Source organism: Sturnira hondurensis, unplaced genomic scaffold, assembly GCF_014824575.4.
Source record: "Sturnira hondurensis isolate 20B ecotype Veracruz unplaced genomic scaffold, ASM1482457v3 Scaffold0004089, whole genome shotgun sequence".
NCBI classification, from domain to species: domain Eukaryota; kingdom Metazoa; phylum Chordata; class Mammalia; order Chiroptera; family Phyllostomidae; genus Sturnira; species Sturnira hondurensis.
Genome location: NW_028076720.1, coordinates 340,311 through 394,974, shown reverse-complemented (window position 1 = coordinate 394,974; position 54,664 = coordinate 340,311). Strand labels below are relative to the sequence as shown.

Below are 54,664 nucleotides of genomic sequence, written 5' to 3'. Positions count from 1 at the left end.
AAGATCTGTGCTGTCACAAGATCCCTGAGTACTGTGAGCTCAAGATGTGTGAGGAGCTGTGGTTGGTCTGGACCCCTCCCTTTGGTTCCCCACCCCACAACTCCCTGATGTGGAGAGGAAGGTGCAGGAATCTTCCCAAAGGGGACCCTCCTGGTTCATGCCCCATACCTGCGGCAGGTATGTAGGGCATCAGCTTGGGCTTCATGTCCTAGGGTAGCCCTGGGAGGCTGCAACTTCCCTTCTACCTTGTCACAGTGAGGAAACTGATGCTCAGAGAGGTGACAGGACTGCTGATGTCACCCAGCTCACAAGGGCCGGGATCCAGAGAGCACTTGGCCAGGCCTGGAGTCTGGGCCCCATGTGAGACTGGCCAAACCTGAACTACACAGAACAGTGGTCCTCAGGTGCCTCGCCCAGGTCAGGTTTGGAGGTGAGCTTCCGGGCCTGACTGCAGGCCCCTTCCCTCATGCCCCACCCCCACTCGCTGCCCTTGCTGGGCTGGGCCCAGGCTCCTGCTCCCCCTTCTTAGCACCCTGGCCCAAACCAGGCTTCTTTTGAGAATTGCAGGTTATCACTTTCTGCTACCTTGAAAGTTCTGCTCAGAAAACCTTCGTTTGAGCCTGGACAAGTGAAGTTGCAGACCTTCCCGGGTCTCCTTAATTACCCCCTGGCCAGGGCCCCGCCCCCTCCTGGACTTTTAAGTCTGCACTACTCCCTCAGCCCACTCAGCCAGGAGGGCATCAGGCTCTGAGGGTGAGAGCAGGGTCCAGGGGCTGCCAGGACAGGTGGGAGAAGCTGTTGGGCAATGGAGATAGAGGGTGGGGAAGGGGCCAGGCTCCAGGGCCTGGAGGCCCAGGGTGCCCAAGTTTCGAAGAGGACGAGGAGCAGAAGTGGTCCCTGGGGCCTAGGAAACAAAGCCTGGGCTGTGGGGAAACGTCTAGGACCACCTAGGGGCTGAGGAAAAACAGGAGGGCCTCTGAGGGGGTTACTGCTCAGGGCTAGGACTCTCCCTTTCTCTCTGAAGGCTCCCGCTCTTACCCAGCCCAGTCCTGAAGACAGAATGAGAGGGGCTTTTTGTCTCCAGGCCCTGTTCCTGTGGCTGCTGCTGGGTGAGTGTGAAGCAGGGGCTGTGGGTGCTGATCACAGGGACCTTGGCTACCAGTTGTTCCATCTCACCCCTCTCTGGCCTGGTTCCCCTAGGGCACTCCAGGGCCCCATGGAGGGCCTCCTAATCTTGGCTTCAGGGGTTCAAATTCTCTGTCACTGACCTTGGGCTCTCCAAACTCAGATGTACTTATCTGCATAATGGGTATAAGTCTCCATCTCACAGTGCTCAGGGAGAGTTAAATTGAGTAGTGGGTTGTACAAAACCCTGGCACCAGGTTAATGCAACAAATATGTTTCACCCCCCGCCCCCCCCCCTTCCTAATCTGTAATCTCTCCTCTCCTCCACCTATTATCTGATGCCAAATCCACAATCCAGTGCCTTCCCTGCTTCCTCCTCCAGGAGTTGCTGGGGCACTGGAGTCTTCAGGTTAGGAAGTCTCAGGGTTTCCCCACCCCCCAAATCAACCCCTCCCTGACCTTGGCCCTTTGTCTCCCCCTCCTCCTCTCCCAGGTCCCTTATTCCTCTGCCACCCCTCGCCCTCCCCTTTGTCCTCCCTTTTGCCTCCTCCCCTGCAGGCAGCCTCCTGTGTCCAGTCCCATCATGGGGGACCAGGACCCCCGGGCTGGAGAGTGGCTGAGCATCCAGCACCACGAGGTGCATGCGTGTGGGGGGCTCGCTCGTCGCCCCACGCTGCACTGTGGGTGCTGACTGCGGCGCACTGCTTCCGAAGTGAGCAGCCACCCACCAGGCTCGAACAAGGGGAGAACACTGGGATGAGGGAAAGGGGAGACCTGGAAGCAAGGCATAGGAAAAATGGGGCACCACTTGGCATTGGTGCTGGGACGGGTGCCGGCACTGGTGGGACTGGAGCCCTACTGGGGTTGAGGAGGGACTTCTGTAAGTAGCCCTGCTCCACCACGAGGGAGATGCCACTGCCTCGGTATCGAGCAAGCCTTGGGATGCTTCTCCTGGGTCCCGCCTTGCCCCATGATCTCTCAGCCCCTGGGCAGAGAAGGCTGCCCCCACCCCCACCACCGCCTTCCCTGACTACTCTGAGGGCGTTGCCACAGCGACTTGGTGCTGCTGCAGCTCCCTAAGCTCCAGCGGAGCCCAGGGCCTGCCTGCCACTGGGTACACTGGGGCAGCCTCTTCCCAGGAGGTGTGGCAGAGGGTGGGGCAGGAGGCTCTGGGGAAGGGCCAGGGGTTCCCCTTCCACCTCCCTCTGACCAGGAACCCACCCACCACTGCCCTTTAATCTGGGATCTAGTGCCACTTCGAGGCACCATAACTTTCTCCCCATCCTGACAAGTTAGGATTCTCAGGTGAGGTTTCTTCCACCTGCCCTTGCTTACTGCTATACATTCTCTTATTTTTCATAAGTCTCCCTTCTTCCCCCAGTGCCACTCCCAGAGTGGTGCCTCTGGCAGTGGTGACCTCTTCGGGGAGTAGGTGCCATTGTTGGATGTGCACACTTATGACCACCTCTCCCACCTAGGCACTAATGTGCCTCGTGCTGAGCATATAGTGTTACCGGGGAACTTGTGCGTTGGCTCCATCCAGGGCCACAAGGATGCCTGTCAGCCTTCTAGGCTGCCCCGAACCTCTGGAGTCCATGGCCCTGTGTCCAGCACCCTCCTTCCCTTGAACCCAGGATCCAGGAGGTACCACCTCCAGGTTCAGCATCCTGGCCCCCAACCCAGAAGCACGACCTGGGGGACTCAAGCAATAGGACTGCCTGCACAGTCTCCAGAAGGCTGAGGCCTAAGCTTTCCTTTCTTGGGTAGGGTGACGCTGGGGGACCCGTTACCTGCTTGAAGTCTGAGCACTGGGTCCTGGTGGGCGTGGTGAACTGGGGCAAGGGCTGTGCCCTACCCTACTGTAAAGGTGTGTATACTGACGTAGCTCTTTACAGCCGCTGGATTCAGGCTTGTCTCTGCCTCTGATGTAGTGACAATAACCTACAGTCAGATGTTGGGGGCCCTCAGCTACTTGGTCTCTCTGGGAATCTGCACGACCCTGACTCTGGCCACTTCTGACTTGAGGCTCAGAGGCCTGATAAAGCTAAGGGGCCACCCATCCATCCACCCATCCATCCATCCCCTGCCTTCTCCTTGGGGCCTGACCAAACCCAAGTGGCCAGCCCTGCTCCAGGAACGTCCCATGTGTGGGGGTCACTCTCCTGCCGTCCCCTCCCTGCTCATTTATTTTTCTCAGCTCCCACCAGGACCAGGCAAGTGACCTTCCCAGTCTGGCCGGTGTGCCCCTCATTTTCTGGAGGAAGACAGGGAAAGGTGAAGTGTAGAGGGATTCGGCTCCAAGGAGATGGTTCTCCATCTCTAGCTTTGAAGGTGGTGGGGGTGGGAGAGGCTGGGGGTGTCAGCAGCAAGGAGCTGCGAACAACCTCCAGAAGCTGAGGGCAGCCTTGATTGAAAGCCTCTGGGAAAAAGGAAACATCCGCATTATGACTACATGGAACTGAATCCAGGCAACACCTGACCAAGCATGGAGGTGAATTCTACCCCCAGCCTCCAGTGAGAGCCCACCAGGCAAAGTCCTTGATTTTAGCCTGGTCAGACCCTAGGCAGTGAACCCAACTGAGCCCACCCAGACTTCTGGACCACAGAACTGTGATTTAATAAATTTGTGTTGTTTAAAGCTGCTACGTTTGTAGTCATTGGTTACATAACAATAGAAAACTAATCTAAATTTTGCCCCACCACAATGGAGGTACCTGGTCACCACCAGGTTCAGGAGTCTGAGCAACCCGGCATTATACCCTCTGCCCAAAAGGGGCCAGGAACCCCCAAGCAGGCCTGGTTGGAGCTTCTGCTGCCCTTGTTTCTGTCATGACCACATCCACGTGTCCATGCCCTGGGGGAGTCTGAGGCTGGGCCCTGGCCTTGGCCAGAACCTCCAGGCCCAGGCCCCCTGTATCTGGAGACTGGCTTAGACCCTTTTCAGCTCCCTACCCAGCTTCATGTTTCTGGAACCTCCCACCTCCTCTTTTCCAAGAATCGCCCATCTCTGTAGATAGAGCTCAGTTTCTAGAGCTGCAGAAGGAACAAGAAATAACAAAACCTGGAAAACCCCAAACCTAATCTTTGGAGTTGACAGCAGCAGCGGGTAAAGAAGAAATGGGAAGGCTGTCATCAAAGGTGCAGGCTGATGGGCAGGCCAAGCGCAGCTGCTCCCAAGGGGGCCTCGGCCTGTCTCCCTCCTTTCTTTTCTCCTAGAGGAGAACATAGTTGTGACAGGGTACTCAAGAGTTGGGAAATTTTAGTTTAAGGTAAATACTTATAAGCCTAGTAAGTAATGCATATGTTAAAGCTTTTGTCTCAGATCCTACAGATAAGGCCCGTCCTGGCTCCTGGGAGAAACAGCTGACCTCCCAGGGCACTGCTAGAGACCACTGCCTGGGGACAAGTGGAGGCACCCAGGCCATTGTGTTCAGTAGGGAGAGACAGACGACCACCTGCCCCTGGGAACAGCTAACCACCCAGGGTGAGAATACTGCAGTTTTTTAATATATTTTTCCCTGAATTTCAAAACCCCTCACCACACTTTGTTTTCTGTTATAAAAGTGTGGCCTGGAAAGAAAATGTAAGATGGTCTGTTTGGGTGGAAACCTGCTGTCTTCTCAGATCACCGGCCATCTGAATAAAGTGCCCATAAAGATTCAATTGCTGTCTCTGCTTACTGGATTTGGTAGTGACAGGCGGCCTGAACGCCAGTATCTTTTCCAGTCTCAGTTGTAGCAGGTGGTCGCTGCTGGGTTGCTGCAGGCCAGCCCAGGTGGTGTGAGTCTGTGGACTGGGGTATTGGGGAACTCTGAGCTGCTCTTTCCCCCAGATTGAGGGCCATCTCTCTAGGGTAGAGCTTGGCTGATCCTGGTGGGTCACCAGGGACCAGGGTGCCCAGAACAGAGTATGGCTGTGGTGGGCCACCCTGCAAAAGGCTATGGACACATCTTTGGTGGGACCCAGAGGGCCCCTGCTGGATGATGCTAACCATTCTCCCATTTCTCAGGGTGAGACCAGCCAAGAGTTGCCTCCCACCACATTCAGAAGTTAACGAGCCAGGGGCTGGGAGACAGAGTTCCTCAGTCTTGGACCTGCTATATTTGAGTAGTGGGTTCCCATTTAGAGCCCAGTGCTTCTGAAACACAACCTGGGAGGAGGGCAGAAGCTGGGCAGGGAAGGGTCAGTGAATGAGAAGAAATAAGCTACTCCTGGTTAGGCTCTCACCAGACACTGTGCAGAGGACTTAAATGCACCATCTCAATGGGTTTTCAGCTGACGTTCTGTGAGATAGGTCTGTTTTCCCACTTGTCAGATGAGAAAACTGAGTCCCAAAGTTGTGCAGCTGGTAGATGGTTGACTGTGATTTGAACCCAGGTGGTCTGATTCCAGAGGGAGCTGGGAATGGTGGAGGGTAGATTACCCCTCCACATCTGCTGCCCCCACTTTCTCCTACCCCAATAGTGTGGCCTCCCAGCCCCTCTTCTCTTGGCCAATTCCTGGTGTGGCAGCCTCATGGGGTTGGGCGAATCACAGCTCTTCTTAGCATGGCAGACTCACCAGCATGGTACCCTGTACTACAGCATCCTGGCAGCAAGGCCATGGGTGGGGGCTGGGGGAGGGTGGCCTGGCTCTGCATCCTGCCCCTGGCCTCACCATGGCTGCCTAACCTGCCAAGCAACAGGCTGGAGACTGTGCCAATTAAAGTGGCAGGGGTTGTCCTGGGAACTTCCAAGCTCGGGGATGCTGGGCTCCTGTCCTAGGCAGGCATTTCCTAGTTGCCAACCTGCTCCAGTCTGTGGTACTGCAACCAGATGGCCTGGTCTTTCCCAGGGGAAGACTCGATTCTCAGGGGGATGGGGTGGGGATTAAGAGGGCAGCCCACACCCCAGGCTGACTACTGGTAATCATCAGCTAGAGCACCGGCTGGGCCAGCCTATCATGCATGGGTGGTGAGGAGGACCCTCCTATCCCCAAACCCCTGGACGCCATCTTTACCTGCCTCATTCTGGGAGGTCTATTGGATGCCTCTCAGAACCTCCTTGGCCCTCACCATCCACACTTTCTCTTCCTCAGCAGCACAGGATCTGAAGCCTCTTAACCCTCCACACACAAAGATGCTGATATTAAGAAGGAAACTTCCAGGCTGGCCAAGTGTAACAGGGTGCAGCGGGGCAGTGGGAGAGGACACCCAAATAGGGATTTGTAATGGGATCCAGAACTCAGGGTTTCCAGGAAATATTAGAAAAAATATATATAGGATGTCCTCACCCCCACCAGTCTGAACTGGGGGGATGGGACACATGGAGCAGGGCCATTGAGAGCTATTTTGCATAGCAACAACTTTGCAGCTAACCTCTGGCATGGTCATTTAACATATCTATAATCTTTAACTGGTTTCATAGATATGTTAAATAGCTGTGGCCATGTTCTGAGCCAGGGGGATGGAAGTGACTTCCACCCAAGATGAAACTGGGAGGCAGCTCCCCCTGGTTACAGCGCTTGCACTTGCGTGAGAGCTTGGAGATGACTGGCTCCACGCCATGAGGCCACACCTGCCCGGACTTACTGTGGCAGCCAAGTAAAGCTGGACAAATAGGGAATGCTGGCAGGGGTAAGTGATTTTGGGAGGAGTTGGAAATGGGGCTTCAGAGGAAGACTGGCCCAGGGATTTAAACCCAGGTGCAGCACCCATGCCAGGTTGGGACCTTGAGGCTTTGGCATGCTCCCTTTTGCCACTCAGCTTAGGAAGCAGGAGACTTTGCCTGGAAGAAAAAGGGTGAAAGAACTCTTGCTGGTGGGCCATGAGAAGGTGCCACATGGTTTTGGAATAACTGGAGATCATGGCAGCGACCTAGCTGATGGTGCCGGGAATCTGAGCCATGGACCTCTACTTCTTTTCCTGAGATATGGTACCCTGGACTGGGCAGAGGAAGGAGGACTGTGCGCGTTTGTGGGTATTCTAAAGGACTTTAGTGTTTTTAATGAGGGCATTAAGTCATTACTTGAAGTCTATATCTTTTAAATAAATAATTCCTTTCCTTTTCACCAATCTCTTGCATTGAAAGACATCTTTTGCCATGCAGCGGGCAAGGCAAACCAAGTAAGGGGTGGGGGGCGACCCCTGGAGCAAAATGGGGGTCCTCAATAATAGTATATCGTTCACCCTGCCCCCTGGGTCTGCTCTGTAACACAAGGACTCGCCCCACAAGTTATGTGACCACCACCTTCTGACTCAGAGGACAAAGCCCATGCGGAGGTCAGCCTGGAGTGATGTGCTAGCAGGGAGCCACTGCTGCTTTGAGGTGCAGTGAGGGAAGAATCACAGAAGGGACTTCAGAAGTCTCCTGAGGAACCAGGGAGTAAAAGGAAAAAATAACTACAGTTAGTTTAGGAAACATTTATTTAGTGATAACTATTGGGAGAGGCTCTAGACACTTTACAGAAAGTTATATTCCTAGCTTGAAGAGGAAGAAGGTGGGCAGACCTTGATGATTGAGGTTAACTGCCCAAAGCTGCACAGCCAGCACTGGAACAAGGACTTGTATACTCGCTGGTCTGACCTCAGAGCCTTTGTAACGAGCCACCAGCTTGAGGAAGCAGCATCTTCAGATTCTGCCTGCTCTCAAAAATTCTCAAATTGTAGCCCTAAACAACTACAGAGCTGTTTGACATCCAAGGCTTCTCTCTCTGGGTGCTACTGTTAAGGGCAGGAAGAAGACTGGGGAGTGTCCCCCACTGGCCAAGATGGTGGCAGGGGGAGGTTCTTACACTGAGCCTGTGGAAAGCTAGAAAGATGGACAGGACCCAAGCATGCCAAAAGCCGGCAAGATAACTGGATAGGAAAAACAAAACAAAAACCCTCCCCTCCCTATCTGTAAAGACTACCAGCTTGAACAGAAAAGATGGTCTTTGTGATGGGAGTTCACCATTTTCCCAGGTTGTGGGCACCTGAATAAAACCTCTTTCCTTTTGCACCAGCATCTGCCTCATGAGTTTGGCAGCCAAAGCTCCGTTTGTTCCATGTGACACAGCATATATTCTCTGACACACACCCTCAATGGCCCAGGTGAGGACGCCCCTCTCCTGGTAAGTGGTAAAGTGAAGGGAAAGCCTTTATCCCTTGCTCTAGCATAAGTGTAATGGGGTTATAGGGTAATGGGGACTCGACAGAGTTCAATATGCAAAAAAGGCCTAGGCTATCAGTAAGGACGCCCCCACAGAAAGGCATCTAGTCAGAGTAGTAAGTCTATAGGTCCTGCTGGAGTCCAAGTGGATTTATCCAGGGAGGATGGCAGGCGCCCAAGGCACCTGGGTTCAGGGAGTTCCTTTTCCTCCTCCATGGGCAGAACACCAACTTCTGCCATGCCTGCTGCTTCTCCCCTGTTAGTCTAATGGGCCCACTCCCTAACACGATGAGTAGCTACTCCGGGTCCTTACGCCACAAAGCCTCTCTGAACTGGATGAAGCCAACTTATACCTAAGGCTGGGGCAGGGAAATGGGGTCAGTCCTTGCAAATGGTGGCCTGAAGTCCAGGATTTAAAATCTCCTAAAAATGGCCACCAAAGTGCCCTGGAATCATAAGTCGGATCCTTGAGACAGGATAGCAAGAAGCTGGGACTACACATGGGCAAGTGGAATAGGGAAACACACGACAAGCAAAATTCAAGCGAAACAGTTGAGCACATTATCTTCATCTTTCCTAACCAGAAAATACATAACCTCCCTGGCCTTTAAACCACAGGCCTGGAACAGGGCGTGGGAGGAGAGGAATTCTAATGCAGAGAGGTTACACCGGAACAAAGGAGCTAGTTTAGGAAGAAGCTGCCAACTTCCCTTTCAGCTGCCCCTCCCAAGTGAAAGAGCACCAGTGCACTCCCCCTAGGAATTTCCCCCTCCCAAATTTCTACGTTGGTATACATATACATATACATATATACACACACACCAACTTGCTTCAGAAAGCTCAAGGTTGGTGTTGGGGTTCAACCCAGCACCTTCTCAGACTGCTAGCCTCTGATGTTAATAAAAGAAAAATTATAATCCAGTCCTTAGGTCTGCTTTCTGGCTGAGCAATGACAGCACCTGGACCCCCGGAATGGTCTGCCCTCTGACTTTACCCTCAGTAGGGCAGGCCAAGTGTCACTGAGATGTTAATGTCTTGGCTCCAGTGCCCAAGAAGCACATCATTCACTCACTTTCCCTGGATTTGAGAGTACCCTACGCTCCTAGAGCTGGCGCCCCATACCAACAAAGGAAGCCTGGCCTGGGCCCGAGCCTCCCCCTCAATGGACGTCGCCTTTGTCACTTCCAAAATGGCGCCACCTCCTCCTGCGTCCCTCCCGCATCCTCCACGCTCGATCCCAGGTCCGCTCGCACCACCTCACCCGCCCTGCCAACCGGCCCAGGGACCCACCACGCCACGACGCCAAGATGGCGACCAACCCTAAGACAGGAGTGACTAGCTTTCTGATCGCTTAAAATGGCGACTGTGGGGCGGGTCTTCGGGGGTGGGGCCGCGGGCGCGGGGCTCACTGGAGGCCAGCGCGCGCGGGCTGCCGGGAACGGGGCGGAGCGCGGCTGCGCCGGCGCGTCTAGTGGGAGAGGCAGCCGCTGCGATGGTGAGCGGGCTTGGGGGGGAGGGGCGCTGGGCCGGGGGCGGCGGGGGCAGTGGGCCTCGCGGGGGGGCCCGGGCTCCGCGTTCATGCCAGCCCGCTGCCCCCAGGACGTGTTCCTCATGATCCGGCGCCATAAGACTACCATCTTCACGGATGCCAAGGAGTCGAGCACCGTGTTCGAGCTGAAGCGCATCGTCGAGGGCATCCTCAAGCGGCCGCCGGACGAGCAGCGGCTATACAAGGTGCGGCCCCTCCGGTTCCGAGAGGGCGGGGGCCTGGCGAGGGCTGGGGATAAGGATGCGCGCTGCTCGGAACCGCCGCCCCGAGCCTGGCCGTGGGCACACGACAGTCTCATCGTTGATGTAAACAGTAGTGGACGCCGGGGTCCAAACTCCCTGGCGTGGGGCCGTCGTTCGGACTCGGGGAGATGAAGCACCGATATAGCTTGCCACAGGAAAGGTGTCGATTAAGGATGACTTTAAAGTCGCGCGCCAGACCTTGTGCTGAGCGCCGAGGGCCAGCATCGCATCTGATCCGTACCGCGGTCCCACCCGTGACATGCTGGCTCTTGACATCCCTGCTCTGTTATTAAGGAAACTGAGGCCCAGCGAGGTTGCCACTTAACAACCCAACAGATCATTGGCAGAGCCCGGATTTGATACTGAATACCCTTAATCTTCTGCAGGCATGTCAGAATCACACTGCACTTTCCTGGGCCCCCAGACACTCCTTAATACGAAGGAATGAAAGGTCTGGATGAATCATATCCCACCAGTTCCTCACACAACAACTTTTTATTACTCCAACCTGGTGGTGTTCTGAAACACCCCCACTCCTTCTCTCTTACAGCCAACTGTAGTTATTTAGCAAGGATGGCTTGAGGTTTGGGGTTCTTGTGGGGGAGCTTAGTGTGTCTGCCTCTGATTGACAGCATGAGGTCCCTCACCTAAGTGCACTAATCTGATCATGGCTGTAAACTGGGAAAATGGCCTTTTGCTCCAGGCTGAGCCTCGGCTCTCTTGGTCTCTAAAAGCCTTTTCGCCTATGCTGGAGCGTTCACTTATAAGGACCCTTCCTGCCATCTATGACAATTCCGCTTACTGGACTACTTCACTCAGTGAAACTTCCTGGCTGCCCTGAGTTGGGAATTCTAGTAACTCCCATTTTACAGATAAGAAGACTTCACATTAAACAGATAACTTCATCCAAGGTGGCAGAGTTGCTATTCAAACCATGTCAGCCTGTGGACAGATTGAGTCACTGTCTCTTGAAATTAGGTTCACCTAAAGTTTGGGAAAAAACATTCCAGAAACCCTACCTTGGGAGGTTTGGATTTGGAAAGTCTTGAGTGTAGCCTTGGAAACTGCTTGATAAACTTCGGGGTGGGTCGGGACCCTACTTTGGGCAGTCTTCCTACCCCTTTTGATGTCCGCTGTAGTTGCTGACCAGAGAAGTCTGTGGGACTTGACCCTCCTGGGGCCTTTCCTGAGACCCTGTCTGCTCTCTCCTCAGGATGACCAACTTCTGGATGACGGCAAGACACTGGGCGAGTGTGGCTTCACCAGTCAAACAGCTCGGCCACAGGCCCCAGCCACTGTGGGGCTGGCCTTCCGGGCAGGTGAGAGGGACAGCTGGGGAGGGTAGAACAGGGTTGACAGGGAGCCTGCAGTTGTTCTTCTGAGTCTCCAGGATAGTGTTTGCCCAGCCCACAAACATCAGGCGATATCCTGTGACAGTGTGTTTCCCCACCCACAAAAAAGAGAAGCAGACAAGATGCTTATAGAAATTGATGTGTATTTCAAGAAGGATTCAGAGATCCCTATTCGTGATGCCAGCGATGCCAGCTTACGTTTACAGAGGAGTTGTTTTTCCCTTTTTTTATTCCTATCCTCCCCCACTCCCCTCCCACTTTGGCAATCATCAGCTTGTTCCCTGAATCTGTGGTTGTGTTTTGTTTCATTTATTCATTTGTTTTGCTTTTTTCGTTTTCACATATGTGTGAAATTATAAGGTGTTTGTTTTTCTGTCTGACTTACTCATTTAGCACAGTACCCACTGGGTCTATCCATGTTGTCACAAACAGCAAAATTTCATTACTCTCACTGAGTAATATTCCATCATGTATGTATATGCATATATACCACATCTTCTCTATCCATTCATCTATTGATGGATATCTAAGTTGTTTCTATATCTTGGCTATTATTAGTAATGCTGTACTACACTTAAGGAGGCACATATCTCTGCAAATTAGTGTTTCTGTTTTCTTTGGATAAATACCCAAAGTAGAATTGCTGGGTCATATAAGAGCTGTATTTTTAATTTTTTGAGGAGTTTCCATCCAGTTTTCCATAGTAGCTACACTAATTTACAGTCCTACCAACAGTGTATGAGGGGTCCCTTTTCTCCACCTACCAACACTTATTTGATAATTATTGATTATTGATTATAGCCATTCTGGCAGGTGTGAGGTGATATTCTGTTGTAGTTTTAATTTGAATGATTAGTGATGTTGAGGGTCTTTCCATGTGTTTGTTAGCCATTTGTACAAGTTCCTTATATATTTTGGATGTTAACCCCTTGTCAGATATATTACTGGAAACCATCTTTTCTCTTCCAGTAGGAAGAGTCTCTTCTCAACAGTAGGTTGTCTTTTTGTTTTGCTGAACATATCTTTTGCTATGCAAAAACTACTTAGTGTGTGGCATGGTTCTGTTCATTTCTCTTTGTTTCCTTGACCAAGAAGACATATCCAGAAAGATGTTGCTGGCAGCCATTTTAGAGTTTACTGCCTATGTTTTCTTCTAGGAGTTTTATGGTTTTAGGTCTTACATTCAGTCTTTTTTTTTTTTTTTTTTTTACCAGGAGTGTAGAACCTCCCAATTCACTTTGAGGGGCACAGCCTCAGCTCCCAAAAGCAATGAGATCCACTTGCTGTCAACATCTCTATTTAAACCGCTGCTGCAACAAACAGCAGTTTTGGGGTTTAGGTGCTTGCATTTTAGTCTTTAATCAGTCCATTTTGAGCTTATTTTTGTGTATGATTTAAGAAACTGGTCGAATTTCATTTTTTTTGCATGTGTCTGTCCAGTTTTCCCAACACCACTTATTGAAGAGACTGCCTTTATTGAATTGTATATCCTAGCCTCCTTTGTTGTAGGTTAATTGACCATGTAAGAGGATTTATTTCTGGGCTCTCTATTCCATTGATCTATATATTTGTTTTGATTATTGTAACTTTTTAGTATAGTTTGATATCAGGGAGTGTGATACCTCCCACTTTTATCTTCAGATTTCTTCAGCTATTCGGGGTCTTTAGTGGTTCCATATAAATTTGAGAATTAGTTCTAATTATGAGAAGAATGCCATTGGTATTTTAATAGGGATTGAATCAAATCTGTATATTGCTTTAGGTAGTAAGGACTTTATTAAAGTAAATAAAGATTTAGTAAAGATTTTTATTTCTTTTTAGAGAGGGGAAGGGAGGGAGAAAAAGAGGAAGAGAAACATCAGTGTGTGGTTGCCTTCCATGTGCCTCCAACTGGAGACCTGGCCTGCAACCCAGGTATAACCCCCCAGGTATGTGCCCTGATTGGGAATCAAACCAACAATTCTTTGGTTTGCAGGCTGGCACTCAATTCACTGAGCCACACCAGCTTGTGTGGCTGGTAGTAAGGACATTTAATATTTATCCTTCCAACCCATGAGCAAGTTGTATCCTTCCATTTATTTGTATCTTCAGTTTTTTCATTGTCTCAATAGTTTTCACAGGACAGGTCTTCCACATCTTTGGTTAAATTTATTCCAGGTATTTTATGTTTTTGACGTAATCGTAAATGGGATTGTTTTCTTAATTTCTCTAATTGTTTGTTATTGGTATATAGAAATGTTATTTCAGTATATTGATTTTGTGTCCTGTGCAACTTTACTGAATTTGTGCGCACACATGTGTGTGTGTGGGAAGTCTTTAGGGTTTTTTGTATATAGTATTATGTCATCTGCAAATAATGAGAGTTTTACTTTTTCCTTTCTGGTTTTGGTGTGTTTTATTTCTTTTTCTTGCATCATTGCTGTGGCTAGGACTTCTGATACTATGTTGAATATAAGTGGTGATAGTAGACATTCTTGTCTTGTTCCTCGTCTTCTGCTTGTTAACCTAAAAATAAAAAGGGTTTTCAAAGTGAGAGGCAACAAGCATTTATTTGAGGTCAAAAAAAGAACAGCTATTTGGGAAATTCTGATTCATTCAGAAGCCCAGATTGATTAGGAGACAAAGGTAGTGAGTAGTGGGTATTTATGAGACAGGGAGGGGGAACAATTACATCAATAGAAGGGAGGCATTTCTATTGGTGTAAATGATATAGCAGTGTTATTTCTAAACAGTGTTTTTTAAAATTTTAAGTCCAGTAGTTTTCAGTAGTTATAACAACTGCTTTTTTGTTATATTTTGAAACATTCCTTTGGGGCACAATGTTGCTTTGGGCCCAGTCCAAAGGGTATTTTCCCTTAGTGTTCCAGAGATTTGAAGAATAAAACTTACAAGGCAGCTCCTCAGGCATGGCAGCTCTTGCCCCATCTGACAGCACCTCCATTTATTTTAATTTTAATTTCTGACAAGCTTTCACCATTAAATATGATATCTGCGGGTTTGTCATATGTAGCCTTTATTATGTTGAGACACATTCCTTCTGTACTCTGTTGAGAGCTTTTGTCATAAAAGGACTTCAGTTTTTTCATGCTTTTTCTGTATCTATTGTCATGATCGTGTGGTTTTTATTTTTTATTGTGTTAATGTGATGTGTCATGTTGATTGTTTTACAAAAATGGTGAACCGTTTTTGCATCCCTGACATGAATTCTACTTGGTCGTGGTGTATAATCCTTTTAATGCATTGTTGAATGTGGCTTGCTAATATTTTGTTGAGAATTTTTACATCTGTGTTCATCAAGGATATTGCCTGGATTTTTTCGTTTCTTGTTTTTTTTTTTTAACTTTTTTTACGTCTTTGTCTGGTTTGGGTATCAGGGTAATGCTGAATAAGTGTGGAAGCATTCCTCTTCAGTTTTAAAAATATATGTATTTTATTTATTTACTTTTTCAGAGGGGGAGGGAGAGAGAAAGAGGGAAAGAAACATCAATGTGTGGTTGCCTCTTGTGCGCCTCCTACTGGGGACCTGACCTGCAACCCAGGCATGTGCCCTGACTGGGAATCCAACTGTCGACCTTTTGTTTCTCAGGTCAGTGTTTAATCCACTGAGCCACACCAGCCAGGGCCCTCTTCAATTTTTTGAAATGGTAAGGAGGATAGGGTTAATTTGAATGTTTGGTAGAATTTACCTATGAAACTGCCTGGTCCTATTCTTTTTCGGCACCTGTGGAGTAAGATTTGTTTATTTGGGATTTTTCTTTTCTTGAGGTAAGCTTGTATTGCTGTGGACTTCCCTCTTAGAATTGGTTTTGCTGTGTCCCATAAGCTTTGAAAAGTTGTATTTTCATTATCATCTGTTTCAAAATACTATTTGGTTTCTGTTTCTCTCTCTTTTTTTTTAGTGGCATGTTCTTTAGTCTCCATCTTTGTGTTTTTTTCCAGTTTACTTCCTGTAGTTGATTTTTAGTTTCATGCCATTGTGGTCTAAAAGGATGCTTGTTATGATTGCAGTTTTCTTGAATTTATTGAGGCTTGTTTTGTGGCATAGTGTATCCTGGAGACTGTCCATGTGCACGTAGGGAAAAAATGTATATTCTGCAGTTTTTGGATGAAATGCTCTAATAATGTCTGTTAATTTAATCTGACATATAAATCCATTATTTTTTTACTAGTTTTCTGTCTAGATGATCTGTCCATACAAGTGCAGTATTAAAATCCCCTATTATTGTACATATATCAGCCTTTATATCCATTATTAATCCTTTATATATTTAGGTGCTATTATTATGTTGGGTGCATAGATATTTATGATTGTTATATCTTATTGGGATTGACCCCTTTGTAATTGTGTAATGTTCTTCCTTGCCTTTTTTGCATTTTTTGTTTTAGTCTGTTTTGTCTGAAATTAGTATTGCTACTTCAGCTTTCTTTTTATTTCCATTTGCATGGGATATCTTTTTTTGCCCCTTTGCTTTCAGTCTGTATGTGTCTTTTTTAAAAAAATTATTTATTTATTTTTTAGAGAGATAGAGGAAGGGACGAAGAAAGGAAGAGAAACATCAATGTGTGGTTGCCTCTCCCGTGGTCCCCACTGGGGGACTTGGCCTGCAACCCAGGCATGTGCCCTGACTGGGAATCAAACCGGCAACCCTTTGGTTTGCAGCCTGCGCTCAGTCCACTGAGCTACACCAGCCAGGGCTATGTGTTTTGATTTGAAATGAATTTCTTGTAAGCAGCATATGGTTGGGTTATTTTATTTTTTAAATCCATTTAACCACCCTATGTCTTTTTATTGGAGCATTTAATCCATTTCCATTTACAGTAATTATTGATAAGTATGTACTTAGTTCCATTTTGTTTATTGTCTATCTGTTCATTGTGTTTATAGTTCTCTGTTCCTTCTCTGGATCTCTTTCCTTGTGGTTTGCTGGCATCCCTATGATTCAGATGTTGGCACTTTTAGAGATGTCTCAGAGTCGTCTTATTCTCTCCTCATGTTTTTTAATTCTTCTTTCTTCATTCTGTACTGTTTGACTATTTATTTCTTCCTATGTTCCAAATCCTTGATCTCCAGGTTTTTTCCCTTCACTGTTGGTTCTCTGTGAATTTTTCTTGATTTCACTTAGTGTAGCCTTCATTTTTTCCCTTATGCATTCACTGTACTCAGTGAGTTCTCTGAGCATCTTTATCACTAGTATTTCAAACTCTACGTATGATAGGTAGCTATCTTCATTTCACGTAGTTTTTTTTCTGGAGTTTTGATCTGTTCTTTCATTTGGGCCATATTTCTTTACCTCCTCAATTCAGCAGCCTCCCTGTGTTTGTTTCTGTGTATTAGGCAGAGCTGCTTTGACTCCCGGTCTTGGCGCACCTGGGTGGAGCCTTAGGTATTGGCCAGGATGAGGCAACCCACTTCACTGCTTTGTGGAGCCATATGTAGGGCAGGGGTCAGAGAGGGAACAATGCTGCTTGCTTGAGGCTTGCGTTTCCAGTGGCTTCACCCACTTCCTGTGTGCAACTGGCACCCCTCTAGCTGTTGCCCTAGTGGTGGTTCCCAAAGTAGGTGGGTTTGCATACGTTCTAGGACCGTGGAGGCCCTTTAAATGGACTCTTCTAAGAGACCAGCAGTTTATTCTGCTGCCCCAACCCCCACTGGTTTTTACAGCTAGAAGTTTATGAAGCTTTATTCCTGGTGCTGGAAGCCTGGGCTTCTTGGTCTGGCCTAGGGCTAGGAGCACTCACTCCCCAGGTGTCGTCCCCCCCCCCCCCCAGTCTTTATCTGCCACAGGTGAACGTGGGACCACACATTGCACGGGCTGCTGCCGCCGCTGCCGCCTGGCCACCTTCATGCTGTGTCCTCTCCAGACTGGCCTCCTGGCTTTGCCCCTCCTACCCGTCTGGATGAATATTTCTTCTTAAATCCTTAGTTGTTGGACCTCTGTGCAGTTTGATTTTTCTGACAGTTCTGGTTGTTTTTTTGTTGTGAAGTTAGTTGTGATCCTTCACAACCAACGGGTGTGGGAGGAGCTGAAGTGTGTGTATTCATGCTTCCATCTTAGCCAGAAGTCAGTTTGCTGGTTTTGTTTGGGTTCCTTTCTCTTTTTTGTAGGTCTTTGGTTGCCCTGAGGCCTATGTATATCATTCTATATGATGTATAGCAGTCTATTTTAAGCTGATAGGTGTTTAAGTTGGAATATATTTAATTAGAACTATATTTTTACTCCTCCCTCTACACTTTGTTATTGATATGTTTTAGATTTTGTGTTATATATCCTCTAACTGCTTGTAGTATTGTAGTTTGAGCTGAGTTTGAGACTTTTTTCTTTTAATTTTCGTAATAGGTTTTTACATGTCTGATTTACTGTATTAAATATTTAGCTTTACCTATAAGATTTTTCCTCATATTTTCTTATTTATGGTTATGTACTTTTCTGCTTCAAGAGACCTTTTAATATTTACTATAAAAGTGGTTTAGTAATGATGAACTCCTTTAGTTTTTTTCTTCTTTGGTAAACTCTTGATCTCTCCCTCAACCTTGCTGGGTAAATTACTCCTGGTTGCAGTTGCCTTTCTTTTAGTGCTTTAAAAATGGTCTACCACTTCCTTCTAGCCTGTAAAGTTGCTGCTGAGAAAGGTGATAGTGTTAAGTGGTGTCCTTTGTAATTCATTGTTTTCCTTCTGCTTCCTTCAAGATTCTCTTTAACTTTTGCTATTTTAATTCCTATATGTTTTGATTTAGGTCTCTTTGGGATCATTTTGTTTGAAAATCTCTGTGCTTCTTGGATGCCTATTTTCCCAGGTTAGGAAAGTTTTCAGCCATTATTTAAGTTTCTGTTCCTCTCTCTTCTCCATCTGGGATGCCTGTAATTTGAATGTTTGAGTGCTTGATGTTATTTCATATGTTCTTTAAACTATCCTCATTTTTTAAATTCTTTTTTTGCTTTTGCTTTTCTGATTGGTTGATTTCCACTAGTCTGTCTTGCAGGTGGCTCATCCATTCTTTGTGTTAACTAATCTCTTCATTTCTTCTACTGTACTTTTCATTTCAGTTATTGTATTTTAAAGGTGTGCTTGATTCTTTATTATACTTTCATTTAGTTGAAGTTCTAAGGTTGGAGAGCATCCTTATGACTATTTGAATTCTTTATCAGGCAAATTACTTGTCTCTGCTTCTTCAGTTATTTTTCTGTTGGTTTTACATGTTTGGTCATGTAAGATATATTTTCTTTTCATTTTGTTTGACTTTGTTGATTTATATGAATTAAACAAAATAGCTATCTCCCCCAGACTTGAAAAGGTAGCCAGCCTGAGGTAGAAGCGGCCTATGTAGGCTGTGTGTGCTGGTTGGTTTTAGCAGGCTGGTAGGCGGTGTCTGGGGTTACTGGCCCACTGAGCTCGAGTGGTTCCAGGTAGGGTTGGGCAGCCAGGTGCATGTAGTAATGCTTTTTGATCTACGTGCTCCCTTTGTTCAGGGCTGAAATGGGCTCAGGCGATGTGTCTGGGAACACACTTAGGGATCTTGCTGATAGGCAAAGCACCTGGATGGAGTCCATGAGCACCCTATGAAGGAGGAGGAGGACATAAACAACTTTTGGGAAACAACTGCAGTGTCTCCACAGGGAGGCCTTATGTTTGTGGCGATGTCCCATTGTTTCTAGCTTGTTTCCTCTGTGGGGAGGCAAAAGTCTGTGAAATGTAGCCAAGAACACCTAGTGGTTATCTTGCAGGTAGGCCAAAGCACTCGGATAGAGCTCCCCACCCTATTAAATGTAAGGTAATGTAAAAAATGACACTCACTGGCTCCTTGGCCAGACAGTTCCTGCAGCTCCTAGAGGGCTCTGTGGCTTCCCAGCCTTCTCTATTCTCGTTTGTTGTTCAGAAACTCTTCATTCAGCCCTCAGTTGTCTTGCTGGAGTAATTGCTGTCTATATACTTGTATACTTGAGTTTGCTAATGGTGGGGGTAAGTTTAGCATCCTCCTGTGCCACCACAATCTTAGACCTTACTGAGAACTTACTGAGTACCTGGCCCTGTGCTCTGTATTTTACTTTCTTTGTACTACCTCATCCTCTTGATAGCCCTGGGAGGTAAGCATTGCCATCCATATTTTGGAGACGTGGACAGATTTGCCAGCAGTCGTGTTGAGAGCTATGGTTCAGATGCAGGTGCCAGGACCTTACCTGAGCTAGACACCATGTCAGGCACACTCTCAGCAGTGCATCAATTCCTCAGCCTCTCAGTGCAGGCCAGACTTGTGCATGTCTTAAGGATGAGTAAACTGTATGTGGGGAGTTCAGATCACTTGCTAGGACTGCCAGATCCAGGCCCTCCCTGCCTCAAAACCTGTACTCAGGTGAACCCACATGTGAACCCTGTTCAAAGTTTAGAAACCTGAGGATTGGGGTTGCTTCCCTCCAGTGTACCTGTGCCCCACAAAAAATAGTGGGGAGAGATTTAAATTTTTTTTGTCCTAGGAAACTTGAAATGGGTCACAGAGCCTTTTCATAGTTGTGGAGCCAGGGGCTGTGTGGATGGCTGGGTAATTTTGATTAAGTTACAATAAATTGTTTTTCTGCCTTTCTGTTAAGAAAACCAAGGGCTGAGAAAGGGAGCCTACAGCCTTAGCCACACTTCAGTTTCATAAGGATAACTGCTAGATTTCAGCAGTGTCCTCAAGGAGCTTCTTAACATCCCCCACCAGCCCCTACCCCCAAGCCTGAAATTCTCTTTTTTGTCAAGGGGTGTGCTACTGGGACCAGCCTCACAGTGAGGCAGCTTGAATCCTCATGTATCAGGCACCGGCCTTCAAGTGCTCGGTAAACAGAAATCTTGAATGCCTTTATATGGGTTCCTGCTGACCCTTGCAGTGATGCCAGCAGTTGCAGTGATGCCAGCAGGTGTGGAGCTCGTGCAAACTTTGTTCAGATCAGATTTTGTACAGGGCTGCCCTTCAGAGGTGAGAGCTAAAAGCTCATTGTCCGTTCTGCTCCTGAGCCAGGCAAAAAGGCACCTTATAGGCTTGCTCAGCTCTTGGAAGATGTTGGTAGATCCTTTCTCACAGATAGATGGTAGGGGCCTACCCTATGGACTGTGGACTGCCTGCTCTTTATGAATGTTTCCTTGCACAGCTTGCAGGACAATACACTGGTGTGTCTTCTCACCCCAAAACTGTCTTCAGTTAGAGAGACAGTGTCCAATTCAAGTGTTAAATGGCACCATCAGATTTTATTTACAAAGAATGGGAAAGGTTGCTGAAGACAAGAATTATCACTGTGGATTTGTGGTTTTGGTCATGTCATAACTTCAGCACTGTTAAGATTGAGGGCTGGATAAATTTGTGTGTGGCTGTCTTGTGCATTACAGGATGCTTAGCAGCATCTCTGAACACTATCAGAAATGACTATACCCACCGGATGCTATTTGCAGACCTACCCACCCCCAAATTATGACAACCCACACTGTCAATAGACATTATCAAATTGGGGTGGGGGGCATTAGTGGAGTGAGAACCCTGAGCCAGGTAGAGGGAACAGTCTTCTTGGTGGGAAGAAAGTGCAGGAGAAAAATGAAAGGGGGTTCATTTGCTCTGCTCTGAGGTGACAGTAGGAACAAGACAGGAAGGCCTTCCTGGAGCCACTGTTAAGTGGGGGGAAAGCCCTGTTCAAAAGAAAACAGCCATTTCAGCTAGTTAAGTGCTCCCTAGGCACTGGCCATGGGGCTGCAGTGGTTGGTTATGTGGGATGGCTGGGGGAGGGTTCTGAGATGTTTGAGTTGAACCCTGAATGTCAAAGTGCAAAGGCCCCGAGTTAGAAAGCTTGATATGGGACCTTGAAGAGCACAGTCAAGTGATGGGAGAGACATGATGGCAAGGATCTGGTATTTTATTCAGAGTATTTTATTCAGAGTATTTTAAAAGCTATTTGAAGGCCAGGCTCAGGGAGGGGAGCAGGGTCATGTTGGCCCTATATAGAGAGGTGAGACATTCCAACAGGGCCACTAAATCCAGTTGGATGTAGGGAAGTCAGGGTTGTAGAGGAAACACATTTTATGAGGTTGGGTGTTCGCTTAGAGGTGACTGACCCCTCCAGCTCCTCCATTTTCCTCTCTAGATGATGCATTTGAGGCCCTGCGCATCGAGCCTTTCTCCAGCCCCCCAGAGCTGCCTGATGTGATGAAGCCACAGGACTCAGGAAGCAGTGCCAATGAACAAGCTGTGCAGTGAAGAGAGCCCAGCCCCAACCCCCCACTGCCCCATATCCCCCAATAAAAGATTTGGGTGTCTGCCTGATTGTGGCCTCTTTCTATGACTCCAGGCATCATCCCCACCAGGATGGGATTCCCTTCCTGCAAAGCTCCTTCTCAGGTTCTCCTTGCTTGCCAGCTTGGTCTGCTGCACCAAAAGCTCTCTGGGCCCAGCAACTCACCCCTAGCCCAGCCTGCCCTCAAAAGGCCACAGGGAGAAAACTGGGAGGAACCCAGAGCCCCAGACGAGTCTTAGACTGCTTCAGCCTAGAGACAAAAAGGTTAGACATGGTTCTTATTCATTCACAGTCTGCTGCCTCCCTGCTGGGTCCCAGACAGGTATCTCTGGTCTGTCCTGCTCAGAAGCCAGGAACAAAAGTGTAAGTCAGAACCAGCGTGTGGCCTTAAAGGTGGTTCTAAATGGGCCCCACAGCTCTTGGACTGCAGTCAATAGAAGGGGCAGCTCTCCTCCCTGCCCTTCTCCAATCCCTAATGAACAAACAGTCTATAGACCAAATTCCTGCATTTCTTATTTTTATTTGACAGAAAAAGTTGCCTTGCTGTACAGATTTTAAAAAACCAAAATACCTTTAAGAAACATGAAGAAAAGTTGGGGGGACGGGCCACAATCTCACTGGGGGGCAGTAAGGGCCAACTAATTTCAATTCCTGCCCCTTTCCACAATACTTCACACAAGTTCCCAAGTCCCAAACCATCATCAACCCACCCCCAATCTCGGGTAAAGGGGGGTGGTGTCTCCCAGGCCTTCTCTAACTCAGGACTAGAGTCCTGAACTGTATCCTCCCCTCCAGCAATTCCCATTCTTATTCCCACCCACCCCAAACCCCCCAAAACGTGAACCAGAAAAAACTCACAGAGATTTAACATTTTGCAGGAACAAAGAAAAAAATGGGGTAGGGAAAGAGCCCTTCCCCTCAAAATGCTGCCAAGGTCCAGGGGTTGGGGGTGGACACGCGCCCTTCCCACAGCTGTTTGGAAGAAAGGGGACACTCCTGTGGATCCAGACCTTGGGGTGTGGTGGGATTCCCCAAAAAACATTCATGGAGACCTGCAACAAAGAATACTGCCATCAATGCAGACACCCCAATCAGCCAGAGCTCTCATAAAAGGCCCAGTCCTGGAGTATGATGAACACACCTGGAGGAGCGGTGCCGCACAGGGCGGGGGCTAGGTGTCTCCCTCTTGCGTTTGTGGCCTGGGGAGCGACTGTCCCCACGCTGACCTCTCCTGGAACCATGCTCACTGCTACTGCTGCAACACAGAACAGACATCAGACCACACGGACATGTGTGCACACATACACACATACCCCCAACCTCTAACATCTTTAAGCCTCAAAACTTTGCACAAGTCTATGGCCAAACATAATTATGGACATGAGGCAAGAACACACCCATGGCCCTACCTCTGTTGGTCCCGTGGTGAGGGCTGGGGAGAGGGGCGGTGGCGCTCAGCAGGCGAATAGCTGAGGGACCGGGAGTCCCGGAGGGAATCTATTGGCTTCCGGGGGCTGCGGGACCTGGGGAGCAGAGAAGGTTCCCATAGTGCCACACTCTTCTAAACCCACCAGCCAGCATTCAGGACCACCCCCACAGGCCTTGACCACCAAACCTCATACCACACAGGGCCAGCCTCAGACCCACCTTTGTCCGCTCACTCACCCATCCGCCCGCATACCATCCACCGAGTGCCCCGGTGGTCAGGGCATGGGGTATACAAAGATAAAGACAGTCCCTGCCCTTGGAGAAGCTTGGTCTGGTGATGAAGGCAGGCCAAGGGAGGCGTAATCAGCCCCATATGTGGGAAGCAGCCCCGCAGGGACCAATATAGGTAGGTCTGGGGACCCAGGGGAGGGAGATGAAGGGAAGGGGGGCAGGGTAGTCTTCTCGAAGGTGCTGTTTGAGCGGAGTCTTGCAGAACGAGGAGTTCACCAGGCGGACAAGGGAATTCCAGGCAGAAGGAACAGCATGTCCAAAGGCATGGGGTTCTCCTTAGACTGCAAGGCGCTGGGTGTGGCTGGAGCAGAGGGCATGTGTGGGGGCGGGCAGGAGAGGAGAACACAGGGCAGGCATGGCCAGTTGGTGTTGAGCCTCACACGCCATTCCCGCAGAGATGGGGCTTTATCCTGCAGGCCACAGGGCGTCCCAGGATTTGTGGAGTGGAGGGAAGTAACCAGATGTGCGTTTTAGAAAGATCCCTCTGGCTACGTGTGGAAGAGAATGGCGTGGAGGCAGGGAGACAGGGAAGAGGCTGTGGACAGAGTCAGGAGAAGATGACGGTGGCCAGACCAGAGCCCTGGCAATTGCAATAGGGAGACTTAAAAAAGCTAGACTCCCTGGGACCAGGCTACATTTCAGGGACAGGGAGAGGAAAGAACCTAAAACTCCCGATTTGGCTGGGGCACCTACTTGGATGGCGCAGCCCTTCTATCATAACAGGGCAAAACAGTGGGTGGGAAGGAGAGAGCCTGACTCCTCCCACACAACCAGACACCAGAATCCATGTGAGACACCCATCAGATGTCTCACACCCCAGGGTTAGACCCCACCCTTACCATTTCAAGCAAGGTAGCACTCACCTCCGCTCACCAGGGGGTGGCTTCTTGGGGCTTGCAGGTTTGGGCAAGGCCTCAGGGTCAGGCTTAGCAGGGGAAGGAGAAGAAGCAGAAGAGGAAGAAGAAGAGGAGGAGGAGGAAGAGGAAGAAGAGGAGGAGGAGGAGGAAGAGGAAGAGGAAGAAGAGGAGGAAGAAGAGGAAGAGGAACTGGAACTGGAGCTGCTATCGTGCCTCTTCCGCTTGGCTGGGGTAGGCTCCTGAGGTCTTCCCTCTCGATCAGGTTCCTTTGGGACTGGGGGAGGGCTAGGGACCCTGTGGGAAGAGTACACTGTCACAAGAAGATAGGCTGCCTCACCCCAACCCTACCTTCCAAGGCCTGGAGGAAGGGCAGTGGGGGAGGGGTGCCTGAGAAAGGCCTGGGAACTCCCAGCCAAAGCCAGAGAGCCAGCAAGCCAGTGAGCAAATTTTCTCTGGAAAGCGGTGGCCCCAAGCTGACCCAACCTCTGCTAACATAAGCAACAGGCTGGGGCCCACAACACAAGGGATCAAGGTTAAATCTCAAGAATGTCCCTGATGAAGGAATACGGCCCCTGGGCTCAGGTGTGGGAGCAAAGCTGGGTGATCTCCTTCCTTGGAGAGCCAGCTTGGGAAGGTCCCTGTGTGTGTGTATGCCACTGGCTGGGGGAGGGGCCGTCCTGCCTGGAGGCAGGGAGAGGGATGGGATGACCTCTGAAGATCCTTCCAGCCCAGGGAGTTCCTCTTGAGGTCTAACTGCCATCCCTCCTGCTGTAAAATTAAGTCCATTTCCTCTAGTTCTGTCCTCTGTAGAGATGGAAAACTTATCATTATACTCTAGAGAATTAACCTTTGGAGACTTTTCTGTCCCATTCCACCCTCCCTCCCCCACCATTCCACCCTCCCCAGCATTCTCTTCTACCCCAACTTAATGGTCAAGGTCCCCACACTTCCTCAATGAGCCAAGAACCTCTGGATAGGACTTTCCCTTCCCCACCCCAACCCACCCCCAAAATCATCCCCTTTAAAAAGTCCTGGAAGTCCCCTTACCTCTTCAGTGCTACCTCAGGTTGAATGGGAAGGCTAGAGCCCTCCGAGTCACTAGAACTGGAGCCAGAGGACGATGATGATGATGACGACGAGGACGATGATGATGATGAGCTAGAGGAGGATGATGAGGAGGAACTCCGCCGCTCCTTTGTTGGCTGCAATGTCCCCGAAGAGGCAGGTGGTTCCCCACCCTCAGGGTGGGACATTCCAGGGACAGGGATAGAGAGCATGCCATTATGGTCACCAGCAGAGGACGTGGCCTTTGCCACTGACCCAGAGAGGGGCTGAGATCCTACTACAGGGGTGGTCTGGGCAAGTGAAGATCGGGACTGGTCAGAAAAAGCAGATGGCACAGGGGACCTAGGCCGATCCTGAGCTGTAGGGAGAGCAGACTGTGAAGGAGGAGCCTGGACCATTCTAGAGGCAGGAGAGGGAGCCCGCTCAGAAGTCATTCTAGACTGGCTTGCAGCAGCTGGTGGGGTTCTGGAGCCTGGGCCTCCCGGCGGGGTTCTGGACCTGGCTCGGTCAAGGAGTGGTGGCGAGGTTCTGCCACTAATGCGCTCATAGGCAGAGAGGGACACCCTCGGGCTGGTGAGGTTTGCACCAGACAAAGCTGGAGCCACTCTAGCACTGGTGAGGCTTGCAGGGGCCAAGGCCGGCGGGGTTCTTGAGCTGGCAATATTCACAGCAGCTGTGGCATGTGCAGATCTAGGACCCACCAGGTTTGCAGGGGCTGGAGCCTGGGGTGTTCTGGAGCTAGGATAGTTTGCAGCATTTGAGGGTGTGCCAGAGCCTGTGAGGCTCAAAGCCGCCAAAGCTGCTGGAGTTCTGGCTCCTGCCAGGTTCACAGCTGGGGCTGTAGGGGTACGAGGGTCAGCAAGGTTCACAGCAGAAGGTGCCACTGCTGTTCTGGGGCTGGCCAAGTTCATGGCTGCTGCTGCAGCTGGTGTTCTTGAGTCTGCCAGGTTCACGGCTGTTGGTATGGCAGGTGTCCTGGCACTGGCCAGGTTCATGGCTGCGGCAGAGGCTGCAGGAATCCTACTGGCAAGGCTGGCAGCTGGGGCTGTTCTGAGACTCATGAGAGGCACTGGAGCGGGAACTTGGGACATTCTTGCAGCGAGGCCTGCAGCAGACATAGATGGAGGTGGCCGAGCAGTGCCAAGACTGATAGCCGTCAGGGCAAGTGCAATTCTAGACTGAGCATGATTTTCTGGCACTGATGTTCTGGTGTGATCAGGAATTCTGGGACCTGGACCATCAATCATGGAGCCACCAGGTTGCTGCAGGACAGACATGGGTGTTCTAGAGCTGCCAAGAGGTTCAAGCATTCCTGGTGATCTACAGCGGTCAAGAGGAGTTGGTGACATGCTAGGACGACTGAAGCAACTCATTCTGGAGCTATTGAGTGCCACTGGAGGTGTTCGAGAACCAGAGTGATTCCTTGTTGCTGGAGGAGTAGCAGAACGTGAACGATCAGAACTACTCCCAGATACAGAACGCCTGCGGATGGCTGGAGATCTTGTTAAGGACCGTTTGCCCCTAGTTGTTCGTGGAGTACGAGACCTAGAACGGCGACGGACAGCAAGTGACGAGCGGCTTCGAGAACGTTTGCGTGGCAAAAGTGGGGTTCGAGACCTAGAGCGACGCCGAATAGCTGGAGGTGTTCGAGACCTAGATCGGCGGCGTGTCACTGGAGAGGTTCGAGAGCGGGACCTCCTTCGAGTTACTGGAGAGGTTCGAGAGCGGGACCTCCTTCGAGTTACTGGAGAGGTTCTGGACCTTGATCTTCTGCGAGTGATGGGCGATGTTCTACTTCGAGATCGCCTCCTCATTACCGGTGGAGTCCTAGATCTGGACCTTCTGCGAGTTACTGGTGGTGTTCTAGAACGGGAGCGCCGCCGGCGAGCTGGTGTTCTGGACCTTGAACGACGGCGTGTTACTGGTGGTGTTCTGGACCTGGATCGCCTTCGACTCACTGGGGATGCTCTTGAGCGAGACCTTCTTCGTGTGACTGATGTCCTAGACCTTGATCGTCTCCGACTGACTGGTGAAGTTCGTGACCTGGACCTATGCCTGCTGACCAGGGGCGTTCTGGACCTGGATCGCCGGTGAGTAGCTGGAGAGGCCCGCGACCTGGAACGTTTCCATGGGGCTGGTGATGTGCGTGAGTGGGAACGCTTCCGACTGGTTGGGGGTGTCCGAGAGCGACCTCTTCGACGTCGAGAGGAGGTTCTGGAATTCTCCTGCCGGGCAGGAGACCTAGATTGGTAACCAGAGCCTCCTCTCCGCCTGCGAGTAACTCGAGACCTTGACCGGCTCCGCTGTCTTCTCCGAGAAGTTGACTGAGAAGATCCAGACCTATCTCGACGTCGGGTTGCTCTGGTTTTCTCCCTCCTTGAACGAGAACGGGACCGCTGGAGCCCACGAGGCTTTGGTGAAGGAGAACGACCTCTCCTTGAAGTAGTCTTAGTGCGGGAGGATGAAGCTGAACGCCTCCGGCGTGAGGACCTCGACTTTTCAGCTGGCTCTGGAGAAGACACTGAGGGACTTCTTCGGCGTCTTGGGGGAGTTCTAGAACGTGTCTCTGGTGAGGATGATGCAGAACGACTTCTACGGGAGACTCTGGTCTTCCTAGTCACTTCAGATGATCGAGAGCTGCGATGACGAGGTGAAGTACGTGACTTGGTCTTGGGCTCAGGTGATCTAGAACTTCTCCTAGCCATTCTAGACTTGGGTGGGTGTTCTGGAGAGGACTCAGAACTGCTGCTGCCTTCGGGAGAAGGGCCTCTGCCTTTGCTTGATGAACCTGATCTGCTTCGTCTGGAAAGGGCCCTTGACGCAGGAGCCTTAGGTTCAGGAGAAGAATCAGAACCACTTTGTGCCCTGGACGCTGCTCTTAGTTTATCTTTAACTTCAGGGGATGAACCAGACCTACTGAGCTGAGGAGAAGGTCGGGATTTGCTATCAACCTCTGGAGATGATCCAGAATGACTCCTCTGTCTAAGTGGCATTCGTGTCTTAACTTTAGAATCTGGAGAAGAGTCTGATTCACTTCTTTCTTGAGGGGATGTACTAGGTTTCTCATCAAGTTCTGGAGATCCAGACCGACTCCGGTGCCCAAGAGGAGTCCCAACCAAAGTCTTTTGTTCAACCGATGATTCTGACCCACTTCTTTCTCTCTGGGGTGTAAGACACTTACTGAGTTCTGGGGATGATGGAGAATGACTCCTTGGCCTAGGAGTCTGAGGCAAAGCTTTTGGTTCTGGGGAAGAATCACATTCGCTTCTCCCTCTGGATGGTGTTCTGGGTGTATCTTTCATCCCAGGAGAAGATCCAGATAAGCTGTGCCTTGAGGGAGTTCCAGACCCATCTCTAACTCCTGGGGAAGACCCAGACCTGCTTCTTCTTGAGGGGGTTCTGGGTAAACCATCTTTGAGGTCAGGAGAAGACGCAGAACTACTTCTTTCCCTTGAGGGTGTTTTAGGTACAGCATCAGGTACTGGTGAAGAGACCCTCTGATTTGAGGACATTCCTGCTTTTTCTACTGCATCTGGGTATAACTCAGAACTGCTGTGTCTACCAGGCCTCATCAACTGTTCTTTCATGTCAAGAGATGTAGCTGTCTCCAACTGATTAGGAAAAGGTACATTCAAACCTTCTTTAATCTCAGGAGAAAATCCAGCATTTACTTCTGCAACAGGACCTGAGTTTCTAAATTCTAAAGGTGAGTCACAAATACTCTCCCTGGGAGGGGAGTTAGACAGTTCTTTATGTTCTGGAGAAAAATTTGGCCCAATCCAAGTTGAGGCCACTGCAGGGACTTCTGCTTCCAAAGACGACCGCAAAAACTGGCTTTGGTCAAGAGTCAAAGACACAGAAGACCTTTCTTCTGTTTCAGGAGATGATTCCAAATGACTTCCAGCCATTTCTTCAAGTTCTGGAGACATATGTGACAGGACCTGGTTTGAGGATTCTTCAGACTTCTCTACTACCTCCATTAATTCTTCATCTTGGTTTGGCTTAACTAAAGGGCTATTTTGGTCTTCTGGAGATGACCCAGCACTACCTCTTTCCTTTACTGGGGTTCTAGGTATGTCTTTGAGTACTGGCAAGGATTCAGGTCTATTCTGTCCTGGAGGAGGACTCAATTTGTCAATTAGTCTAGATGATGTAGTAACATCCTCCTGAAGGAGTAAGCCTGTTTTCTTTTTTGATTCTGGAGAAGGCTCCAATCTACCCTGCCCCAGAAGAGATCTACAGTCCACTGCATGATATGGGGAAGTTTCAGCCTGGGATCTGTTATGCTCAGGAGACATTCCAGATTTCAGTTTAGAACTTACTGACAATCTGCTTCCATCTTGTGTTGTTGGAGATCTGGGTGCAGGCTCACTGACTGGAGAAGACGACCTAGACTGGCCACCCTTTGGAGGTGTCTGAGATTTGCTCTGCAGAGACAGAGATTCACAGTGACTCTGTCTTGTTTCTGGACTTGATGTATCAGATGTAGAATCTAGTGAAGTGTGAGATTGTCCTTCCTGCTGCAGAGATAAGGTGCTTAAATAGCTCTCTCCTGGTGGTGTGCTAGACTTTACCCCTAGACAGAGCGACAAAGATCCAGAGGAACTTTGTGCTGGCAAGTCTTTAGATTTCTCTTGGGAACATGTTAACTTTGATCCATAAAGATTGTGCCCTGGTGGAGTTTGAGGCTTTACTTTGGGGCATGGTGAAGTAGACCCTGAGTGACTTTGTCTTGGTGACGTTACACATTTCACTTTGGTATCCGGCGAGGAGGACCTAGAATGGCTCTGTCTTTGCAACAATCTAGATTCCACTTTGGAGCAAGGAGACTCTGATCTGCTTTGCCTTGGTGGTGTTTTAGAGATCATCCTATTAGGACTCGGAGAAGAGGAGCCAGAACGGCTCTGTGTTGGTGATGTTACTGCCTTCTCTTTGGGTTGTGGAGATAATGACCCAGATCGGCTCCGTCTTGGAGGTGTGCTCGATTTCACTCCAGGAGGAGAGGACCCAGAGTAGCTATGTCTCAAAGGAGTCCTAGACTTCACCTCAGGGTTAGGTGATGTTTCAGAACCGCTCTGTCTTTGTGGTGTTGCAGACTGTTCATTTGCATGAGGACTTGTTCCAGGTCCTTGCCTTGGTGGTGTTCCAGATTTCATTTTAGGCTGAGATGAATTGGAAGGACTTTGCCTTAATGGTGTTTTAGATTTCTGATTAGGTGGTGAAGAACCAGAACGACTTCGCCTTGGTGGTGTTTGAGATTTAGCTTTAGATTGGGATGATCCAGAGCGACTGCGCCTTGGTGATGCCCGAGACTTTTGTTTAGGGCATGGAGAGGACCCAGAAAGGCTTCGCCTCAAAGCTAATCGAGATCTTGCTTTGGATCTTGGAGAAGAGAGAGACCTACTCCGCCTTGAAGAAACACCAAATTTTTTCAATTCTGGGCTTGAGTTGGACCTGCTTCTTCTCTGTGACATTCTGAATTTGTTCTTCCGCTCTGATGATGAGCCAGACCTGCCCCTTCTTTGTGGTGTTCTAGAGTGAGATCTTCCCCGTCTAACTTGACTTCTACTACGGGATCTTCCCCGTCTTGCTGGGGTCCTAGAGTGAGATCTCCCTCTCCTGGCTGGGGTCCTAGAGCGAGATCTCCCTCTTCTGGCTGGGGTCCTAGAGCGAGATCTCCCTCTCCTGGCTGGGGTCCTAGAGCGTGACCTGCCACGCCTGGCTGGGGTCCTAGAGCGAGATCTGCCACTTCTCCTGGCTAGTGATCTACTGCGAGACCTCCGTCGTACTGAACGGGTCCTAGATCTACGCCTAGCAGGTGTTCTAGAGCGAGACCTGCCCCTCCGAGCTGGTGTTCTAGACCAAGACCTACGTCTGGTAGGTGTTCTGGATCGTGACCTGCGCCTTGCAGGTGTTCTAGAGCGTGACCTGCCCCGCCGGGCTGGTGTCCTAGAACGAGACCTGCCCCTAGTAGCTGGGGATCTAGAGTGTGACCTGCCTCGCCTTGCTGATCGAGACCTGCCTCTTCTCTGGGTATTTCTGCTCCTGGACCAGCCTGGTCGCTGAGGAGACCTAGAGCGGCCACGTCGCTGGGGGCTTCTAGATCGGCCCCATCGCTGTACAGATCTAGACCTATGCCACTGGGGAGATCGAGACTGAGAATGACCTCTCTTAGGAGTTCGAGACCGCGATCGCCCCCTCTTAGTGGTGGTAGGGCTACGGGACCTCCCCACCCGAGGAGTATGGGAATGTGACTTATCCCGCTTTGCCTGGCCATGTGATCGACTCTTGGACACAGGAGAAGAAGAAACCTCTCTATGGGACCCAGGAGCTGGTGTGGGTTTTGGACTTTCAGGGGAAGAGCTGGCATGCCGAGAAACTTTGGTAGGTTGAGGGGATGGTGGACAGCTCTCCGAAGATGACTGGGGAGGTTTTTCAGGAGACTTAGGTGGTAAATGACCCCGGGTTGGGGAAGTCTCAGATGGTGGGTTCGTTGGCTCCTGGCTTAAGGGGGTTGTTGCAAGGGGTTGTGGGGAACTGCCGTGTTGCTCAACAAGAAGTGGAGTGGGAACAGGTGGTTCTGGGCCTGTGTTGCTCCTTTCTGGAGAGGGGCTAGGTCGAACTGCAGATTTCTAAGAGTGGGAAAAAAGTAGCAACAGGGATATGTAAGCACCGAAGCTTCCTATCACTCAAGATTTCCCACATCCTTTTCAGTAGAACCTTTCCCCTACACACCCTATTATGCCAACTAGTCATTTTCCTCATGAGAAGCCATCACATTCCTTCAATTAACAAAAGGCCATTTAATATAAAAAACATGGGGGGAGGGGACATGACTATATGGACAGTCTGTGACCTCATGAATCTTATAATCTAGAACATACTGAATGTAAGCAACAAACATTACATTTGACAACAAATAACCATTATAAAATGCTATAACAGGGAAAAGGTATTTTTAAATGGAAAGATAAAGCAATTCACTGAAGTGAGAGGAATCTGACTTAATTCTTGAAAAATAACTGTATTAAAGTAAAAGAACAAAGGCAGAAGTTTGAGTACTTGTGTAAATAAAGGTTAGGATGGAGTACAGGAAAAGACAGAAAACGTGGAAAATGGATGACAGAGCTAAGAATTCAGCAAACAACAATTAAAATATACTGTAATATTTGAAGCAAGAAAACATTAGGGTTTGAATTAGAATAGCAAGTATAAAACAACAAGCACTATAAAAACCATTCCAGAGTAGTGTTTTCAGATTGCAGGCCACAGCCCAGTGGAATGAAACATTTTAGTTAGCCACAACCAGCATTTAGTGAAGTAAAAACATTAGAGAAATCTAAGTAGTAAGAAACTTTAGGTACACAGAAACTTTTGAGTTCTATGTACATATATTAACAGGATAATAATGCAGAACTTATGTGCATAAAGTTTGAAAACCATAATTCTAAAGAATATATAGATGTAAAGGGGGAAAAAACCCCATAAAATCCTGAACCAAGACAGGAAAAAAAAACCCCAACCCCGAATTCATTTATCTTGGTTAAGATGTAACTTTTCTTCACTTTAAACACCTGTCCTAAGCTCATAACCCTGCAACCTAATGAACATCCATTGACTCAGGAACATACCTCCTCCTTGTCTTTGTCTTCATAAGGGCTACTAGGATGCTTTGCAGAGGGCTCTGGGCTGCTGGGATGCCCTGTGTTGATGGTACCTGGTTCTCTGGAAGGTGTGTCTCCCTCCCCTTTATGCCCTGAAGCAGGGGAGAGACTTTGCCCAGTCAAGGAAGTTGTATGGGTTTTTGCTGCCGCACTTCGAGACCTGAGGGAGGTAATTGAGGATGGGGGAGAAGAAGAAAGAAAATCAGCTCAGGGGTATATAGAAAACCCCCTCCCCAGCTCCCATCTACCTTTCCTGACTATACAGAACCCTCTTTCAAAATGCCTTCTCTTATTCATAAAACTCAAATCACTCGTTGAAATTCTAGTCCAATTCACTTTGATCCTTCAGTTCCCAACAAAATCCCCAAAAATGTTCTCCCTCTACCCCTTTATTCACCTCCCCCAAACCTCCCCAAACCCTCCACCCAACCATTCCCTACCCACTTCATTCACAACTCACCTCTGAGCCCACCTCTTTCAGGAAGCCTTCCCCGATTAAGGAAGCCAGGGTAAGGATTCCTTCCTCCCCCAGACACCACGAACAAACCACCACCCCCCCTATTCTGGCAGTCCATATACATCAGAACAAAACAAAAAATAACAAAATAAACAAAAAAAACAAAACAAAACAAAAAAAAAAAAGAGAAGGGGAAATGTATATGTCTGTCCATCCTGTTGCTTTAGCCTGTCAGCTCCTAGAGGGCAGGGACCGTGTCTTCCGAATGGTCTGTGCAGCGCCTAGCACACCGTGGGCGCTCAATAAATATTAAATTGATTAACCCACAAGTCCCTCTCCCTCCCTTCCTCCTGGACTACCCCTTACCGACTGCGGGAAGTATCAGAAGAGGAAGCAGAATCAGCAGAAGTTGAATGATGGGCCCGGCGGCTCTTAGGGGCTGGTGTTGTACTTCGAGATCTAAAAGAAGACCATCAGCCATGACTCATGCTGTCATACCTGAATTGAATTACCCTCATCCATCCCTCAACCCTTTACCAGGCAGTTACATGACTGATTCTACCCTATCCCGCTGGATGGCATTCATCAACTTGCTAATAAGCAAATTCTCTTCCAATTCACACAAATTCACTCACCGCTTCCTCTTCTTGTCCTTAGATTTACGCTTGCTCTTTGGAGTAGGGGACCTATGAAATAAGTTAAGACTATTAAAAGTAATAATCATTTAGCCATGGCTGATGTGGCTCAGTGTAATGAGCACCAGCTTGCAAATCCAAAGGTCACTGGTTCAGTCCCAGACAAGGCACATGCCTGGGTTGCAGGCCAAGTCCCCAGTTGGGGGTGTGCAAGAGGCAATCAACTGGTATTTTGCTACCTCTTTCCCCCCACCTCCCCCCTCTCTAAAAATAAATAAAATCTTTATAAAAGGTGATTTAAGTGAAATAGAAAAGAATCAAGGAGTTATTGACAAATCAAGGAACTGAATTTTACTCCAAGAAAGAGACCCCTGCAGACAAGCAATCAAGGCCATCAAGCAATGGTTCACTGCTCTATATGCCAGCATGTCCCCCATGCCCCAAAGAGCTCTTACCTATGCTTCCGTTTCTTGGATTCAGATTCCGACCTGTTGGATAAAGAAAAAGATAAAACATAAACCAGTACCTTACCATGACTCATTAATCCTCTCCAATCAATCCGTGTACTCCCACCTCATACCTGTGCTTCTTTTTCTTAGAGCTCTTCTTCCTCTCTCGCCGAGGAGAGCTGCTCTCTGACCTGCTAAAGATGAATTCAGAAACAGGGTCATTCTGCTTAGCTCCTTCCCTGGACGCCCACTTACAATACCCCGCCTCAAAGGCATCTAAAAGCACAAACAACTCCAACAGCAACACTGTCCCAGACCGAAGCCCAGGACTTATTTACTCTTTATAAAGCATAGGTACCCCCTCTTTCTATCAACAAACCTCAAAATGAAAAATTCCAAAAATCCAAAATGCTATTGGCCAGTTCTTAAATCAACAGAGTTGTAGAATTAACCCTTCCCCTCTAAAGCATATACATTCCTTCTCCCAGATGAACCTGAATAGTAACCCCCTCTTCCCTTAAGTTTTCTGACAACTCTCTCCTGCTCCCTAGCAAGAATTCTCTATTAGTGAGACAAAGAGACACACAAAAAGATATTAAGGAAAGAAAATGCGTGCATGACAGGACTAGTCATCTATCTTACTACATTAACTTTCCAACTAACTTACCGTCCTCTATCTTTCTTCTTTTTCTTCTTTTTCTGCTTTGGGGTTGGTGAGCGAGAACTGCTGGACTCCCGGACAAGGCTGGGGAAAGATGAAAAGAAACATGGATGTTAAAACAAATTTTCTCAGACATTTCAACTTCAGAACAACAAAATCTAAAGAGTTTGGGAAGAAATAGTCCACCAAAATAAATGAAACAGAGCAGAGTGCTTAGAACTCAGACAAGATAAACTAGCACTGGTTTCTTGGTCTTGTGTACCTGTAAGGTTTGGGAGGGTCAGGAGCGGGTTGTTTGGCTTCTCGAGCACGACGCTGAGGATCAAAAGAGCTGCCATCCACATAAGAATCACTGATGCCAAAGGCAGCACGAAGTCGTTCATTCTTCTTCTCATTCAATTCTGCCAACTGGTGTGTCTCAGTTATCCTAAAGAAAAAAATAGCAAAGGTGTGTGAAGGACACAGAGAGCAAAGAGACAGTCATTTTTACACAATTATACACAGGAGCCAAACAGGATTGGGAAAAGGAAGACAGAGCAGGAAATATAAGGTAAGAAGAGAGGAAAGCAGAAGGGACAGCATTTAGTTCAGCAAAAATCAAAGCAGAGTGAAACACTCACGCTGGCCTCTGCCCTGGGGTCTCTTCCTTGCCCCCAGGGTTCACATCCTTCTCCAGCAACATGAGTCGAAAGGTTGCCACTTTTTCCTGAATTTGCTGTTCCTCGTACCTGGAGAACAAATCCCTTCAGGGTTAGACCTTGATTAGACACTGTCCCCAGTCCCAGGTTTTGTATTTCCTCATTCCCCAGGATCCCTTCCCTCTCCATGCACACATAGAACTTTTCACTCACTGTCACCCAAAGCACCCTTCTCTTAAATCCTCCTAATCTTTTCCCTGTCATCTTTCTTTTACCTACTACACCCTCTAGAACAGTGGATTTTAAACATGCTACACTGGGGCCAAGAGAAGAAAGTTACGCAGGCAAGAGTTCCGGGTGCTCCTCCCCAACTTCAACAAGAACAGATCTTTCATTTCCTAGGATTTTAAGGTAAGGTGTATTGTATGAAAGGGGCGCCACTGCTGAAGTTTGAAAACCACTGCTCTAAAAGGTATTCTGCCTGAATATGCACCTTTTCTAAAATTTTACTTCCTACCCAACCCATACTCCTCTTATCCAGCCAGGTATTATTCCAGTTCTTGTTTTCCTGCCTTTGCTACTCTCCAAGGCCTCAACCCTTAAATCCATTTACTTTCCTCTTCTCTATCAATGACAACACCTGTCAGCTTACCCAGATCTTCTCTTGCCTGGGTTCTGCTTTCCCATTTCTCTCTTAAAGCACATTTTTGATTCTCAATGGCCCCCTTTCCCCATGTGCCTCCATCTAAATAATACACTCTCTTATGTGTCCCACAGTTTCCTCATCTCAAGTCTGAACTGTCCCTAACTCCTTTCATTATGCTAATTCCTTTTCCTCCACCCCTCCTACAATTCCTCTCCAAGCCTCTTTCAACAAGCCTTAAGTTTCCTACACCCCAGCTAACTCCCCCAGCTCTGTACTCATTCAGTGCTTGGCTCTCCCCCAGCCCTCCCCTCACCCCTGCTCTTCCATCATCTCCTCCAGCTCGAGGCATCGCAGCTCCACTCGCCGCTTGCGCTCGTGGTCCAGGATGTCAGGATTAGGCCGTTTCACCAGGGCAGCCTCCAGGCGCCGCAGTTCCTCCTCTCCCTTGTAGTCAGGCCGCTCACCCCGGCGGCCCCGCACCAGGGACAGGTTGCGCTGGACGTAGCCGTTGGTGCCGCTGCCCCGGGGCGTCGGCAGCCCGATCCCGTTGTACATGGCCCCGTGCCCAGGGCGGGGGAGGGGGGCACCACCGCTCCTGAGGGGGAGCGGGGAAACATGGATCAGGCCCCTGGCCTCAAACTAACCACTTACCGCCACCCAAATCCCTGCTCTCCTTCACACCTATTTCAACATGTATTTCCACACTAAACAACCTTTAGCTGCATAATCTTCCTGGTCTCTTAACAAAACCTTCTTCATCCTTCCCACAGTTTTCTTTCCAACTCATAGCCCAGCTTTTACAGCCTTTTCCTTCAATGTACAAAAACCATTACTATTTGCACCTAGATTTTCTTTTTTCTACCCTAAGCAAACAAAGAGTCTCTCTCTAGTATTTCTCCATACTGTCCCTTTATTCTCCTTTGGCCCCAATACAAGCAAGTGGTGTCTCCACCAACTATTCTAATTCCTAACCTTTGGTAACTAAGGCCTCCAAACTAGGCACAACAAACACCACAGATCTGTGGCACCCAAAGGCCTGCAGTTCAAGTCCAAAGACTCTTCCAAGAACTGGCTTAAGGATTTCAGACTACACTATCATGAATACAAAATGGACTAAACAGCCCCTAGATATCTGAACAGGTAGACCAACTGGTTCTTAAGATAAACCAAAAGTATCCTGTGCAGCCTCACACCCAGACAAAAGGCCAACATGCACATCAGAGACTCATGAATCTTGAATAGATAATCCTCTTGTACTTTACTTTCCAGGTAAGAGGCCATTTCCTTGACTCCCAATATTTATACCTCCTATCAACTACCCAACACACACCTTATCCCTTCATCAGGATTTTTCACATGATTTGCTGCTCAACCAAGTCTCCCTACCACCCGTTAAATGTACCTACTTTCAACTCAATGCTCTAAATACATCAAATCCACCTCTGTTCTGTTCCCATACCTTCTCTATATTACGTGCCTTAAACTTATAATGAAAACTCCCCACTCTTTATACCTCACTTTTACTATGTCAGACTGCCAGCTTTCCCTACCAGTCCCCTGTATCTCACTTCCTAGTTTTTCCCTTCTAGGCCTGCCTTATTCCTGTCATATTGTTATCTTCATGCCTCCCACCAAGTTCTATCCTCTCAACCTGTCCCCCCAGCAAGACTCTGAAGAGCCCTGAAGCCCCAGTTTTTCTGGTTCGATTTTGTGGCTATAGTCTACTCCTTTCTCACACTAATATACTTTATTTCTTTTACCAACTTATCCTGGCCAAGAGAATTTCGCAGTATAAATGTGTGAGGAAAACTATACAAGGAACGATGCAGATACATAGGTTACATAAATAGAGGGGAAAGAGATTGAACTGGATAAAAGGGAAGCTACAGGGTTTTTTTAAAATATCCCAGAATAAAATAACATCATACAAATACCTGGGAAAATGTATTAAAGCAAAACATAAATAAAATTTTAAAAATATGGCATAGTGTTGAATGATAAGGAGATAGCTCGACTCCAGAAGTTTGGACTCCCACCCCCAACTCTAAGACTGGGTCCCTGCCTATCCCAGTAGCAGACTCAAGAGGAATTTGAAAACAGAAAAAGATAACCATACTGGTTATCTGTGGGGTAAAGAAGTGACCGATGTGACCAGTCTAGGACAGGTAAGTGATAATAGACAAATCAGTTTCTCTACCTCCCTACCCTCACTTTTTCAAATACCAATCCTCCCCCATGCCAATCCTAGGTCTTTCTTTGCCTCTCTCTCTACACATACCTCACCTAATTTTCCCCTTGTAGAATGAATGCTTCTGACCTGCAATTAATTCTTTAGTGTAACCATTCACCCACACTTCCATACCACCTCACACAATAATCCTCCCACTCCCTAGGGAGATTAAACCAGTAGCTACTAAGCAAAAGGTATTAAGTCACAACAAACTGGAAAACTTGTAGGGAATGAGCCCCCCCCAAAAAAAAAGAAAGAAAGAAAAAACAACCCCCCCCCACAACATCCAAGGCAGTGCTTGAAACACTAATAGGAAGGTCAGACCAGGGGTACATCAACAACACACACAAATCACCAAAACCAAGTAACTTTACAAAATAGGAATTTGTAAACTGGGGTCCAGGGACTGTGGGTTTGCAAAAGTTCCCAAGCTAAAGACAGAAAATAAAAGCTGGAAAGGAATACAAAAGGTAACTGCTTAACTAATAAAAAGATAGATGATGATCCTGAAATCCAATAATAAGGTATCCAAGAAACAAAAGGCACCAAATGCGATCTAAGGGGAAATAAGCAAAAAACTGATATATGTAAGCAAAGCAAGCTCAGCACTGGAGCACTGTATAGCTGAGTTGACACTGTGGATCTCAAAAAGCTTAAAATATTAGCTCAAGCAGAGAGACCTAAGCCCACACACTTAAAATGGAAGATGAAACACACTTCCAATTTCTGATCCAAAAGATATCTTAAGTGTGAATGGAAACCAAGGCTCAGAAGCATTACGTGCTAAACAGTGCCTGAAAGAGTCTACCGTTTTCTTACCAAAGAAAGGTTCCAACAACAACCTCCCTAACTTTAATACAACTTTTGAGTAGACGATGAGAACTAAAAATTAAAAAGAAAAAAATGCATACGGTCTGCCTTTACATACCCAGGTTAAAATTTTTTTAAAGGTTTGGTGCTTTTCTCTAATACTTTCACGACAAACAGTAACAACAACTGATGATCTAAACCTCCCGTGCATCTAGTTCAAGGCCTTCTCTCCACTGGCTAGGACTCCAACGCTTATTTTCAGCCTTGGGGGATGGGGGATGGGGGATGGGTTTGCGTGGCGCCCCGAAGTCTGGGAGGCCCCCAGACAGACCATAGGCCCCAAGAGCCACGAGAAAGGAGTGGGGCGGGGGGAAAGGATTCCGAAGCAGGCCCCAATGGCCACCGCCCCCTCCCTGCCTAGAAAACGCCGGGAGGGGCGCGATAGCAGGGCCTCCTCGGCCACACGCGTGGGGGAGGCCAGGAGCCGAGCACGCGCGCGAGCTTGAATGCAGTCGGAGGCGCGCGCCGTTGCCATGGGGGAGGGGAAAAAGTAAAACCCCGCGCGCGACAGAAATCGCGGGAAGGGGAGGCGGGGGAGGGGAGGCAGGCGAGCGAGGGCGTCCGCGCGAGCTAAAAGCGGCGAGCGCGCTTGCGCGCGGCGGCCTAGACGGTTCTCCGCGCGCTTTGGCCTAGAGCCGGGGCTACCGCCCCTCCCCCACCCGGCTCGCGCGCTTCCTCACCCTCTCACCCGCCGCCGCCGCCGCCCGCCGCTTCGGAGGGGGAAGAGGTGCTACCGCTGCTCGACCTCCCGAGTCTCTCGGGGCCCAGAGCCGCCGCCTCGCTTCGCCAGTCCGCCCGCCTCAGCCACCACTGACGCCTCCTCGCTTCCTCAGGGGCCGCAGCGGGCTCCGACTGCGCCACTCGCACCCCGCCTGGGCCGCGCTGCACGTCAGCACGGCAAAGTAACTGCGTCAGCGCGCAGCCGCGAGTGTCGCAGAACCCGCCGGGAGTCGTCGTGTGCACCGCGGCTTCGTGCGCAAGCGCTAAAACCGCACCGGGAAGTGTAGTTTCGTAAGGCCTGAGGGACGCTCAATTCTATTACCAAAGAACTACGAGTCCCGTCGGCCAGTGCGAGACAAGGTTAGGGAGGGGTTCAAGAGCCGGCAACGTATGCCGAAGGGTTTTCGCCTGGCGGGGCGGGGCACAGGGCCTACGGTCCTGTGGAGCGACGCTAGAGCACTCCTCGGCCTCCGGGCCTCGGCGTAGAGCATTCTGGGAGTTGTGGTTTTTTTTGTGGCCCGAAACCCGTTTGTAGTGTGGACCTAGGGCACGGCCGCCATTTTGTTCCCCCACGTTACGGAGCTGTTGCCCCAAGCTCAGATACCCTGCTTCTATGCAACCCAGGCTTCCCGGGCGAGCTAGCGCCTGCGCCGTGCTGGGTCTTGCGGCGCCCATGGGAGAAACCCCCCTCACACCTCGACCAACAGGCTCCCCGTACCCTAGAGCCCAGTTTCAGGCCCAGGGCCTGAGGTAAAAGCCTATCCAGCTGGCTTTTGTGTTCGCAGCATTCACGATTTGGAGACGGGCAGAACTGGGCTCTCTGCCCTGAGGAATAATTTTCCACTATCTCCGGGTGAAGCGTCCAGGCAAAAATGCAATTTATATACTAGCAGGGCAAAAAACGTTACAAACACCCTTAAAATTTTCACTCCTTTTGCAGATGTCTCCGGTTAATTTAAAGACCTTTTTTTTTTTTTTTGCCTGAGAACAGCCAGTCTCAGAGAAGAATTGAAAGAAGCTGAGCTTCTAAGCCAGGCGAAAGTTTCAACCTAGTGCCACCCACTTGTCCTTGGACTCACACTCAGCAGTCTTGGTGATGGAGGGGATGAGGGGGGCATGTCTTGCACCCGCAACAGGACCCAGTACATGGTAGCCATTTAATGAGCTATTGTTCGTTTGATTTTGAAAGATTGTGTTTGATATTACTAAGTTTTCTTGTTAACATGCCTACCTAAGGATAAGCTCACTTCAGGTACTAGAACTGGAAGGAGACCCACCATTTTCTCTAGGAGTTTACAGTGCCCATGAACTTTTCTAACCCTGCATCCTTGAGCTTGGGCTCCTTTGGATACTTTTTCCATGAGCTGGTGTGGACAGAATTTCATTGCCACCAACCTGTTAATAAAAGCCCCAAATTGGGAGGAGAAACTTTTGGAGAGAACAGTTTACAAAACCAGGAAATGAAGCCTCAGGTGGAAACCCAAAGTGTATCCCCAGAAATAACAGGAACACCAATTTTTATAAAATTTTAAACTTAGTGACTTTAGAGAGGAAGGAGGAGCGAGAAAGAGATATCAATTTGTTGTTCCACTTATTTATGAATTCATTAGTCGATTCTTACATGTGCCCTGATCCAGGAGCAGCCTTGCAACCTCAACACATTGGAAAATAGTCTAACAGACTGAGAATCCAGTCAGGCCAACGCCTCTCCTTATAAAGCCCCTGCCTTGTCCCCTGATGGGTCCACTTTATGCAAATGAGGAAGTAAAATTTGCATAGTCTGATTGGTCCAAATAGCACTCTCCTGATTGGTCATTTTATCTGCTCTGATTAGTCATTAAAGATACAAATGAGGATATGCTGTGTACCTCTCAGCCAATTAGTCAAAAGATAACACCAGGAATTCTGGTAAGGGTTGGTGTTGAGAGCATAGTACAGGAGTTTAAAGGTTCAGTTTGTAAGGTTTTTATTGTATTTTTTCCCCAATACCATATAGTCCCCTTAACAGTTTGTAGCTTTTCCCTAAAATGCAGTGTGTTTGACAGGCTTCTGGCAACAATAGCAGCTGGACTCTAGCTATGAATTTGTGCACAGTTAACTACAAGGAGTCCTTCCTGGCAGCTATATTCCTTCTTGAACATATCCATGTAGCAGAGCCTTTGTTTTTCTGTACCTAATTTGAAGGTATAGGATGGTGGTTTATTGAAACCTACCACATTCAATGAGATCCTTTCCTGTAACCAAATTCCCAATGATATTTTTCTCTGTATTTACTGAATATTTTGTCCTAAATTTTGTATATGAATCAATGCAGTTAATGCTCTTAACAACCCTATGGGGTAGGTGTTATTCTCCTTTTCCTATGGGAACAACAATGAATTTCCTTATATATCCACAGTACAGTTTTCAAAATCAGGAAAGAAACATTGAAACAATACTATTTTCTACAAACCATATTGTGGTATTGTCACTTCTGATGATATACTTTATAACAACAGAAAATTCAAAATCACGCAAGCTTTACATTTAACTGTCATGTCTTTTTCTTAAAGATTTTATTAATTTATTCTTAGGGAAAGGGGAAGGGAGGAGGAAAGAGAGGGAGAGAAACATAGGTTGATTGCTTCTCCCACATACCCCAGACCAGCAGTGCAGGCATGTGCCCTGACCAGGAATGGAACCAGTGACCTTTGATTTGCAAGATGACGCCCAACCAACAGAGCTATATGGGTCAGGGCTGCCTTGTCTTTTTAGATATCCTTAATTGGAAACAGTTCCTGACTTGTTATTCATGACATCTCCAGCTTGAAGAGTATAGACCATGTATTTTATAGAACGTCCCTCAATTTCAGTTTCATCATACTTAGATTCAGTTTACACACTTTTGGCAGGAAGTCTGCGGAAGTGATGCTGGGTTATCAGAGTATAATATGAAGAGGTATTTCTGCCCAGTAGTTCCATTTCTGCCAATTCTAACTTTGTTTATTTGATTAAGAAGGGCTCAACCAGGTTTCTCTGCTGTAAAATTTCTAGGTTACCCTTCATACTTAAAAAAAAAAAAAGCTGTCTAGTGGAAGTATTCAGAAACCAAGATCTGAATACTAGGTGTACTTACATTACTGTGGCATCATTACTTTTAGGCCCTCTTGGAGGATCTAGCTGGGAAATGGATAAGATGTATACATCCATGAGTTTACATGGATATCTCCAATTCCAGTCTAATGCTACAAGGTTCATACTATCCTCTCCCCTCTTCATATTTGTAACCCAGTCTCCAACCGTGAGAATCTTGGCTTCCATTTCCTCAATATATTTACATATTTGCTCAATCTTAGAATTCCAAAAAGTAACTTCAAATTGTTTATTCATTCCTGTAGGGGGATAAATGCCTACCTATTGGAGTTTAGAGTTCTTACTTGTCTTTGACCTGAAAACATGTGTTCCAAATACTATATTCAAAAGTTACTTAATTGGGTTTTTTTTCCTCAGCCTTAGGTGTGTGTGTGTGTGTATGTGTTTTAACTGAAGCACTTTACTTTTCTCACAATGACTTGTTGCTGGGGCCTGATGTTCTCACATGACAGTAGAAAACCAAAATTTACCCCTGGCTGGTGTAGCTCAGTGGATTGAGCGCAGGCCTGCGAACCACACGATCGCGGTTCAATTCCCAGTCAGGGCACATGCCTGGGTTACGGGCCGGTTCCCAGCAAGGGACTCACGAGAGGCAACCATATATTGATATTTCTCTCCTTCTCTCCTTCCCTTCCTCTCTAAAGATAAATAAATAAAATCTTTAAAAAAATAAGTTTTCTTCCATATGAGATAGAGGGACTCCATCTCTCTCAGGACAATCATTAAAAAAGAAAGAAAGAAAGAAAACCAAAACTTGTTATCTCTAAAAGAATTGGGAATTGCATACAAAAATTTTACACCAAAGGATGAATAAATTTACAAGTGAAAATGCAAACTCCTCTCCAACTCAAGATAAGTAACAAATAACCCAGGTGTTCTGGCAGGAGAACATCAGCTAAAGAAGGAAGGTGGGTCGTAACTCTTGGACCCTCCCAGCACCGTTGCACTGGCAGGAAAGAAATGACAACTGGTTCAGGACTCTTGCCAGATTCTAAAGAAACCCTGAAATTGGCAACTCCTGCACATTAATACCCTGCACATGCAGGAACATGCATGATTCTCATCAAACCACTAGATTTTTCTTGAGCAAATGTTCTCATTTTGGCCACCAAGTGACTGACTGCATGTATAGGAGTTTAAATCAAAGCTGTGTACATGGTATTAAACATGTACCAAGGGAACAGTTGAATTCAAGGGCAAAATCATGAATCAGATCTATAGTCCAGTGCTGAGATCAGATATAAGCTTTAAGGACCACTTCTTTTCAAAGGCTTATTTCAGTTTTAGGAGGCCAGCTTGTGGTATATATAGTTGCTAGGGCAAACTCAGACTTGACCAACTAATGCAGCAATTGCTACTCATCTGCCCACAGTACATTTAGAAGCATTTGTAGTAGATGATGGAGGGGGCCCGACTTGCTTTACTCTTGTTTGCTGATCCATATTTCCTGGAAGGTGTACAGTGAGGCCAGAACAGAGCCAGAACCAGATTCACACTGAGCACTTGTGCTTCGGTGGGGCAATGATCTTGATTTTGATTACAGCCAAAGCTGTGATCACCTTCTGCATCCTCTCGGCTATGTAGGGGGTACATGGTGGTCCCATGAGACAGCACTGTGTTGGCAAACAGATCCTTCTGGATATCAATATCACACTTTATAGTGGAGTTGAATGTGGTTTTGTGGAAATCATAGGACTCCATACCCAGGAAGGAGGGCCGGAAGAGCACCTCGGGACTCTGGAATCACTTGTTGCTGATGGTGATCACCTACCCCTCAGGCAGCTCGTAGCTCTTCTCCAGAGAGGTGGAGGATGCCGCAGTGGCTATCTGCTGCTCAAAGATCAGGGCAACATAGCAGAGATTCTTTCTGATGTCACACATGATTTTCCAAATGCTGTGGTGGTGAAGCTGTGGCCATGCTCTGTGAGGATCTTCATGAGGTAATTGGCCAGGTCCTGGCTGGCCAGCTAGGTCAAGACACAGGATGGAGTAGGAGAGGGGACAGACCTCTTAAGTGGGCATAGTGTGGGTAACCCCATCCCCAGAGTTCATAACAATACCAGTAGTGTGGCCACAGGCACACAGGCATGTAGCACTGCCTGGATAGCCATGTACATGGCCCAAGTGTTGAAGGTCTCAAACGTGATCTGACTCATCTTCTCATGGTTGGCCTTGGGGTTCAGGGGGTCCTTGATCAGCAACACAGGGTGCTCCTTGGGGGCCACACACAGTTCACTGTAGAAGGTGTGGTGTCAGAGCTTCTCCATGTCATCTTCGTTGCCGTCAATGCCATGTTCGATGGGGTACTTGAGGGTCAGGATGTTGTGCTTGCTCTGGGCCTCAATGCCCATATAGCTGTCCTTCTGCCCCATGCCCGCCATGACAGCCTGGTGTTGGAGGCATCTGACAATGGAAGTGAACGTGCCTGAGGGGGAAGGCGTCCTCTCCTGCCAAGCCAGCTTTACACATGTCAGAGCCATCGTTGATGACGAGCACAGGGATCTCTTCTGTTATGGTGATTGGAGGAGGTGGCAGCAGTCATCAGGCACAGAGGAATGCAGAGCAGAGCTGCAAGAGGACGAGGAACATGCGCTGGCCACAGCGAGTGAAACCAAGGGTATGTGTTATTCATTTGAAATATGCTTTGGTTCGATTGTTTCTGTTTGTATTAAATTTTAGGATTTTCCCTCCCATCTTAGTGATTTCACCTGTTTTTTAAAATATGTGAAACAAGAGCCCTGGCTGGTGGGCTCAGTGGATTGAGCGCTGGCCTGCTAACCAAAGGGTCACTGGTTTGATTCCCAGTCAGGGCACATGCCTGGATTGTGGGCCAGGAACCCACTAGAGGGCATGCCGGAGACAGCCACACAGTGATGTTTCTCTCCCTTTCTTTCGCCCTCCCTTCCGTTTCTCTAAAAATAAAAAAATTAAATATTTTTTAAAATATGTGAAAAAATAGCATGGTTCCAGAAGGCAGATCTGTACATAAAAATATATTCAAGGGAGTGTCTCCTCCCCTCCCCCATTTTCTCTGTCCTCTCCATGCGATTCCTGGCCACTACCTTCCGGTAATCGATCTCAGTCCTCTCTGCTTTTCCTTCCTGGGCTTCTTTATGCTCAAATGTGGAGGCAAATGTGTGTTTTCTTAATTCTCTTTGTTTCTGACACAAAAAGGTGGCACACGATAGCTATGCTTTCCCACTTTACCTTTTTCACTTAGCACTACATCCTGGAAATCATCCCACCTCAGTTGATAGAGACATGTGGATGAACTTTTATTCAACCACTTCTTATGTATGAGCATCGACATTGTTTCCAATATTTTGTAGTTACAAACCATGCTGCAATGAGTAACCAAATGCATATGTATTTTCACATTGTTGGGAGTGTATCTCCAAGGTAAAGTCCTGGAAGTGAGATTTCTGGGGCAAAAGGTAAAGACATGTTTTTGTGGTAAAATTTATATAACAAAATTTGCCACTTAACTATTTTTAAATGTATAATTCAGTGGCATTAAGTACATTCACAGTGTTCTGCAAACACCATTATCACCACTGTTCATTTCCAGAACTTTATCTCCCAAACTGAAACTCTACTCACTAAACAATAACTCCTCATTCCGTCCTTTCCCCAACCCCTGGTGACCTCTATTCTATTTTTTTTCCATATTTGAGAATTTGACTACTCTAGGGACCTCATATGTGTGGAATCATATATTTGCCCTTTTGTGCCTGTTTTTTTTTCACTTAGCGTAATGTTTTCAAGGTTTATCCATGTTGTAGCACATACTGGAATTTCATTCTTTTTATGCCTGACTAATATTCCATTGACTGTATACACCACATTTGGTGTATCCATTCATTCACTGACATACGTTTGAGTTGTTTTCACTTTGTGGCTATTGTGAATAATTCTGCTATTGATGAACATTGGTATATAAGTTTTTGTGTGGACACATTTTCATTTCTCTTGGGTATATACCTAGGAGTAGAATTGCTGGCTGATATGGTAATTTCATGTTTAGGTTTTTGAGAAACTGCCAGACTGTTTTCCACAAGGGCTTCACCACTTTATATTCCCATCAGCAATGCACAAGGGTCCTAATTCTCCACATCCCCTCCGACATTTGTTATTTTCTGTCTTTTTTATTCTCGCCATCCTAGTAGGTATGCAGTGATATCTCATTGTGGTTTTGATTTGCATTTCTCTAATGATTAGTGATATTGAACCTCTTTCATGCTATTCATTATTAATTTGGATATCTTCTTTGGAGAAATGTCTATTCAAGTCCTTTGCCCATATTTAAACTAGGTTGTTTTTTATTGTTAAGTTGTAGAACTTCTTTATGTATTCTGGATATTGATTCTTTATCAAGATTTGTGACTATTTTCTCCCACTCTGTGGGTTGTTTTTCACTTTTTGATAGTATCTTTTCATGCACAGAAGTTTTTAATTTTAATGAGATCTAGTTTGAATGTAGTTTATCATGTAGTTTGAATTCACATTTCAATAACAACAAGTGAGGTTGAACATTACGTATATTTTCCCTTATAGAAGCTTACAGTCCAATCAAACTAAGCAGAACAGATAAAGCCACATATTTATTTTAGCCTCATTTGAGAATTTTTTTCCTTGTTTTTAGAGAGATGAAGGGAGAGAGAGAAACACCAATCAGTTACCTACTGTATGCACCCTGACTGGGGATGGTATGCTCCTGGACCGGGGATGGAACCTGCAACCCAAGTAAGTGCACCAACTGGATTTGAACCTGCAACCCTTTGGTTATAGGACCACACTCCAACCAACCGAACCACATGGGTCAGGGCAAGCCATACATTCTGGATGGTATATGCAAAATTTTAGTTTCCCACTCTGTAAAGTGGAGCAGTTAGCAAGACACATATGACAATCAGAAAAGTATTCTTGGACACTTTGACTCCTTGCACAACCAAAAAAGTACAACAACAAATTTAAAAACAAAAAACAACCAGAACTGCCAGAAAATCAAACTGTATGGAAGTCTGACAATCAAAGAGTTAAAGAAAAAACATTCATCCAGACTGGTAGGAGGGACAGAGACTGGCAGCTGGGGCAGAGAGGATGTGCAGCAAGGTGGCAGCTGGATGACTGAGTGGGCGAGTTGGTCGCTGTGGATCCCACATCTGCCTGTGGATAAATCAGGAGGAACAACTGGGGAGTGAGACAGACCTCACAACCCAGGATTCCAGCATGGGAAACTAGAGCCTCCAAACCACTGGTTGTAAAACCCTGTGGAAGTTGTAGTGATAGGAGAAACTCCCACCCTCACAGGAGAGTTCATTGGCGGGGCCCACAGGGCCCTAGAATGTACATAAGCCCACTCACCCAGGAATCAGCACCAGAAGCACCCAATTGGCTTGTGGGTGGTGGGGGAAGTGACTGAAAGCAGGCTGAGAGCCAAGCAAGCAGCATTGTTCCCTCTCTGACTCCTCCCCCCATACAGCACCACAACCCAGTGAAGTGGGATCCCCCCCTCCAGCAAATACCTAAGGCTCCACCCCTTACATTAAAACAGGTGTGCCAAGACAAAGAAGTAGGGCTCAAATGAAAGAACACATCAAAACTCCAGAAAAACAACTAAGCAATGAAGAGATAGCCAACCTATCAGATACACAGCTCAAAATGCTGATAATCAGGATGCTCACAGAATTAGTTGAGTATGGTCACAAAATAGAGGAAAAAATGAAGGCTATGCAAAGCAAAATAAAGAACAATATACAGGAAACCAATGGTGAGGGGAAGGAAACCAGGACTCAGATCAACAATTTGGACCAGAAGGAAGAAATAAATATTCAACCAGAGCAGAATGGAACAAGGATTGAAAAAGAAACAAGGATTGAAAAAAAAAAAAGAGAGGCTTAGGAACCTCTGGGACAACTTTAAACATTCCAACATCTGAATCATAAGGGTACCAGAAGGAGAAGAAGAAGAGCAAGAAATTGAAAACTTACTTGAACAAATAATGAAGAAAAACTTCCCCAATCTGGTGAAGGAAATAGACTTCCAGGGAGCTCAGAGTCCCAAAGAACTTGAACCCAAGGAAGAACACACCAAGGCACATCACAATTGCATTACCCAAGATTAAACATAAGGAGAGAATTTTAAGAGCAGCAAGAGAAAAGGAGACAGTTACCTACAAAGAGTTCCCATTATACTGTCAGCTGATTTCTCAAAAGAAACCTTACAGGCAAGAAGGGGCTGGAAAGTTTTCAAAGTCATGAAAGGCAAGGACCTACAACCTAGATTACTCTATCCAGCAAAGCTATCATTCAGGATGGAAGGGCAGGTAAAATGTTTCCCAGGTAAAGTAAAGCTAAAGGAGTTCATTATCACCAAGCCCTTATTATATGAAATGTTAACAGACTTACCTAAGGAAAAGAAGAAGATCGAAACTATGAACAGTAAAATGACAAACACAACTATCAACAACTGAACCTAAAAACAAAAACAAAAATGAAAACAAACTAAGCAAACAACTGGAACAGGAACAGAATCACAGAAATGGAGATCACATGGAGGGTTATCAGTGGGGGAGGGGGGAGGTGACAGAAGGAAAAAGGTACAGGGAACAAGAAGCATAAATGGTAGGTACAAAGCAGACAGGGGGAGGTTAAGAACAGTGTAGGAACTGGAGAAGCCAAAGAACTTATGTGTACAACCCATGGACATGAACTATGGGAGCGGGGAAGGAGCGCTCAAGGGAGGAGGGTGCAGGGCAATGGGGAATAAAGGGGAGAAAAAACTGGGACGACTGTAATAGTATAATCAATAAAATATACTTAAAAAAAGAAAAGTATGCTTGACATAAATAGGAAATCATGACTGCCTTTCTCACTGGATTCTTTAATCTTAGGACTCCTCCTTCAGAGAACATATCTGGGTCAATTGTGGAGCCTGTACCATGAGAGTTTACTCATGGTTCTAGCAGATGCCCTTATCCCAAATGTGATCCTCCTGTCTTTCCCGTTTGGATAACATAAGTAGCATCCTTATCCAAGCCGGAAAGCCAGCACTTTGCCCTACTTGACTTCTACATCCAGTTAACCCTGGAGTCTAAACTGACATGGCCTCCATAGCCTTTCCCTTACAGTGCCCTCTGTCTTCCCAGCTGCCGCTGTCCAAACCCAGGCCAGGACTTCAACAACAGCCTCCTCTGCAGGCTCCTGGCTTCTGGTCTTCGCCTCCAGTTATCGTGGCGCCTCCAGAGTGATTTGTAAATTTTCCTTGGATGCTTTATTTATATCCTATAGTGTAGTGGATTGAACAAGTAGCCCTTTAAAGCATCGTGTCCACCTGGAACCTCAGAATGTGACCTTATTTGGAACCAAGGGCTTTGCAGATGTAATCAGTTAAGGGGCTCCAGACGAGGTCATTATGAATTTAGGGTAGACCCTAAATCCAATGACTGGTGTCTTTATAAGAAGAGGAGAAACAGAGACACAGTGGGCAGAAGGGCATGTGGAGATGGGAGTAGAGACCAGAGTGATGTGGCCACCAGCCAAGGAACACCAGGAGCCACCGGAAACTAGAAGAGGCTGAACTGGTTTTCCCCCGTAACACCTTGATTTTGGACCTTCCATGGCCTCCCACACTGGGAGAGAATAAATTCCTGTTATTTTAAGCAATCCAGTTTGTGGTGCTTTATTATGGTAGCCCTTGCATACACTAACGCATACAGGTAAGCCATGTTCATTATGGAAAACATGGTAAAATACAGATAAGTGAACAGAAAAGGAAAAAAGTAAAGAAAAGAAAAAATATATACAGGCAATTTTACCCCTCAGAGACAACTACTGTTAACATTGTAGCATCCATCTCATTGGAGTAATATCTCTAAACTGTATACTCCTAAAATGCTTAAATCTTTCCCTTTGGAATAAAATAAAAAACTCTTTAATAGGGCCTTCTAGAATACAGTCTTTTTGTCATCTCTTTTCCTTACACTCTCAAAATCCAGGTGCATACCCATGGTTGCTTATTCTCTAGGGACAGGCCAGGCTTCTGCCTTCAACCTCAGTTTGTATCCTTGTGGCAGCGCCCCCCAGTGGAAACATTCCTCCCCTGGAACGGAGGCGGCCTGCGACGAGCAAGGCCTGTGAAGCTGAATGAGTACTGGAGGCCCCAGAGGCAAGGGTGAGTGCAGCCTCTCCCATTTCCACTCCTTGATTCCTAAACCCAGAAGTCCTGGAACTGCCATTCCACTGAGGCAAGACAGATAATAAACAAACAAACAAACAAACAAGTAGCTAATTATCAGTCATGGGAGCAGCTAGGTCAGGTGTAAAGGCAGGGTTTTTCATGTTTGGAAAATGATCACATCCCTCACTCCCCCCAGAGGAAGACCAGACCCAGGTGGAAGGACGACTCGCTGGGTTGATGCTGGAGCACCCTCTGCTGCCTATGAAGGTTTCCTCTGTCGCCTTTTTACCTGGAGGTCCCAGCTCCAGCCCACCCACTCCCATAGACCTGCAAGCAAGGTCCTGGCCAGGCCTGGTAGCTTCCGGGCCCTATGTGGTCTCAATGGTCTGATCAGGACCCTGCAGCTTCAGCACCGGCAAAGCAGCGCACTTGGCAATAAGAGCATTTGCTCCCAAAGAAGTCTCTGGTTGAGCCCCTGTTCCTATGGCCCGGAGAGAGCCTGATAAGGGAAGGCCTTCCCATGGGCAACAGGGATGGTCCCTGACCATAGGCTTTTCCCTCACTACACATGGGCCTTTGTGCAGCTCTGGCCCAAGTTGGCACTGTCCTCCCACTCCTTCTTGGGGGTATGTTATCTGTAATTTGGGGGTTTCTACAACTTTTAAAAAACGAACTTTATTTTCTTAGTGTTGCTGGTGAAAATGGCACCCAATATTAGACTGGTGGAGTCAGATCGGACCCTGGTTCAGCAACCTGAGAACTTGAGTTCTAGCTAAGAAAAAATTCAGAGCCCTGGCTGGGTGGCTCAGTTGGTTAGAATGTCATTGCAATGTGCCAAGGTTGTGGGTTTGATCTTTGGTCAGGGCACCATGAATGAAAAGGGGGCTACATACTACACCTGACAAACTCATGTAGGTGGTAACCTTACAAACTCAGAGACCTAAGGTAACCACAAAGGACTGCCTGAAATTTCAACTTTTAAACTAAAAGCAGTTTATGGCTTGTAATCATGTCCTAGGCTAGAATCTTCCCTGACAAAGATCAGTTTTCACCTAAACTAAGCCTGTCTGTTGTGTTCTGGCATCTACAATAACATAACTCTGGAATGTCAAAGTGATTCCTTTATCCCAGACTCCTCAAAGCAGATGAACCACTCTCCTGAGACCACAGATCACCTCACTGTTACTGTTATTGAGTTAATTGTTGACTGTTAACTATCCTGTATTCGCCTGTGTAAAAGAAGTATGTATCTATCACTTCGCTATTTTTTAATTTACTTATTTTTACAGAGAGGGGAAGAGAGGGAGAAAGAAGGGGAGGGAAACATTGATGTGGGAGAAATCTATCAATTGGTTGCCTCTTACACGCCCCCAACTAGGGACCTGACCTGCAACCCAAGCCTGTGCCCAGACTGGGAATCGAACCAGCAACATTTTGGTTCGTAGCTGGCACTCAGTCCACTGAGCCACACAGCAGCCAGGGCTCAATTTCCTTTTTATCCAATCCCAGAGGTTTCCCTGCTGCTTTGCTTGGTCCTACCTTCCTAACCGATCACCACTGGATTTCATGTAACCCACTTACATATTCTCTTTTGGTTGTGATGTATAAAATAAGGTGCAGAACTGCCATTCTCTGGAACATATTCTCAATCCGTTGAGATTTTGCTTCCTGGCATTGTCATCAGTTTGGCTCAAGTAAACTCACAAAAATTCTCTACAGGTTTGAATATTTCTTAGTTTGACCACAGGAAGCAACCAATAAGTGCATAAGTAAGTTGGGCAACATATGTTTCTCTCTTTATCAAATCAGCTTTTTTAAAAAGTTTTAAAAAAAAGGAATTCAGAGTCAATACTCAAACTATAGAAGAAAGTTTATTTATAAAACCACAGAGGTAGAAGAAGTGAGCTGTAGAAGAAACGGGATCAAGAAACAAGTTACAGAGGCAACGGGGCACTTGGTGCTGAGGAGAGAGGCGAGGAAAACGTGCGTGGGGGCAGGGTGGGGGAGAGCCTCACCGGGCCCTCTGACTTGAGGGTGTTTACCTGGAGGTCTCAGGGATGGATCCCGATAGAATATTCACCTTTCCAGGGTGTCCTTTCAGGGTTGTGGTCTCTACTGATTGGTCAGCACCAGGGCAGGGGGTCATTCATCTTTGCAAGTGGTCCTGACGTCAGCCATGCATCTCGTCTGGTTTTGCTGCTTGTCTGGGCCTGGAGCTGAAATACCAATGAGGTCTAGATATATTTGATGCGGGTCAGAACCTCATTGTCCTGGGGGCTTAATGTTTCAGGGCTATTCTGCAGCCCTCTTCTTTGTTCCTCCTCTAAGGAATTCTAACCTGCATGACTAACAACATACCAGAAGAGGAAAGGTCAGGGTAGGGGCCGAAGTGCACGACCAGACCAGTGATATGAGAGGCCAGGGGGTCTAAGCTGCATGACCAGTGACATGCCGGGGGAGGATAGGTTACCCCCGGGGCAAAGTCTTTGTTTTCCCAGTTTTGTCTGTTGCTAGGCACCCAGCACTTTCCACCCTGTTGACCTGTACCTGGTCCACTGTCCTTGCTCTGCTCACGTCTGTCTAAGTGCCTACCACGTTAGGATTATTTACTTAGTCTCTTTGAAGAGGTTAGTTTAAGTTCTACTTCAGATGAATTATGACGGCCAGACTTGCTACTTTTTATTTTAAAATATGCAGGGGGGGGGGCTGCTGAAAAGTAAAAGATCAATCAAAACTCATCACCTAAAAATTATAAAATGAGCCTTGGCTGTCGAGGCTCAGCGGTTGCAAAATCAAAGGGTTGATGGCTCAATTCCCAGTCAGGGCACATGCCTGGGTTGCAGGCCAGGTCCCCAGCAAAGGGCACACGGGAGGCAACCACACACTGATGTTTCTCTTCCTCTCTTTCTCTCTCCCCTACCCCTCTAAAAAAATAAATAAATAAAATCTTTTAAAAAAATATGCCACACTCTTTTTAAAAATTATAAAATGATAAAATAGGAAGTGGCCCTCTCCCAACTGACCAGACCCTTCAGATCTGCACCGCAGAACAGCCCCAGAGCCCCAGTGGGGGCTGCTCACTGGAGGAGCCC

General features: G+C 47.5%; 2 protein-coding genes, 1 non-coding gene and 1 pseudogene across 13 annotated transcripts; 1 reads left to right on the top strand and 3 right to left on the bottom strand.

Annotated features, from left to right (window-relative positions):
• The first annotated feature begins 9,815 nt into the window (after nt 1–9,815).
• Nucleotides 9,816–21,680, top strand: ELOB (elongin B). The gene is made up of 3 exons (XM_037043443.1): nt 9,816–9,986; nt 11,257–11,362; nt 21,502–21,680. The coding sequence occupies exons 1-3, from the start codon at nt 9,831–9,833 to the stop codon at nt 21,612–21,614; spliced, it is 375 nt and encodes a 124-aa protein (XP_036899338.1). The 5' UTR covers nt 9,816–9,830; the 3' UTR covers nt 21,615–21,680.
• LOC118985129 (small nucleolar RNA SNORA68) lies at nt 12,610–12,741 on the bottom strand. The gene has a single exon (XR_005066063.1). It is a non-coding gene; the product is annotated as a small nucleolar RNA SNORA68 (small nucleolar RNA).
• An 853-nt stretch (nt 21,681–22,533) lies between the features above and the next one.
• On the bottom strand, nt 22,534–40,452 carry SRRM2 (serine/arginine repetitive matrix 2). Of its 11 annotated transcripts, none has more exons than XM_037043435.1 (16): nt 40,223–40,449; nt 36,756–37,037; nt 35,779–35,886; nt 35,421–35,585; nt 35,165–35,242; nt 34,629–34,691; nt 34,504–34,536; nt 34,049–34,099; nt 33,780–33,872; nt 32,924–33,116; nt 30,936–31,924; nt 25,275–30,902; nt 24,234–24,521; nt 23,061–23,174; nt 22,793–22,906; nt 22,534–22,703 (listed from the first exon to the last, which is right to left on the bottom strand). In XM_037043435.1, exons 2-16 carry the CDS (start codon nt 36,995–36,997, stop codon nt 22,694–22,696), a joined length of 8,169 nt encoding a protein of 2,722 aa, XP_036899330.1. In that variant the 5' UTR covers nt 36,998–37,037; nt 40,223–40,449; the 3' UTR covers nt 22,534–22,693. The 11 variants fall into 11 exon arrangements, with proteins under 11 accessions (XP_036899330.1, XP_036899331.1, XP_036899326.1 ...); XM_037043436.1 differs by having other exon boundaries at nt 25,275–30,935; nt 31,002–31,924; XM_037043431.1 differs by having other exon boundaries at nt 25,275–31,924.
• A 3,842-nt stretch (nt 40,453–44,294) lies between these two features.
• On the bottom strand, nt 44,295–45,933 carry LOC118985101 (actin, clone 302-like; annotated as a pseudogene).
• Between the last annotated feature and the right edge of the window lie 8,731 nt (nt 45,934–54,664).

What these genes read in the sequence shown, in the direction of transcription:
- ELOB (XM_037043443.1), top strand. Translation starts at nt 9,831, where the DNA reads ATGCCAGCCCGCTGCCCCCAGGACGTGTTCCTCATGATCCGGCGCCAT. An exon ending in ACGAGCAGCGGCTATACAAG is followed by an intron (nt 9,987 to 11,256) that starts GTGCGGCCCCTC and finishes CTCTCTCCTCAG; the next exon opens with GATGACCAACTTCTGGATGA. An exon ending in GGGGCTGGCCTTCCGGGCAG is followed by an intron (nt 11,363 to 21,501) that starts GTGAGAGGGACA and finishes TTTCCTCTCTAG; the next exon opens with ATGATGCATTTGAGGCCCTG.
- SRRM2 (XM_037043431.1), bottom strand. Translation starts at nt 36,997, where the DNA reads ATGTACAACGGGATCGGGCTGCCGACGCCCCGGGGCAGCGGCACCAAC. An exon ending in GAGATGATGGAAGAGCAGGG is followed by an intron (nt 35,887 to 36,755) that starts GTGAGGGGAGGG and finishes TTTGTTCTCCAG; the next exon opens with GTACGAGGAACAGCAAATTC. An exon ending in AAGAAGAAAGATAGAGGACG is followed by an intron (nt 34,692 to 35,164) that starts GTAAGTTAGTTG and finishes ATTCATCTTTAG; the next exon opens with CAGGTCAGAGAGCAGCTCTC.